Below are 72089 nucleotides of genomic sequence, written 5' to 3'. Positions count from 1 at the left end.
TCAGTGAGAGGAGCATAGTTCCCATTGAAATACTGGTCAGTTTGTTGATTTAAATTTACTTGTTCTTTATTTTAAATATTGTATTTGTTCCCGTTTTGTTTTTTTACTTTAAAATAAGATATGTGCAGTGTGCATAGGGATTTGTTCATAGTTTTTTTTATAGTCTGGCCCTCCAACGGTCTGAGGGACAGTGAACTGGCCCCCTGTGTAAGAAGTTTGGGGACCCCTGGACTACAGCATAGAGGAGAGTGAGGAGAGGACTAGGGCATAAAGATAATTTAAATGAAATCACATGATTAAATAAAAAAATAACCCTCGATTATAATAGTAATCAATGGCATAAAGCATCATTACTTTTCCATTATAAATAATTACTTGGCACTAATAAAACAATATTTACAACTCCCAAGAAAATTATATACAGTATTTCATACTGAATAGACCTGACCCATATAATAGGCCTACATCTGAATAATTAAAACTTTAGAATTTTAGTTTTTAAATCAGTGAGAGAAGAGGAGGCAGAGACAGACTCCCGCATGCACCCCGACTGGGATCCACCTGGCAAGCCCACTAGGAGGCAATGCTCTGCTCATCTGGGACACTGCTCTGTTGCTGAGCAACCAAACTCTTCTTAGCACCTGAGGTAGAGGCCATGGAGCCATCCTCAGATCTTGCTCCAATTAAGTCCGGCTGCAGGAGGGGTAAAGAGGTAGGGAGAGAGAGAAGTGAGAGGGGGAGTGGCAGAAAAGCAGATGGGTACTTCTCCTGTGTGCCCTGACTGGGAAACGAACCTGGGACATCCATACATTGGGCTGATGCTCTACCACTGAGCCAACCAGCCAGGGCCTAAAACTTCAGTAATTTTTTTATCCCAAAAGATATGTTCTTGTAAAGATTTTATTAGCATACAATAACAAATATGAGGCAATCACATTTTTCTCAAAGCATCTTCATATGAATATATTTATTTGCATATGTGTATAAATACAGAAATTATATAGTTATGTGTTTTTAAATTCAGGTTGATGATTGTGAAATTTACTACATAATTCTCCTTTTGATAAAACCATAATTAGCTAACTTTTCAAAACACTGTATAGCTGTACTTTTAAGAAATAATTATATTTTCATTCAATGTAAACACGCTGAAGTGAGCACTTACGTTTGGCTTCTCTCTTGGTGAAATATCAGACAAAGACAGTTGTTCCTTTACTGTGGCAATATCTTTTAGATGTAAGAAGTCAAATAAGCCCTGGCAGGTTGGCTCAGTGGTAGAGCGTCGGCCTGGCATGCGGGAGTCCCGGGTTCGATTTCGGCCAGGGCACACAGGAGAAGCGCCCATCTGCTTCTCCACCCCTCCCCCTCTCCTTCCTCTCTGTCTCTCTCTTCCCCTCCTGCAGCCAAGGCTCCATTGGAGCAAAGTTGGCCCGGGTGCTGAGGATGGCTCTGTGGCCTCTGCCTCAGGTGCTAGTATGGCTCTGATTGCGGCAGAGCGACGCCCCAAGATGGGCAGAGCATCACCCCCTGGTGGGCATGCCGGGTGGATCCCGGTCGGGCGCATGTGGGAGTCTGTCTGACTGCCTCCCTGTTTCCAACTTCAGAAAAAGAAAGAAAGAAAAAAGAAGTCAAATAAGCTTTGTCCAGTCACACTAGCCTATTAATAAAGTAGACGTTCATTTAAAATCAGTATATCCTAATTTTTCTACACTTCCTTATACAGACATAGGATACTTTCTTTTGTCAAAATCGCTTTGAGTTCATCTCAAAGAATCATCCACTAGCTGTGTGACATTAATTTAAAATTAAAAGCGGGGTCACACTTGTAGATGGAAACAAAATACACACACTCAAAACCATTAACTGGACACACACACCAATCACACACAAACACCTAACCACCAATATTCTGTTTCTTTTTACTCTTGTTAACATCTCCTAATTCATATATACTTCTAAATCATATTATGATACTTTAAACTTTATTCTTGGTTTAAAAATAAAGTGATTATATTAGAGTATCATGTGGAAGTCACAAAATAGCTACAATTTTATGGGGTAACTTAGAGACTTAGCATACTGTTAAAAAATTACCATACTATTGAAAAACAAAATCCAGCCTAGGACACCACTTCCCAACTGCGCTTGTCCCAATACGCAGAGCATTCCTAGGTCTGTGCCTTTGCTCCATGTTCTCAGCAGCTGGAATTCGTTATTCCGTCTCTACAAACTCAATTCCCTGGCCAATCCAGCCAATTGTCCTTGATTCCCTAGACTCTCTCTCTCAACCTAAAATCTCTTCCTCATCGTCTTTGCACATCTCAAAACTTGGCAGACATTCTAATTTTCATGAGATGTTCTTCCTGTGACCACCCCTTTTCTGACCTCCTTTATTACCCAAGGAGACATTCCTGTAGAAGACAGAACAGATGGACCAGACGGTACAAACAGCCTGAATTGCTTGGCAGTTAGATACCTCATATCAAAAAAAGCTAGCAATCTGACTTATACATCTGTCTATTGTGTGATTGGGTAATACAAGTCTATGCCTAGAATTCTGCTTTAGAGCAAGCAGGTTTCTGAATCTGAAAAGCTGGGACTAGATCCTGCATGATGGGGATCCCAAAGGCCTCCTGAGCAGTCGGTGAGTCTCTGGAATGGCCTCTGAAATGCAAAGTCAGTGCCTAGTGGGACAAGACTCCATGTCCCTGTTTGGAATTTCAGTGCTACCCGTACTGTTGATTATCTCGGTGTGTGTGATGTTCTTTATTTACAATTAGAAGACAGAATGGCCCTGGCTGGTTTGCTCAGTGGTAGAGCATCAGCCTGGCATGTTGAAGTCCCAGGTTCAATTCCCAGCCAGGGCACGCAGGAGAAGCGCCCATCTGTTTCTCCACCCTTCTCCTTCTACTTTCTATCTCTCTCTTCCCCTCCCACAGCCAAGGCTCCATTGGAGAAAAAGTTGACCTGGACACTGAGGATGGCTCCAAGGCCTCCACCTCAAGTGCTAGAATGGCTACAGTTGCCACAGAACAACAACCCAGATGGGCAGAGCATCGCCCCCTAGTGGGCATGCCAGGTGGATCCTGGTCGGGAGTGTGTGGGTGTCTTGTCTGTCTGCCTCCCCACTTCCCACTTCAGAAAAACACAAAAAAAGAGAGAGAGAGAGAGAAAGAGAATGATCAGGGAGTACCCTGCTTTTGTGCCCCAGCTGTAACCAGCTGCATGATTCATTCAATTCTCATTCCTTCTGAATGCAGGCTCAGAATATCTTTCCTTGTTATTTAGCTCATTGTCTATGGTTGCCTTATCTATTCAAATTTCCAAATTGGGGGTGGGAGTGGGGAGACAGGCTGAAATTAATGGGAGTTATTTAAGATGAAATCTTTTGGCTATGTGATTTCTAAAATTAGAAATACCACAGGTGCTAGCATATTCATTCTGTTGGATTGTTTTCAGTGCTGTAGTTTTTGGTTAACTAGTTTAAATTAAGTGTTCAGTGAAGAGGACTTAAAGCAATTACCCAGCTAGTTAAATAAAAGATACATTTTGGAGTTTGTTGCCAGAGCTTTGATCAAAAGCTATTATGCAACGCACAGTAACTTAGTAATGACTCATAATGAACTTATAATGCTCTCTTGGAGGAAACACAGAAGGGCAGCTAATGTTTTTCAGACACTCTCAGATATGACAGTTTAGTCTTTCCATCCTGAGAGAAGGTATAATCATCATTTCCACTTTTTACATACAAGAACGCTGAGGTTCAGGAGAATGAGGTAAGCTACTGAAGACAGGAAGGGGACATGTGTCAGTAATGACCATCCACCCTCACGCCACCTGTCTGTCTGTTCCACCCAGAGTTCTCACTTAGCTGAGCCTAATCCCACAGCCCACTGAGAAAGGGTTCAGAAAGAGAGCCTTGAAATCTGTGTGTTCAAAACCCCCCCTCCCAAAACAAAAAAACTACACATAGTGTGGAAAATGTGCTATTTTGAATACCTGATCATAATGAAGTGTTTTGGAAACTGACTTATAACCGAAGAGAATTTTCTCTCATTCACAACGAAGAGAATTTTCTCTTATTCACATCCAACCACAAACAGGAAGCCTTCTGCAGTCTAAGACATAAAAATATAAAAGCACATTTTTTAAGTAACATCTGTCTTTCTCACATATACAGTTTCTAAGGAAACTACTGTAGCCATAAAACTAAGAGTTGTCACAGAGTTAATTTTAAGAAATTTTAAGATATATATAGAGTTATAAAAAACCATCAAACTGAACCCCTGTCTAAATTGATGGCTTTCACATGGGAAGTTCAGCCAGGGCATATTTAGTTGAAATATTTCATAATATAAAAATTACCTATACCATATTCTACACTACTGCACACAGAAACTCTGTAAAGATATAAAAATACCTCAGTAACAGTGACTGCCTGTGGCTGTGTAGAGATGGAAAGATGGGCAGATTGGGGATGAGGAAGGATAAAAATCTTCTACTGTGTAGCTTTTTATGCTTTTTGAATAACAATAAGCTATCAAATGGAACTAAGTTTTAAGAATTCTAATCGGCAACTCCCATAAGCCATACCCAGTAAATCCCCCATGAAGCAACCTATGGAAGTGAACATGCATAGACAAATAGGATGGGTCTGGTACTTCCACCTGACACTTCTTAAACTAATTTTTACCAATTGGAGCCTGACCAGGTGGTGGCACAGTGGATAGACAGTTGGACTGGAACAGGAAGGACCCAGGTTTGAAACCCCAAGGTCACCGGCTTAAGCGCACGCTTGAGCTCAGGCTCATCTGGTTTGAGCAAGACTCACCAGCTTGAGCCCAAGGTCACTGGCTTGAGCAAGGGGTTACTTAGTCTGCTGTAGCCCCCCGGTCAAGGCATATATGAGAAAGCAATCAATGAACTAAAGTGTCACAACAAAGAAGTGATGCTTCTCATCTCTCTCCCTTCCTGTCTCTCTCTCTCTCTCTCTATCTCTGTTATACACAAAACAAAGATTTAATTTTTTACAAATTGGAAACAAACACAAGGTGAATTAGGCAGACACGTTCTAGAGGGGCAGAACTGGGGATATATTAAGTTATGGCTAAAAAATAAATAAAATAAAATGGTGAGAAAGCTTCCAAAGCATACTACAATATATATTTCACTATCTTTAAAAATATTTTTCTTATCTGAAGAATACCCTTTACATTCTTGTCAGGAATAGTATATACTAAATTCAGTCATTCAAATAAAAGAGGAACTTAAAAAAAATAAGAAAAATGGACAAAAATATATAGGAAAAGTCTTTCTGTTTAATCATACTGTGGCTTAAAGCCCAGTAGTCATAGGACAAGATCAAGCTACTTATTACCTCCTGGGGGGCAGGTCATACTTCTCATGTCAAATAAACCTCTGGGCCAGTGAATCTAAAAACCCATGCATATGAAGTAATGAGGCCAGAAAGGCCAAAGCATTGCCTAACCACTCATTAAGTAAGCAGTAACTAGTGGGCAGAGAATTGGATCCTGAAAGATGAGGATATAAGAGCTCTGAAGGAGGTAATAGTGAGGAGTAGGTCCAACCACATGGGAGGTGAGTGCATCAGGCAGTGCAAGGAGCTTAGCGTTAAAGACGAGCCTTGCTCCATATTTTAGAAAGTGTCCAGCTTCCCTCTCTACTTTCATCGGCCCAAACTGATTAGACATGGCTACCTGTGTAAGTTAAATTTTATATTGGTGTAATACATGTAAACTTGGTGTAATATAGAGTCCTGTATGTTTGTAACAGAAAGAAAGCTGAAGAAAATCTGCCTCCTATTCAAATAAAAATCGAAGGGCAAATACAACTTAGACAAATATATTCCTCTACTTACCTTAAGGATTAAGTGTCTGAGCTCTTTATCCTGAATAAATGAAGATCGATAAATGTCTCCTGAGTAAGAATTTGTCATACCTAAAAATAAGTGAGTCAGAAAGTTACTGAAAATCTACTAGGGTTGGATGTAAAAAGTGTTCGATGAGCCTGACCAGGTGGTGGCGCAGTGGATAGAGCGTCGGACTGGGATGCAGAAGGACCCAGGTTCGAGACCCCGAGGTCGCCAGCTTGAGCGCGGGCTCATCTGACTTGAGCAAAGAGCTCACCAGCTTAGACCCAAGGTCCCTGGCTTCAGCAGGGGGTTACTCGGTCTGCTGAAGGCCGCGGTCAAGGCACATGTGAGAAAGCAATCAATGAACAACTAAGAAGTCGCAATGAGAAACTGATGATTGATGCTTCTCATCTCTCTCCATTCCTGTCTGTCTGTCCCTGTCTATTTCTGCCTCTGTAAAAAAAAAAAAAAAAAAAAAAAAAAGTGTTCCATGAACACGAGCAATGCTGCCGCTGGTGAGGACAGTGATGGTATTTTCACCTTTAGCACATTCTGCACCTTTGTCTGTAATTGTTCTCTTCCTTTGTTGTTATTAGATAGAAAATTCCTGCTTTTCTTTTTTTGGTATTTTTCTGAAGCTGGAAACGGGGAGGCAGTCAGACAGACTCCCGCATGCGCCCGACCGACCGGGATCCACCCGGCACGCCCACCAGGGGGCGATGCTCTGCCCATCCGGGGCATCGCTCTGTTGCAACCAGAGCCATTCTAGCGCCTGAGGCAGAGGCCACAGAGCCATCCTCAGCGCCCGGGCCATCTTTGCTCCAATGGAGCCTCGGCTGTGGGAAGGGAAGAGAGAGACAGAGAGGAAGGAGAGGGGGAGGGGTGGAGAAGCAGATGGGCACTTCTCCTGTGTGCCCTGGAATTGAACCCGGGACTTCTGCACACCAGGCCGACGCTCTACCACTGAGCCAGCCGGCCAGGGCCAATTCCTGTTTTTAGATTATAAATTCTGGAACTACTTATTCCTTTATGTAGTCAAATGTGCAAACAGTAACAGCTGTATATTAAAAAATTAAATAATACAATATATCTATAACATTATAATAACATGCAACAATATTCAAAAATCTAGTTATTTTATAATAGCTTAGCTTATTAAAACTGATCATATGAATTACCCTGAATGGGGAAATTCTGGAATTCTAAACAAATTTCATGGATTCATAGAATTTTGCATATTACTTTTTAAAGATCACATGGAGATTTTTTATAATATATATAAACCAGGCGTCCCCAAACTATGGCCCTGCAGGCCGCATGCGGCCCCCTGAGGCCATTTATCTGGCCCCCCGCCACATTTCCGGAAGGGTCACCTCTTTCTTTGGTGGTCAGTGAGAGGAGCACTGTATGTGGCAGCCCTCCAACGGTCTGAGGGACAGTGAACTGGCCCCCTGTGTAAAAAGTTTGGGGACCCCTGATATAGACTATAAATAAAATAATTCATTTTACATCCTTAGCACAGAGCTTACTGTATTAAAAAATGAAAGTCTCTAAGTCTAAAGCATCTGAAGAGCTGATAAGGAATCAGGTCACGAGGACGCCCTGAGGGCATCCACCCAACTTGACACAGGAAAGCCCTTAATGGCCACAAAGGGGCGCAGGAGACGGTCCACCCAGCCAAGGTGCACTGTCCCTCTGGGTAAGGTGATTCAGAGGTCAATCCATTCCCCCTCCTTTATAGTTCCCAGCCTCCCTCACCCCAGTCCCATCCTCCTGAAGACAGCTGCTTTTGCAGATAAATTTTAACCACACAAATTGACTCTTGGATGGACTTACAGTCCAAACTCACCAATTACCTAAGTGGGGGTGGAGGGAAAATAAGAAAGCCAGAAAATCAAAAACTCCTCCTGTTATAATTTGGTAAAGTTTTCTCAGACTGGTAGCTCCCCTAAGAGTCTGGCTCTTAAGCAAAAGAAAATCTCTTTTGGAATCTACCTTCTAGGTAGGCCTCAAAGAATTCCCTAAATGATTTCTTCTTCTTACGACTACACAGTAGCCTGGTAGGAGAGTCGAGAAAGGGCTAAGACATTCAGACCCTGAGCGCTACACCAGGGTATGGCAATAAATCAGCCTGAGCAAGGCAGTGACATTTCCAGGTCTGCCCGAAGCAAGGTTGGCAGAAGTACTCCAGGAACCCCCTGGTAGTGCCAACCAGCCAGAATGAAGGAGCCTGGCTAGGTGAGCACGTGAGGATGTGCTAAGAAGAAGAGGGCAGCGGGGGCAGGGCTGGAGCCTGGGCGAGGGGCGCGAACAAGATGCATGCTGGGGTATGCTGTACACCCGCCCAGGACGGGCAGGAGCAAACCCGACTCTCAGATTTCTGATGGCGAAAACAAACGAGGAAGCATAATCACTTCTTTGCGTTACAATGTTCATCAGGTTAAAAAAAGTCACTATGACAATAATAATGATCATTATACAATAACAATTATTATAATGGAAATGATAATGATCAAAATGACTTCCTCCTCCTCCTCCTTCTCCTCCTCCCACCACCTCCATCATTAGTAAACGCTGTGCTCACCTGTTATAGGCATTATTCTTGGCTATGAACAACAACCCTATGAGGCAAATTCATTATCCCTGTTTCACAGATACGGAAGTTGAGGATTAGAATGTTAAGTAACTTAAGTCACACAGTTATTAAGTCAGGGAGCCAGGATTTGAACCCTGGAGATGTGCCTCCAAGACCCACACACAGAATGCCCATCTGTTCTCCAAAAGCACATGCCGCACAGCCGGGCTACTCTGGAGGCGGTCTGCAGACCACTGTCATCAGTTAACTGTGGTGAGATGAGCACAGAAATAAAGAATACGCATTCAGACACTATTATAGAAATGTAATGCTGTGACATCCAGCCCAAGAAGATTTTTCCAGTAACCATTTTATTTTACAAGGGATGGGGTTGGGGGACACTTGCCCTTCACCCAGCAGTTTGAGAAGCAGTGCTATAGAGTGTAGTAAAAACTCATTTCACTATTCATCTATCGTTAATTATGTGTAGACCAAAACAACATGATCCAGAGGCAGCCCTCTGATGATCCAGTGTCTCTGATGTGGAGCAAGTTGGGGGTACACTCTGATAAGTGCACTGGAATGCAGACAACTGCTTTAAGCCATCTCACATGGTAGCAGTCACTCCAGGGTCTGGCTAGGACGTGTGATGACTACTTGACTCATCATTGGCTTAGAACAGCCAATGGCGAAAGCTATGCTGTGTTCCAAGAAATCCTCTCTGGATGTAGACAGTGTCTTCTCCCTATTCTCCTCTCACTGAGACGTCCCCTGTAACATTTATCCCACAAGCCTTCACTGATCTCCTCGTGGGCCTGTCTCCCTCAGTGGGGCTGTCAGTCCCTAGAGCAGTGGTCCCCAACCCCCGGGCCGCGGGCCGGTACCGGTCCGCAGAGAAAGAATAAATAACTTACATTATTTCCGTTTTATTTATATTTAAGTCTGAACGATGTTTTATTTTTAAAAAATGACCAGATTCCCTCTGTTACATCTGTCTAAGACTCACTCTTGACGCTTGTCTCGGTCACGTGATACATTTATCCGTCCCACCCTAAAGGCCGGTCCGTGAAAATATTTTCTAACATTAAACCAGTCCGTGGCCCAAAAAAGATTAGGGACCACTGCCTTAGAGCACAGAGATCTTGCCTCATTCAGTTTCATGTCCCCAGCACAGAACAGAAGCCTCGCTGATGCTCAGCTCCTGTTTGCTGAGTTGGTTGATTCATGGCTTCTCCTTTAGGTCTTCCTCCCTCAGGACATTGCAAATGTGAAAATTATTGGGTAATTTTAGGTTTGCAATCAGATGTCCTTGGTTGAGCCTGCACATGTTCATTGTTAAAAGATTGAAGGGAAATAGTGCATGCAATTTAGGCAAAACCCAGTAGTAGGTAAAAGAGAATCTTATCTTATTTCACACTAGACTTATGAAAGACCGCCAATCATGCTTCCAACAGGAGGCCTGCCAGGCAGCACCCCAACACTTGGGCTGCTCTGCATGGCGTTGTGGCGTTGAAAGGACCAGGGGCTGCACTGTCTTTTGCCCACTGCCTTCTCTCCAGATCTGCAGGAGTCAGTGCAGGGGGAAGTGCACATGCCATTTTTCTACCACCATATGTGGCGGTCTAAGGAAGATGATTCAAAGTAGCTATTTTTACAACTTGTACAAGTTACTATTAACAGGCCTTTAATAGTTGTCCGCTGTCTTTCTTCCTAATATATATATGCTCCCCCCCCCCCCCAGCTCTTTCAATCAGAACAGATTTGCCAGGACATTTTTGTTGTTCATTATGAAATTAAGATCCTCTTTGTCGAGGCTCCAATTTGTACTGGAAGTCCAGGTCACCATTCTCTCCTCTAAGAGCTCTCCTCTAACTCGACTTGGCCAAGTCCCTGAATTCTGACTGCCTAACTCCCTTTTCCCTGAAGTAGATTTTCCTTTTCCTGGCATGCAGTGTAGGGGGACAGAGATCTAAAAAGACTCTGGGTCATCCTTTGCTTATTCCTTTTTTATACTTTTCTTTTTCCTGGCTCAAAAAGAGCTAAATTTCACTGTAATCTTTTAGATCTTTACAAATCTGAACTTTCAGAGCCTCCTCGGTGGCCTGCAGCTTCTCCCCCCACCACTGCTGGGTTTTCTCAGTATCAACTTATGTTGGTAACATTCCCGTATCTAAAACTCTATTCTACTTCCATCACACTGTTCCCCAAGTGGGACTGGGGTTACTTCCAAGCCACATGTGATTTTACTACACCCATCTCCCCCACACCCACACTTCTATTTAAAATTCAAGTTCAAATTGGGGCCGGCTTGGGCCAGAAATGACCATGCATACCCAAGAAGTAATCGCTATGCACCTCCTCCACCCAATGCCTAATATATGTGAGAACCCTTTAGAACAGTCAAGTGGGGTGCATTTTAAGGTATCACTACTTATAAATCTGAATAAAGTTTTAAGAAAATTTGGCTAAATTTAAGGACACTTTGTTTTCTAAGAATGGAAATCTGTCAATAACTTAAAACTATAATAATTAATACTGCATTTCAGAATTTGTAAAATAATGAGAGATATATGACACGGGCAGTATTATCTTCATATCATACATGGTGTTGGTCAAATAAGTTTGTAAAATATGATTTTTATGTTTGCTAACTTATAGTTTGCATTGGGGACTGGGCAGCGCCAGGTATATGTGGTCTGTGAAGTTGCAAATCACCTTCCTGCTTGGGAAGGGCCGTTGTTTGCTAACGTTTGCTGGAGGAGAGGGGAATGTGGAGTGCTGAAGAAGGAGAAGCCATGTCGTCAGGGAAGGAGAAGGTGTGCAGAAGGGGAACCAGAGCTGAGGGGCTTTGGGAGCCCTACTGAGACTGGGGGGGCCTTTGATTCTAGGAGGAACCGGAGAAGATTCTCCAGGTGTAGAGAACCCACCTGATTTCCTGAAGCCTTTAAGAACTAAGACATCTGTCTGAGAGACACAGTGGGTGGTACTTTTACTTCCAATCAGTCTTACAGGAAAATATGTGTGGCCTTCTACCCAAAGCTCACTGCCCTATGGGGTTTGCTTAAACAATTACCAGCATCTTAACCTCATTCTCTTCTATAGCTCCTCCTCATGAGTCTGTACATGTGCTCAGGTCTCCTCCCTCTGGGGGGAAGAGGTTTCCTAGCTCTAGGGGATTTTTCTGTGCTACTGACTTTTTTTGGCCAGCTTCCTGAAACAGTGCCGACTCCACTCAATCTTCCATTTCCCGGGCACCTCTCCATCTATTAAGAGCAAACCTTTGGTTAGAGCATCCTGATAGGCAGAGGTTTCAGGTTTGATCCCTGGTCAGGGCACATACAGAAACAGATCTGTTAAGCCTAATTCGGAGGGACTCGAAACATTGAAGACACGAACAAAATCCGTCGATTCCACACCAAAGCTTTATTGTCTAGCTTGGCCAAGCAGCGGCAACTCCAACAGAAATCTGAGGGAGAGTGCGCCAGCCCTTTGTTCTACCTAGTTTTTATAGTTTTGCAAGCGGGAAGTACAGAAGCAAAAATTGTAATTAGGTGCCCTTTACCATTATTGGTTATAGTCATATGCCCTTTAACATGATAGACTATGTTTAATTTGCAAGCCATACATCATTTTGGAGAAAACAAAATTTCAAGTCAACACAATGGTAGAAAGATGTCTCTCCTGCACCTGGCTAGCCATTCACCCCTTTCCCCACAGGTATGGTGGAATGTCAGGGAATCCATGTTTTCCTTCCCTTTGCATTTACAATACAATGCCAAGGGCCATCCTGGTTTTATGCCAATCACACAGTACAGAGATTATTCACAAAATTTCTCTGCACACCTTAACCCAAATTAATAAAATGTTCTTCAAGCCTTTTGAAACATTAATATTGATTCTGTAGCTTTTGGTACTTTATAACACCTGCGGGTGAGGTGGCGCAGTGGCTCCTCAGATCCATTCCTATCTCTCTCTCTCTTCCTTCCTCTCTAAAATCAATCAATAAGTTAAAAAATAAAGTGAACCTTCCACAATCCCTGCAGCATTAAAACTGCTCTAGCAAGGGTCATCCTTATCTTATGCAACTCGCAACTCGAACTTGACACTGTTAACACTTCTCATTCTTTACCTGGCTTCTGTGACTTCCCCTGCTCCCGCACCCTCCGGGCTCCCGCACCCTCCGGGTTCCCCACTGTCCCTGCTCCCGCACCCTCCGGGCTCCCCACTGTCCCTGCTCCCACACCCTCCGGGCTCCCCACTGTCCCTGCTCCCGCACCCTCCTGGCTCCCCACTGTCCCTGCTCCCGCACCCTCCAGGATCCCCACTGTCCCTGCTCCCGCACCCTCCCTGCTCCCGCACCCTCCGGGCTCCCCACTGTCCCTGCTCCCTCACCCTCCTGGCTCCCTCACCCTCCCGGCTCCCGCACTCTCCCGGCTCCCGCACCCTCCGGCTCCCGCACCCTCCGGGATCCCCACTGTCCCTGCTCCCGCACCCTCCTGGCTCCCTCACCCTCCTGGCTCCCTCACCCTCCTGGCTCCCTCACCCTCCCGGCTCCCGCACCCTCCCGGCTCCCGCACCCTCCTGGCTCCCCACTGTCCTTGCTCCCGCACCCTCCTGGCTCCCGCACCCTCCTGGCTCCCTCACCCTCCTGGCTCCCCACTGTCCTTGCTCCCGCACCCTCCTGGCTCCCGCACCCTCCTGGCTCCCTCACCCTCCTGGCTCCCGCACCCTCCCTGCTCCCGCACCCTCCAGGATCCCCACTGTCCCGGTTCCCGCACCCTCCCGGCTCCCGCACCCTCCCTGCTCCCGCACCCTCCTGGCTCCCGCACCCTCCTGGCTCCCCACTGTCCCTGCTCCCGCACCCTCCGGGCTCCCCACTGTCCCTGCTCAGGTCAGCCTCCTCAGTCCTTATACTCTGTTTCTTCTGTCCTGAAATACCAGCGTCTCCCAAGATTTCCTGTTTGAGACCACTCCCTCCTCACCCTATATCTTCACCCTGAGATCGCATTTCCTCATAAGGCTTTACAACTACTTGTAGGCAACTTACTATTAAGTCCCTATACTTTACCCAGTTCCTGACTTTTGAAAATAGAATTGTGTACCTTACTGATTCCCACATACCAAAAACCCAAGAAATCCCAGACTGAATGCATTCTCTGCAATTTACCCCATTTTAATTTTCCTTCCTCCATTAGTCCCAGATACTATAAGATTTATCTTGGTTGGTGTCACCACTAAACACATTCCAGACTTTTCTTCTTCTCCTTGAAGTGCAAAACAATCACTAACTCCTATAGATTCCAGTTTTTAAAATATTTCTTAAATATGTCTTCACTCCACCCACTCTGTCACTTAAGATAGCTCATTGCACTAATCCAAAAAGCCTTTTAAAACTCAATTCCCTCTTCTTGTGTCTTTCCTTTCTAGTCTAACCTACCCACTACTTCCAGAACTACTGCTCCAAAACAAATCAAACCATCGAATCCCACGGCCTAAAACTGCCAAAATGCATTTCTACTGCCCAAGAGGAATGGCCAAACTCCCCCGTGACACCGCGGAGTGCTCACTGCCGTGGCTCACCCCTTCCTCTCCAGCTTTACCTTCCCACGTCTTTTCCCTACAGCTCCAGATGTTACACAGCAGCAATGCCCCGTGACCTGCTAGTCCTCAAACAGGCCATCCCCTCGCCTAGCTCTTCTACATCTTGCTCTTTACTAGGCTTAGAATGTCTTTCCCTTCTATGTTCTTGGGGAAATCCTACTCCTTCTTCAGAACCCAGCTCGGGTGTTTTTCTGGGAAGCCTTCTCTGACTGCTGCATGGCTAACCCTCCCCACACTCAGCCACCCCCTTACCTTTTATGCTGCTACTATAGTTCTTCAGCTCCGAGCCACCACCCACTGTAAGATGCACCGCTATTTAATGCATTACAAGGAGAGAAAAATGCTGCCAATTAACAGGAAAATGTCATTGATGATATGACATTTTTCACAGGATGATAAAATGCAAGGGGAAATGCATGTCTTAGATTTCAAGAATTGGGCTATTTTACTCTTTATGCTTACCTGTAAACATTTGCCTGTTTTTCCTACAACACTCAGATCATGACAACTCTGTAATTTCTACATAAGAAGAGTTTAGGGGAGACAATCTGATGGGAAATAAGAAGAATACCTGCGTAGATCCTGTTTTTATCACTTTAAATTACATGAAAGAAAATAATTTTCTGCCCAGAAGCGGGGAGCAGCACTGATGGAGACAGAGGGAGCTCAGCCTCACCCCTTCCCCGACTGCTCACTCCTGGGCAACACGCTCCGTGTACTTCAAGATAAATGGGATGGAATTCACATTATATGGGTATTTACATAAATTTTGGTTATCAACTCACACTTTGGCCTATTCATAGGCATTTTTTAGATTAAGTTTTATGACTAAAAGAATGTTATAGTGATCTTCTTGCTAGAATAATCACCCCTTCTTTCCACCAGTATTGCGTATTAGAATAAGCAGCAGTGGTAGACAGAGGTGCCTGATTCGGGAATGTGCCAGGAAGGGGCACTCCCTCGCAGAGCTGAGAGCAAGGCCAGTGCAGAGAACAATGTATAGTAATGGTGGAAGCTCAGAAGAAGGAGAAATAGCCAGGTTTGTTGTTGTTGTTGTTGTTGTTTTGTATTTTTCTGAAGTTGGAAACGGGGAGGCAGTCAGACAGACTCCCGCATGTGCCCGACCGGGATCCACCCAGCACGCCCACCAGGGGGCGATGCTCTGCCCATCTGGGGCATTGCTCTGTTGCAACCAGAGCGAGAGCCATTCTAGTGCCTGAGGCAAAGGCCACAGAGCCATCCTCAGCACCCGGGCCAACTTTGCTTCAATGGAGCCTTGGCTGTGGGAGGGGAAGAGAGAGACAGAGAGGAAGGAGAGGGGGAGGGGTGGAGAAGCAGATGGGCGCTTCGCTTCTCCTGTGTGTCCTGGCTGGGAATCGAACCCGGGACTCCTGCACACCAGGCGGATGCTCTACCACTGAGCCAACCAGCCAGGGCCAATAGCCAGGTTTTGAATAAAGTACTTCACTTGGAGGTTCAACTGAAAATATTTCCAGGGGATTGTATTAAGGGAAGGCATATTTATCCAGGCTCTGGCTCTTTAATTCTGTATACTGTTACTACTACTTTGAACCATGTCAGTGTTTGATAGAATCCTATCAATAAAACAGAACAGACAGAGGAAAGGCAAAGCTAAGAACTAGCCAGGTTGCCTGATATAGAAAAAATTTTTGTGGACATTGAAACAACTGGCAAAGAATTTACGATAGTGGATTCCTAATAATCAGGTGCTTCTCATAAGTCATTCTGACTTGTTTATAGCATGAATCAGCTCTTCTCCAGTGCTGAAAGAAAATAGGTTTTAATAAACAGCTACTCTAAGAAAAATTTAAAGACACATAAGCCAAAATGTTATTCAAACAGATAGAATAGAAAGGTAATAGGTACTTGATAATCACTACTTCTCATACCATAACATGAGAAAAACCTAATATTCATGAATATGTTCTCTTGACATTGCCTTTGGCTTTGGCTAAAGATTTGTTTGCATGTGCAACCTTTGCAACCCACCATGGACCATCTCAACAGTTCCATGCATCTAAAGGACTTCATTTTTATTTGTCATTCACTGTCTTCCATTCTACAAAACTGCAGGATAAAATATCAAACTACATGAAACATCTTTTCTAAAAATCTTGAGAGAGAAATAAACATGAGATTAAGTCCAATTGACCTAATTCCTATTTAAGTCTTCAGTGATAAATGCTATCCCGAGCTCCTAATGACCTGAAGTGATTTTTACTGCTACATGAGCTATTCTCCTACTAAAGCTGAGAAGTACTTCACCCCCCTCAGGGTAACAAAACCTATGTTAACTGACAACAATAACTAGTGTCCTAGTTACAAATTAGCCCATATCAGTATTGAGAAAGAATATAATTTTCATAGAAATAGTTATTCTTTTTAAAGCAATTGATGGCTTAACCAAAATTTTTATTGCCTGAAAATGCATTTAAAAACGCAATGAATTCAAAAGAGTTCATCTGTAAAAGAAATACTGGAAACAGAAAACTGATCACTTGCTAATAATATTATCACATTAGTATATTTCCTAGCAGAATATACTTGATGTATATATGTATATAAATATTTTATATGTACATGCATATATATGTATTCATTTAGCAATTTAGTTTCCAGACCACTACCAAAGTGAAGTATTCTAATGGTTATAGAATACTTTCCACATTAAAAAATTGTTTCTAAATGTATCATTTTTAGCCCTGGCTGGTTGGCTCAGCAGTAGAGCATTGGCCTGGTGTGTGGAAGTCCCGGGTTCAATTCCTGGCCAGAGCACACAGGAGAAGCGCCTATCTGCCTCTCCATCCTTTCCCCTCTCCTTTTTCTCTGTCTCTCTCTTCCCCTCCCATAGCCAAGTTTCCACTGGAGCAAAGTTGGCCTGGCTGCTGAGGATGGCTCCATGGCCTCCACCTCAGGTGCTAGAATGGCTCTGGTTGCAATGGAGCAATGTCCCAGATGGGCAGAGCATCACTCCTGGTGGGCATGCCAGGTGGATCCTGGTCAAGAGAGCATGCAGGAGTCTGTCTCACTGCCTCCTCGCTTCTTCTTCAGAAAAATACAAAAAAAAATTACTAAAGGAAAGGAAAACTGTCCTCAAGAGGACCATAGCACCAGAATGCGTGGAAAACTGGGTTTAGTCTCTCTTTTGTAGGTCAGTGTTGTTGCCTGGGAGACACATCAGAGAAGAGGTGGCCCAGCTAGAATGCAACAGTGTTTGTCTCTGTGGCAATGTAAACACTGCCTACCCCTGGGTACCACATAACTCTGAGGGGAAATCCAATTCTCCAACCAGGCAGCTGATAAGAGAAATAAAAGTAGAGCTGGAGATTGTGTTCAATACTGCAATCAAACTCTTCTCTAGATTTCTGACAAAACAATCATTAATCTTCACAATCTTTTATTCATTTAATCATCCATTGCTATCGACCCTATAAAGTATTTGATTTTAAGTCTATTATATACTGATCTATCCTTTAAAATTTGTATTGTGGTAAAATATACATGGCTTTGGTACTATCTAGGCTCAACTATAACCTAATCTTCTTGTAGTCTCCTCTCCCAAGAAAAAAAGATGAAGAAGTATTTTGATGTATTCAGAGCTTCTGCTTTTAGGTAACTTCTAAGCCAGAGATCCTCTGCATCATAGTCAAAATGAGAAGGACATTGTCTGATATTACCACACAGGTGTTCCCAGGAGTGTTCTTTTCACATTAGGGCACCAGATTCTGTTTGTTTTATGCACCTTCACTAGGTATTCGTAGTGGAAGTCAAGGCTGAGGGTGTTTTCCAGCTTCGTCCCATAGAGCTGCAAGGGAGGGTCTGAGAGCACGCCTGGAGCACGTGTCCACATGGAGGGCACATCAGCACCGGGGACAGAGGAACAACACCAGGGATTATGTTGAACAGAGGCTGGAAGTCCAGATACCCACCTCCCAACAGGCTGTGATGGGAATACATGAAATAGTACTTGTGAAGCTTGTCAGAAGAACAAGTGTGAGCAGCTCCCTTATCAGGGAAGAGAAGAGGATGAAAGAAAGGGCTGGCCCAGATTGCATTGGAGTGGTCTAATAGCCAATCACCTGGCAGAAACCAGGATCGCTGCTTTTTTTCTTTCTGATCAGAAGAAAAAGATTGAAACAATTAACTTTGTTTGAAGGTGATGCAAAGCTCTGTTACTGACCAAGGACCAAAAACGAAGATGCATGAATCTTACTTCTCAGAGCAGACAAATACCCTGACTGTATGTAACTCAGGCTTCAGGGCCAGCTGCCCTGCGCATCACGGGGCAGGGCCTCTGCAGCGCTAACAGGGCAACTTCAGCGGTCAGTTCTTCCTTTCCCACGTTTCCTATTTGGAGCCAAAACAACACTTGTATCAGTTCTTCCAAGCACGTCACTGATTTCCCACTTCCATGTCTAAGCTCTGCCCTGAAAGACCCCCTCTTCACTGCCTCCCCAAGAGTTATGCTCAAGTTGGCACCTTGTCTGAAAGCTTTCTGTGAGTCCAGCCTAATACATTTTATAAGCTCTTTAACACTTTCTCCGTTTCTCCATCTCTGTTACAGTAGTAAGTATGCATTTAATGGATAGTTTATGAATGAGCCAGGCCTGCCCACACCTCAAACCAGCCATCATTCATTTAAAATCAACAAATCTTTACTAGGCACGTAATAGGTGCAAGGAGTTGGAGATTGTAAAGGTGAGTAAGAACCAACCCTGCTCTCCTAGGAATGTGCAACCCAAGGGGGGAGCCAACAAACCTACTTAAATAACGTGTGGCAAGCAGGCCCAGGTGTTGTCCATAACAGGCACATGCATGCACACAGAAACACACACATGTGTAAAAATGGGGGAGAATCATTTCTGTGGCCAGGGAGAGGGGCGAGTTCTGGGAAGATTTCATAGAAGGGGGGAAAATCATTTGCTGAAGTTCAGGTTTCACTTAATAGCTTGTAACCATCTCACTTAATTCCTACCTACACCTTCAAGTTAGGTACTTTTTACCCCCATTTTCTAGATAAGGACATTGGGACTCAGAGAAGGTAAATAATTTGGCCAAGGCCATATAGCTAGTAAATAATCAGACTGGCACTCACACTTCCAGTGGCCTGGTTCCAATGCTCAGGCCGATGCTGCTATACCAGACCTCCTCCTCCACAGGCCGATAGAAACATAATGACACCTGAGCTCAGCCTGTGAGACAACAGACTTCCACAGACATGTCTGGAGGGCGGGCAGGGGCATTGCGGTGTAGCGCCCAGCCTGGAGATGCGAACGATACAGGGAAAGGCAGGTTCCCTCACATCACTGAGGATAGACCGTACAAAGTGGAGAGGTTCCGGAAGAGAAAGCCAGTGGGTGATTCTCCACCTTCCCTGTGATGTGCTTGGAACGTATGGTAGGTAAGGTGAATTTCTCACCTACCTTAAAAAAATAGAAGATTATAAGGCAAACATTTTGAATGTATTTGAAATTACTGTTTCATGAAAATAATCTTGACCCTCAATTACAAACATCCAACAATGCAAACTACGTTGAGTAGAAGACTGACTCTCTCTACATGGCTGTTTCTCCAGCCTTCTTTGTTGTTATCTCTCTGTAAAGATGTCATTTGAAGATTTAAACTAGGGGTAGTCAACCTTTTTATACCTACCACCCACTTTTGTATCTCTGTTAGTAGTAAAATTTTCTAACCACCCACCAGTTCCACAGTAATGGTGATTTATAAAGTAGGGAAGTAACTTTACTTTATAAAATTTTTAAAGCAGAGTTACAGCAAGTTAAAGCATATAATAATAATTACTTACCAAGTACTTTATGTCAAATTTTCACTAAGTTTGACAGAATAAATCTTTATAAAACAACTTACTATAGTTAAATCTATCTTTTTATTTATACTTTGGTTGCTCCGCTACCACCCACCATGAAAGCTGGAACGCCCACTATGGGCGGTAGACCAGGTTGACTACCACTGAACCATAAGATTAAAGATTAGAGAACCTAAATACTAATAATTTACTTAGGTCAATGACAAATGTCCTATCATGACAACTGACAGTATTTTCAAATGAGAATTTTAATACTATGTATATATTACTGGATTTATTTAAATATTTTAAATTTAAAAATTGGGGGTGAGGTATGGAGCTAGATGGGTCCTGGAAATATCAGGGGAACACTTTATAAAGTATATGCTAATACAATATTGAATGTAAACTGTAATTGGAAAAAAAACTGGGGGTGGAATAAAAATTACAGCATAGAGTGATATAATATAAATAGTAACGTGTTAGGGACTAGTAAATGTGACTTCACCCAAATAAGAGAAGAAAGCAGAACGGGAGGCGGAAGGGCGTGCATGCATAGCTAAGTGTTTCATAAATTATCAGTAAATATCCAGAAATAGATGCAACTACAGAAAACATCTTTCGCCTGTGGTCCCAGCTGCACTAAGTTAAAAACTGTAGGCTCTTCTAAGTTCTCACAGCCTCCAGCCACTGGGAAGGAGGGAGGCTCTGGGAAGGCGAGGGGTGCAGATGGGCTGGGGTTTTTAGGGGAGCCACACCAGTTAGTAGACCTGCAAAAACTAAGACAGGAAATTACTGCCTCCTCGATGTCGCAGGTGCCCTTGTCTCTTGTAGGGCACCTGGGTCCCTGGGTCCCTGATCATGCTGACAGCAGGGCAGATGTTGACTAATGACCCAGATCCAAGGCACCTGTGTAAGTCAGTTCCCTCGCAGTGGAAAACAAAATGGAACAGCTGAAATGAGGGCTACCAGAGTGGAGTGTTATTACCTGGTTTATAACTTCCCGAACATTATGTAAAGAGAGATTCTGAAAGGATGCTATCTCTAATCACTATGCCCAGCTCAGAAAGAGATCTTGCTTTTTAGAATCAGGGAGTCTTTCCATAAGGAAAAAAAAAGTTAAGTGAAATCACTGTACTTACTATACGGATAATTCAGCATTTCTTATATATTTTAAACATTTAATTTGATATTTTTTCCTAGAGTCAAACTTTGATGGGGTGGCAGTCCCTTCCTTCTCTCACCCCCATCCCTCCTCATCCCTCTCCCCCAAGTCTTTTTCCCCAGTGTGCCTTTCTTTCCACTTCCACTTTCCTACCCCTTCCCTCCTCCCTCCTCCCTCTCCCTCTCCCTCTTCCTTCTTCCCTCTCCCTCTCTCTCCTCCCTCCTCCCTCTCTCTCCTCCTTCTCCTTCTCCCTCCTCCCTCTCTGTCCTCCCTCTCCCTCCTCCCTCTCCCTCCCCCTCTCCCTCATCTCTTCCGCCTCCCTCCTCCCTCTCCCTCCTCCTCTCCCTCATCTCTTCCGCCTCCCTCCTCCCTCTCCCTCCTCCCTCTCCATCCTCCCTCCTCCCTCTCTGTCCTCCCTCTCCCTCCTCCCTCTCCCTCCCCCTCTCCCTCATCTCTTCCGCCTCCCTCCTCCCTCTCCCTCCTCCCTCTCCCTCCCCCTCTCCCTCTCCCTCTCCCTCCCCCTCTCTCTCCCTCTCCCTCTCCTTCTCCCTCCTTCCTCTCCCTCCCCCTTCCCCTCCCCCTCCCTCCCCCTCTACCCCCTCCCTCTCCCTCTCCCTCCCCCTCCCCCTCCCCCTCTCCCTCTCCCTCATCTCTTCCGCCTCATCCCCATCTCCTGCCCTACTCTCACTTTACTCAACCCCTCTTCTCCTCACCCAGTTTCCTCCCCCTTCTTGCTTTTCCTCTCTCCTTCCTGCCCCTGAAATGTGTGAAAAGCAATTTTAATCCATCCTGGTTTATCTTGAGTAATGCCATATTGATGGAAACTTTGTCTAAGGACCCAGGCCAGGAACAGGAGCTTATGCAAAGCTGACTGGAACATGAGTCACACAAATGAATTTAAGCCACTATAAGGGCAGAATGACACCTCAAAAGAGCTGGGTCCCCTCCCATCACAGGAGAGAACGTGGCATGGTAAGGGGAGAAAACCGCCCCACAGATATCTCGACCCGAGAGCATCTCAGTCTGGAACACGTGCTGCTCCCCCAGGACTGCCCTCTCCAGAGCTCCAAGGCTGGAATCATTCACCAGGAGGATGCCCAGTCACTTGGCAGCTTGCTTAATCTTGTTTACCATAAGCCTGTCAGAAAAAGTGAGCAGGCAATTATGTTATACACCAGCTGATTGTTTTGGTGGCCAGTCTTAAAAGCCAGCAGTGTAACCATCCTATGGGGGGTTTTCCTCCCCAACACCAGTTTTAGGTTTTTATTTTAATGGTGGCCTTAACATCAAACTGTCTAGGAAGAAGGAATCTGCAGGGATCTGTGTAAGGAAAGCATGGCCCTGGATACCGATATAGAGACCTGTTGTTTTGTTTTTCCCTCCAGGGATGGGAGAACTTGCAACAAGTTTTTCACTCTCTATAGATAAAGGGTGCCTGAAATGAACACATGGCTCGTTAGCACCCCCTACTGAGACAAGAAAGGAAAGCAGCATGGGCAGTAGACAGACTTGAACTCCAGTTTTGACACTTTCTGGCCATGTAACTGTGGGCCAGCCTCAGTGTCTCATCTCATCTGTGAAATGGAGACAATGCCACCTACATTGCAGGGCTGCCAGGAGACTAAGAAAGGTATCCCTTATGAAATGCCTGGCACCTAGTAGGACCCCAATAAATGCTGGCCCTCCCGCCTCCACTGAAACATTGCTTTTACTAAGAAGGATTCATTTTAATCATTCCTAAGTTCATATTTGGTATTCAGGTAAATGGCAACCGATTACTTGTCCAAAAACTTGTCTGAGTCCACCAACTTACCTAGTAAAAGCTGCTTTTTTAATTAGTAGGAACATTTTTATGTTTTCTTTTCCAGTAAAGCTCAAATATTATTTCAATATGGCTGATTTTAACTTGTGTGGAGCAATACTTTCTTAACGGACTAGATAAGATTCATTGACTTCACAAAGCAAACTGGAACTATAAATATTATACATATGCTAATGTTTATGGAGCACTTACTGTTTTCAAAGTACTGGGCTAAGCACTTTACATGTATTTATAATGCATCTATATCTCCTTTAAACCCAACAACTCTATAAGACAGATACTGTAAGTATCCCCATTTTACAGATGAAGAAACTAAGGGAAAGGTAAATAACCAGGGTGACATGTAAAGGGCAGAACTCACAGCCAATAGCAGAGAGGGTATCCCAACTTACCACTACACAAACTTTATTCTTTTTTCAAAATAATGCTTACTCACATCTTTATATCATCTAGAAAGACTTCAAACATTCAAATAAAAAAATTTTGGCAATCTCCTCACGATCCAAATTCTCACAACTAAATGAAAAAACATCTTTCCTCATTGCTGTATTTAGGAGAAGAATCCAAATTCGTCAAATTTGGAATCCAAAAGGAAAGTGGAGATTTAATCAACGGCTTCCTTGAACTTCTCTCTTCCAGTATTGAGTTATTTCTGTTTTGTTTTGTTTTTCCTGCCTCACGGTTGTCTTAACAGATATTTTATAATCATTCCAGAATTGAGAGTTGTCCCACGGAGGTCAGGACAAGGTTGCCGGTGAATATTACAGCGAGGAAAAAGATACAGCAACGCTTCCAACTCAATTCAAAAAAACGCCACAAAAATATGAAGCTAAAGGAATTCCCACTGATGACTTTCCTAAAGCTGTAATGGTAAAAGACAAGAGCCGCCTCTCGCTCACTTAGGGCTGTGAGTGCAACGCGGTGCGCCTGCTTCCACTCGCTCACCTGCCCACCTGCCCGCCCCAAAGAAGGAGCAGTTTTTGAAGCGGGGAATGAAAGTATTTCCAGTTCAGAGTAGATGAGCTCGCAGAACCCGTGCTCCTTCAGTGGCTAAAGACAACTGGTTTATACAAAAAGAAGATAAAATCGAACAAGTCCACGTAGCAGCTCCTGCAGACGGCGAGGTGGGCGCCCGGGGGTCGGCGGGGAGGGCCGCGAGCCATCTCGGAGTGGATTGTGCCTCGCCAGCTCACCTTCGCCAACACGTCCAGCTGGGGCAAAGAAACCGGCGACGACGGCAGGCGTCATTCCGCACCTCCCGCTCCCGGGGGAACACGGAACACGCGGGGCGCCGCGCCGCACCTGTGCCCCACGGGATGACCGTGGCTCCAGAGCCGACAGGAGGCGAGGAGAGCACCCAGCGGGGTGTGCCCACCTGGTGGCTCCCCGCCCCCGGGGTTTCCGCGCTTGGGGTCCGGCCCAGGCGCCCCCGGCGCGTCCGGCGCCGCGCCCCCACCTGGGGACGCCGGGCCCACAACCGCACCTCTTGCCGCAGCCTCCTCTTCCGCCGCCATCGCAGGAGCCGCCGGCTCGGCTCCGCAGCCCCAGGGCTGGCAGCATGGAGAGCCCGGAGCCCGCCCAGCGCCGGCCCAGGCGGCGACCCGGAGCGGGGACTCTTCACCCGCGGGGCTTTGCCAGGCGCCGCGACAGCCGCCACTGCAGCCCGTGGGCGCGCAGCCTGCGCTGACTCGCCGCCCGCGGACGGGGGCCGCAGAGCACGCGGCCCGGGGCTCGCCTCCCGCGGGTCTGGGCGCCCTGGTCTTAGGCTGGAGAGGGACCCGGCGAAGGCGGAGTCGCGGGGGCGCTGCCCCGCCACCCGCGGTTGGAGGCAAGGGCGGTAGGCTGGCCAGGCAGCACCTGGCGCCTTTCTGGAAACCCACCTGCCTAATACAGGTTTCCGCGATCACTTTTAAGATTTGTCGTCTGAGTATTCCTAAAATTGGAGTGGTTTCCCTTGGGAGAAGGCAAATGAATGGAGAGCTTCAAGGACCGAGGCGCGGTGGCGGGGCGGTTGAAGTGGGCAGGGAGCTGTCCTCTGCTCTTTTCTGCTTAGGGAGGAAGGGCTTGGCTGCAGAGGCCAAGGCGTAGTGACTGAGGCAGCCCTTTGAGATCCTGGAACAGTTGGGTACATTCAGAAGCAAGATCCTTTGGCGATCCCTTTAACAGCCTTCATCCGATGACGCAAACGCTGGTTCACTCCCCGCCCTCGGGTCCCTAAGTGGGCTTCTTGATTACAGTTTGTCTAGCAGAGGTAGTGGAGGAAGGGAACGGCAGAGAAAACAGGACGCTTTGCTTCAAACAGCCTTAATCTATAATTATCTTACTGGGACTTTTCATTGTAGTGTCTTAACTAGCTATTTATGCGTCCTGAGGGCAAATAGTGGCTGAACCTGGGCAAGGGGTTTGGAAGCGTGTTCCCGGGCACAAGTAGGCAGGACCGGAGAAAACTGTTGCAAGTCTTAAATGGGAACTGGGATTATATGCTGCTGGATGTGGAAGTGCTAAAAACTGTGCCTCCTTTACTAAAACACACCGACACATCCTAATCAAAATCATTCTTGAAACATCTCCATTCTAGCTGTGACTTGGAACTCTACCTCAAATCCACCAATACCAGCCAATGCTGGCAGCTCAGAAAGAAAAATTCCACTGAGAGCCTGACAGATGGTCTTAAAGTCTGGTCTAGGGTTTCCTGCACATACGAAAACCCTGGCTTTCCAGACGAGTGTACACTCTTTTGAGATGCTTTTTCCAAGTTGGGTGGGGGAGGAGTTTATTTTTAAACTTGGGCCTATGTTAAAAAGTACCATGTTGGTGAAGTAGAATTGCTAGAACCCTAATTGCTGGTTAAGATGTACAGTATAGACTATGTATACATTAAACACCTGTAATTTTTGTCGTATTAGTAGGCATACAGACGTAAAGAGATGATGAGTATTTTGGCCAGTATCACTTAGTAGCTGCTGGAAGCCAGGCGATAAAAGTCAGATCTCCTTAGGAGTTCATAACATGGTGCCCAATAAGTTTGCCGGTGAATCACTGCAGTCCTTATTTCTAATAAATGATTCACTTCCACCAAAAAGCCTGAAAGCCAGAGAGAAGGAATTCAGAACTTAAATATGATGGGAGGAAGTGTAATGCAAAAGAAGAGACCATCTGAATTGAGCAGGGCAAGTCACTCTCATAGGGTTCCCCATATTTTTCATATTTAAATTCTACTTGCTACTTTTTCTTTATGCTTTGGAGCCTCACTTTTTTTTTTGTATTTTTCTTAAGTTGGAAATGGGGAGGCAGTCAGACTCCCGCATGCGCCCGACCGGGATCCACCCGGCATGCCCACCAGGGGGCGATGCTCTGCCCATCTGGGGCCTTGCTCTGTTGCAACCAGAGCCATTCTAGTGCCTGAGGCAGAGGCCATGGAGCCATCCTCAGCACCCGGGGCCAACTTTTGCTCCAATGGAGCCTTGGCTGCGGGAGGAGAAGAGAGAGACAGAGAGGAAGGAGAGGGGTTGGGATGGAGAAGCAGATGGGCACTTCTCCTGTGTGCCCTGGCTGGGAATCGAACCCAGGACTCCTGCATGCCAGACCGACACTCCAACACTGAGCAAACCAGCCAGGGCCTGGAGCCTCACTTTCTTACATGATTTTTTTTAGAGTAGTTTTATTATATCACATAGGTTAAAACAGAGCCACACACGATCTTTACAGAGGGAACTCTCATTTCCAATCAGTGGTTTTCTCATGTTTTCTTCTTGGGAAAAATGTTTAAAAAAAAAAAGTGATTTGAAACATAAGCAGAATGCATGTATACATAGTTCTTCTGGTCAATGTAGTTTCCCCCAAAGCCCAGAACAGCTTTGCTCTTCAGGAATCATTGCCAATCCTCGCATGCACCTATTTGGTTCATTAGTTTTGCTTCACTTGCCAAGTATTCTGGCAAGAATAGTACTGGAATTAGAAACCACTGCTTTGCAGATTAGAAATTGTTAGACTTGTCAACTTTCTGCTGGGATTGTAATTTAGTATGGGGGTCACTTCTATATTTTTAATCCAGGGGAAAAAAATCTACCTGCTTCAGAGTGTAGTTAAAGAAATATATTCTGTATTTCTAATGATGCATACAAATAAATAACAACTACTCATTAATGGAAAGCAATTGAATTACTAATATTTAAACTACCCTTTCTTTTCCACCACCCCCCAACCCACCCTCAGCATTCTATGAAGGGTGAATACTGGGGAGGATTCTTGGATTTGCTGAACAGGTTGGTGAGTGGGAGTACAATTGGGAGAAATAGGGAAGCTAAATGTGTTCAGAGGGATCAGCTTGAGCTTGGCCTATGAAGGGGAGAAGCAGCTGGTGAGCATGATAATCACCGGTGAGCATACTCATAAGAGTATGGGAAGGTGGCCCTGACCTGAGAAGCAACCATATGCTTCTCTCCCCTTCCCTTTACCCCTTTTCTCTCTCCCCCTCTCAGCTGGTGGCTCGATTGGTTCAAGTGTTCACCCCAGGTGCTGAGGATAGCTCAGTTGGTTCCAGCATTGGCTTCAGGTGCTGAGAATAGTGATTGATTTGAGCATCAAGCATTAGCCCCAGATGAGGGTTGCCAGGTGGATTCCGGTCAGGGTGCATTCAGGAGTATGTCTCACTGTCTCCTCTCCTCTCATTCAAAAATAAATAAAAGAGAGAGGGAAGGTTGTGGTGGCAGCTGCCATAGGGAGTGGAAATTTAAGAAAGACCTTCTAGAAGGGTATTTAGGGAGTTTCATTGTGTAATGCAAACCCTCTCACATTTTTTCTGGAAAATAGCAACTTAAGCAAAAGCTACATTTCCTTTCAATGCTTTTAGAATTGATTTGTTTTTATTAAAAGTGAAAACATTTTGAGATTGGCCTTAGATGGAAAGTAGGACTGTCCATAAAATGCAGTGATTTAATTCATTTGTTCACAGATATCTAGAGCACACCCACAGTGTGCCAAGTGCTGCTGTGAGCACTGACTTTGTTCCTCACCTACTGTGCACCCCTTACATCATGCAGAGGTTCTCACAACAGTCGGTGAGGCAGTATCATTTTGTTTTGGAAAAGCCCAATCAGTGCCTTTTTCCCTTCAGTTCAGGGGTTCCCAATGGTGCATGTGCATCAGATGTGCAAACTTTCAGACCCGCCCCCGGAAGTTCCAATCCAGTAGGTCTGAGGTAAGACACTGAATCCTCACTTCAAATAAACACTTTAGTTGATTTTAAAAGTTGCTGCGAGTACTCTACCTTAAGAAATATCGCTTCAACTTGTCAAAAATGAATTTTCTTAAACCTAGGTTGTTGCAGTGGGTAGTAAGTCACATATGTGTGTGTTAAGTATTTTTTACCAGCCAGAGGACAGGAGTAGCAATAAACTAAAATTCCGAGAAAAATACAGGGAGGACCAAAACTTAGGACAAGAAAGAGGGAATGGTTGTGCTGACATCTCTTAATATATGGAGTTATTGCTTAGTTATTTTTCCCTTGGAGATTGTGTTTGTATGTGTTTATGTGTTAAAACTGAACTAATTTTTACTTTTGCAGGCTTCAAACGCTCTTAAAGCAAATATGCTGTTACAGATCCTCCGCAGTCCTCCCTGAATCGTACGGAATTCTACAGAATTCTTCCAGCTTTGTTCATGATTACCTTACCCAAGAAGACAAGGAAGACAAGAGGGTTTTTTATTATTATTCATTTTTAGAGAGGAGAGAGACAGAGAGGGAGAGAGAGGAGAGAGAGACAGAGAGAGAGAAGGGGGGAGGAGCAGGAAGCATCAACTCCCATATGTGCCTTGACCAGGCAGGCCCAGGGTTTTGAACCGGCGACCTCAGCATTTCCAGGTCGATGCTTTATCCACTGCGCCACCACAGGTCAGGCCAGACAAGAGTTTTTTATGAGTTTCTCCCTTTGGAAGAAACGTAAAAGTCATCCTGGTTAGGGTTTGATAAGAAATGCTTCAATATGAGCAGTAAAGGAATTCAGAGATAATTTTGTGGTAGCACAAATTCACCTAAGAAATGTTTTGATTTCTATTAGTTAGAGCCCTACTTGTCCAGTTAGATAAAGCAGGTGAGTCAATGGTAATTAAGCCACCCCGTCCCTGTCTGGGTCTTGGGGGGAAGTTGATGAGGGTCCCTATTAGTAATGACAGCTTTAGATCAATGAAGAGGAGCTGAGAGGGATAGCAAAAGACCCATTTCCATCCTGTATGATGTCCAGAGACCCACTGCTACTCCTGGCTCTCTGAAGGACAAGAAACTCAGGATCCCAGATAGCTAAGCCATGGTCCGGCACAGTGGCACACAGTACTCCTGTTTTAGATGAGTCAGAATAGACCTTAGGAGACCAGCCCTTCAGTTCTTACACAGACAATGGCAGAACCAACAACAAAATCCAGGTCTAGTGGCTTCAGGTAAGAACTATCGCTATAAACTTGGAGGTCATTAAAACAAACTCCCATTTTATACTGGTATCAGGTGGCCATCTGCTTTGGGTGAGCCTCACCCAAGTACCAAGGATGTAAATCCTGATTAGTTTCTTCACTATCCAGGCCAGGTCCTGTTGTAGGAATGGCCGGATAACATAATCATGGCCATTAAAATCAGGGTTGTTTTAGATGCTTAGAATGCTTCTGGAAAATATTTTACTTGCTCTTAAAAAAAAAGGGATGTACAAGTAGTAGTTTTCTCTTTGAGAACTTACATGTAGCATGAGGATTTGATGCTTAGTCCCTGTATCCGTCTAGCCTCTGAGAAAACAAAACTAAGGATGACAGTGTAGAAAAATAGAAAGAACCATAGAAAAATGGGGAAAACCTGTGTCCTTGATGATTTTGAGATGCTAAATAGACTACCCTGGAAGGTGCCTATCTTATGTCTTAGTGTTACATGAGACATTAATTTTCCATATTGTTGAACTTACTTCTACTTGCATCTTCTGACAACTGCTGTCAAAAGATCCCAAAGTCACAACTGTCACTAACTCCCCATGTATTTTTCTGAGGTCTAGAACCATAGGAGGTAGTTTGCCAATGAAGCATGCTCTATGGTTTGGAGGAGTTAGAAGGGGCCCTGGACTTGGGTTCAAGAGCAATTACCTGAGTTTGGGTAAGTCACACTCAGCCTCATGCTCATCTGTAAATTATGTTTATTCCAGAGTAAAAACTAAAATAAGTGAGCGACAAATGTTTTTATCACAAGATGCGTTTAAAGGACGAAGAATGTAGAGTCTTCAAGTTACTTCAATGTCCAAATTTTGACAGCCAGTGTTTTTTGTGTTTTGTTTTTTTTCTTTAGAGAGGAGAGGGAGAGACAGAGAGAGAAGTGGGGGAGGAGCTGGAAGCATCAACTCCCATAGGTGCCTTGACCAGGCAAGCCCAGGGTTTCGAACCGGCGACTTCAGCATTTCCAGGTCGACACTTTACCCACTGCAACACCACAGGTCAGGCTGACAGCCAGTGTTTTCATGGTTGTCTTCGCCATGGCATTACTGGTATGATGGAAGTCAGAAACAGCTGGGAGAACAATTACAGTGAGCAGGATTCTGACTGGCTCCTCTGAGCTCAGCAGAAAGAGGATCATAACGGACTATCAGTGTTCTTCATGAGACAGAATGGGGTGGGACCTAGGTACTTCTTGGTTTCCAAGCCATTACGAGGCACTTTCAACTTCAATTTTAAATCTGCTTGCTAACTGGCTTTGGCTTAGTGAGGTAGTCATGTATAAACCTGTACACCTATCTTGAGTGTTTAAACATAACACAATTGAAACTTCAAATATTTTGTTCTCGATGTGCTCTGTAAGTGTAAAAGTTGAATATTTTTACAAAGTAGTCTTTCCTGAGTTTTGGGTAACAGCTATCTCAAAACTCAAAAATGAAAAAAGAAATAAATTAATTTAAAAAATTAAATCTCATCAACAGAAGTATTATAAACATAGTTTTTCTTTTCTTACCTTCAATGAAAAAGGCCTCATGACACCAAAACATTTTTGAAACTCAGTAACTGAACAAAGAACTCAAGAGTCTGGTGATTATTTTTCTAGACAACTGCAGAATAATTTATATTGCCTTTTTTTTCTGAAGTTGGAAACGGGGAGGCAGTCAGACAGACTCCCACATGCGCCCGACCAAGATCCACCCGGCATGCCCACCACGGGGCGATGCTCTGCCGCAATCAGAGCCATTCTAGCACCTGAGGCAGAGGCCACAGAGCCATCCTCAGCACCCAGGCCGACTTTGCTCCAATGGAGCCTCGGCTGCGGGAGGGGAAGAGAGAGACAGAGAGGAAGAAGAGGGGGAGGGGTGGAGAAGCAGATGGGTGCTTCTCCTGTGTGCCCTGGCCGGGAATCAAACCTGGGCCTCCCGCACACCAGGCCGACGCTCTACCACTGAGCCAACCGGCCAGGGCTAGTTTATATTGCTTTTTAAAAAATATGATCTATTTTTATTACTTTTCTTTTTAAAGTAGCAATATCCCCTCACACTTTTTCATAAAAATCTAAAATATCTCATCCTAAGTGTCTTATATTTCCATTTGTTCTAAGCGTTTCATTAAAATTTCTCAGAAATAAGTGTACTTCTAAAGAGAAAATAAAATTAAAGACAAGAGGAAATAATAATGGTGTAGCAAACAGTTATTTTGAATCTCAGCAATGCAGAGAGAGAATGTACTTAGTGGCCAGGGACCTCTCTGCTGATTAAAATTTCAATTCATTCATCTGGAGACCACCAAAGATGGAGAGCTGTTTCTCTTGCAAGTAGATATTGCTTCCTTGGTTGTCTAACAGTTTTCTACAATAACACACCAAAAATAAATGTACTGAAAAATATATTTTATTTATTTATTTATTTTTATTTTTATTTTACTTCTTTTTTTTAATTTTTAGAAGCTGGAAAGAGGGAGAGACAGTCAGACAGACTCCCGCATGTGCCCGACCGGGATCCACCCGGCATGCCCACCAGGGGGCGATGCTCTGCCCCTCCGGGGTGTCGCTCTGCCGCGACCAGAGCCACTCTAGCGCCTGGGGCAGAGGCCAAGGAGCCATCCCCAGCGCCCGGGCTATCTTTGCTCCAATGGAGCCTTGGCTGTGGGAGGGGAAGAGAGAGACAGAGAGGAAGGAGGGGGGGGGGTGTGTGGAGAAGCAAATGGGCGCTTCTCCTATGTGCCCTGGCCGGGAATCAAACCCGGGTCCCCCGCACGCCAGGCCGACGCTCTACCGCTGAGCCAACCGGCCAGGGCCTGAAAAATATTTTTAAATTTACAGATTTACACAAAGATATACAGTACAGGTTTTTAAAAAACAGAAAACGTATGCTTTTATAGATATAAATGAAACCCTATTTTAAGACTTAGCAACACAAGAAAGTTTTGAATATTTCACGTTACATTTCATTCCACTATTACCTTAATTCAGCTATATATTTAATTCAGAAAAGGTTGATTTATAGAAAATTCCTTATATTCAGATAGCATTAAACTTGAATAAATTAAAAGATATAAAGCTATGTTAATATGAAAAACATAAAAGAAAAATAACTTGCTTTTATAGTTTTTTAATAAAAACATCAAAGTCTACATTAAATCAGGAAATCAAGAATTTGAATTATACAAGCTTTCTATATACTGAGAAAAACCAAAAACACACAACTTTTAACAAAACTCTTTAGTTCAAAATAGAATCTACTTTAAAAAAAATGTCACTATGCCCAGTTGAGTAGATAGGGTTCTGTCATTTAAATTAAATAGTTCACCTGAACTATAGGAAATGTACAAAAGACAAAATTCAGTCTCAAGGGTACTTCACAAATTACCTAGCTAACTTACATCATGAATCAAATTCTTAGCTTCCAAAGGGCAGATACAGTCTTTAATTGCTTATAGATAGGCATTTAAGAAATGCTTTTGATGAGGAGGAAACCCCAAAGATTGTGACTCACTTTGTGAACTCCACGGAAAATGAGACACTAAACCAGGGGTAGTCAACCTTTTTACACCTACTGCCCACTTTTGTATCTCTGTTAGTAGTAACATTTTCTAACCGCCCACCAGTTCCACAGTAATGGTGATTTATAAAGTAGGGAAGTAGCTTTACTTTATAAAATTTATAAAGCAGAATTACAGCAAGTTAAAGTATATAATAATAATTACTTACCAAGTACTTTATGTCGGATTTTTGCTAAGTTTGGCAGAATAAATCTTTATAAAACAACTTACTATAGTTAAATCTACCTTTTTATTTATACTTTGGTTGCTCCACTACCACCCACTATGAAGCTGGAACGCCCACCAGTGGGCGGTAGGGACCAGGTTGACTACCACTGCTCTAAACAAAGTAAACTTCTAGAACTGCCTTTTCACTGCCAGGAAATCAGAACTATTGCTAAGTTCTACCTGTGAACAAGAATGAGGGAGAAGGAAGCAAAATGCTTTATTTTTCCTCAATCAAAAAGTAAACTTAGATAATTCAGCTCCTTTATCTATCAATTTGAATTAATGATATTTTTCTGTACCAGAATAGTTACATTGTTAGAATTAGAGAACAATGCAAGTTCCTCATATATTTCCCATTCGCTATCACACTCAAAAAACACTCCTTCAACAAGGAAGAGAGGTGAGGGGGGTGAGAAAAATTGCAAAATTGAGCAGAAGTTAAAGATTTTCTTCAAATTAGAGGTGGTTATAATTAGAAAAATCAAGTTAGTAAAACTGAGATAACCCCAGTATTTTAACAGTTCTCTCCTCACAGCCACATGATCTAAACAAGAAAAGGGAGATAAACTATTAAAAGAAGGTGGGACAAGTATCAAATACTAGAATGAAAGACTGAGAGGGAGAAGAAGAAAGAGGGAGGAGAGGAGGGGAGGAGGAGAAGGAGGGAGGAGGAAAGGGAATTTGCTGGGGGGAGTCCCCAGAATGGCCTTACTGAGACATACTATATAGAACTACACCTAGCAGCAACAGTTATAAAAAATTTTGTAATTTGCATAATAATCCAATACAATTCTTTCAAATTAAGAATATCCCTAAAAATAAATCATCATTTTAGATTTGATCAAAGTTCACTTATAATGGTTATAATTGTTACATTTTAAAAAAATTCTATCAACAGTTAAGATGAACATCTGGCAATTCTTTGATAAAGTATTATTCTTTAAGAAATTCAAACTGCAGAGAGTCATTTTAGAATTAAAATGTTGAATTAGAAAGATTAATTATTAGGAAAATACCCAAAGGATTTGATGCTGACATTGTCTCCCTTATCCTCTAATCACAGCCCTCTGGCCTGCACTTACCTCCTTCAGTCCAGGTAGAGCATCCAGTCATGTGGTTAAACATGAACAATACTGCCCTGCCCTTCAATAAGCTGATCTCTAGGAAAGACCTTCAAGTCTGAATACAGCAGTCCCACAGGAAAGTAAAATTCTATTTAGCTGTGAACATCCACTCTGTTCAGGATCTTGGAGTATAAGAAAATAATGGTACAATAATACAAGTACTATTAAAGAAAAAATTTGCAACAAAAAAAATACAAGTTAACCAGCCATAATAAATAACAATGTTTTAGAAAACCAAAGTAAATACAGTAGCTCTTTGTACTCTACAAGTCCATTTACATGATCAGAAGTTTGACATTTAAAAAAATAGTTTAATAAAAATATACTAGTTCTAGGCCCTGGCCAGTTGACTCAGCGGTAGAGCGTTGGCCTGGTGTGCGGGGGACCCAGGTTCGATTCCCGGCCAGGGCACATAGGAGAAGCGCCCATTTGCTTCTCCACACCCCCCTCCTCCTTCCTCTCTGTCTCTCTCTTCCCCTCCCGCAGCCAAGGCTCCATTGGAGCAAAGATGGCCCGGGCGCTGGGGATGGCTCCTTGGCCTCTGCCCCAGGCGCTAGAGTGGCTCTGGTCGCTGCAGAGCGACGCCCCGGAGGGGCAGAGCATCGCCCCCTGGTGGGCAGAGCGTCGCCCCTGGTGGGCGAGCTGGGTGGATCCCGGTCGGGCACATGCGGGAGTCTGTCTGACTGTCTCTCCCCGTTTCCAGCTTCAGAAAAATACAAAAAAAAAAAAAAAAAAAAAAAAAAAAAAAAATATATATATATATATATATATATATATATATACACTAGTTCTACAAGCAGCCTTCATGGTCACCTTCTTATATTCAATTTACCATAATCAAATTAAAACAATGCCATGGCCTCTAGTTAAAAAAGAAGTCCTATTGTCACAAGAAAAGCAACTTTACATTTTATATAATATAGTGCGTCTCCCCTGTGAGTACACAGACATGTATATAAAGATCATCAGTATTTCTGAACGCAAAGTAAACGTATGAGTGGAGTGCTTGAGTGAGGTGTTCAACTTCCTCCTTGTTATACACTTGTCACTCCCCACTGTGCAGTTTGTTATATGATAATAAATTCTATTTTTTAAATAACCAGTGTATTTCCTTTATAAAATGTCTTAATTTTAAAATGGTTTCTTAAATCTATTATAGAAATTGTCTTCCGAGGTATTCTATAGTTGTCCAAACTATAGGGCAAATGTTCTAACACCAACTATGGAAGATGGCTTTTATTGATTATCTAGACCCATAAGATTTGCAGTAAAACAGCAATACTGCAGCGTTTTCTACAGGGTAGCCTATGTTGCTTTAAATGACGTATGTTTCTCCTGAATTGATCAAAGGTGTTACAGTACAAAGCCACAGCACACACAGGCAGAATGGACCTTAATACACATGCAGGCTGTACAGTTAGAAAGGGGTGTACTTTTATTTTATTCCAGTAACTTTGTATAATAAAGTTAACAAAAATAATAAAATATGAATAAAAAAAAACACAGCTGGCACTGCCAATCAATTCCTATAGCAGTCTTAGAAATCTTAATCCTGTAGAATTTCCTCTTGCAGTCATAGGCACTGACTTCAGGAGTATTTCAGTGTACTGTCACCGCCGCCAAGCAAGCCTGAGTTCTCTTGGTTGTGGGCGAATGTAATCTTCACTCCTAATTTCCCAGCTTTCATGTGGTGGGGACAGAGCTACGCTGAGTCAAATCTTCAGACCTCTTATATGTATAATTGTGGAAAACCCAGTCTTTGGATTTGTAGTCTGGTTCTGTGGTGTTTGGCAGTAGAAAAATAGAAAGATTAACCAAAAGCAAAAGAATTTCATTAGTGAAAATGTCATCATTTCATAGCTTTTTAAATAGTGTTAGTTGTGTTGTCAATCACCTTACCTGGCTGTAAAATATCAGATTCAGAAAAGTCATCAAAATTTGAAGTATCGTCAATACTTTTCATTTCTATAGGGATTGCTGCTGGCCTTTCCCTATAAAAAGGTATTGAGTGACCATGGTAAGTTTTCTTGAACTCTGAATTTTCCAAAAAATAATTCTATGTGAAAATTCTTCATGCTGTTCTATAGATATTAGAAGAGCCAAGGAAAGTTACTGTGGATTTGAAAAGCTAAATGAATTCCACAGTTGAGTATAATTTTTTTATTAAAAATGAGCATATACTTGGAATTCTTATTTCTTTGTACCAAGAATTCCTCATGCTGTTGTTACTATTATTTTTAATGGAAAAACTAGAGTTAATGAAAGGGAAAGCAAATCAGAAGATATTTTACTTAAAAGATTTTATAATTAAAGTACGGCGGGTGGGGGGGCTGGAGCCTATCCAAATAATTTAAGAATAGAATATACTAGGAGAGGATTCATAAATCAAGTCATTTGGGAAAATAAAGGGCTCAAAGGGTGAAGCAACTACATCTGTGATGAGCTCTGAAACCAAACACTGCTCATTCATATAAATTTTAAGGGAATCAGGGATATTTGGTTAAAAATTGTCATGAAAATGCCTTCTTTCCATGCCAAAGTTTTTAAGTATAGGAAGTTAAAAGAAGCTATCAATTTTTATTGCTTCTGTATTTTCAACAACTATTTATTGGATCTATTCAGTGATAAGTTTACAAAATTATGTAAAATCATATATATTTTCCCTAGAATTATTCTAAATTATTTCTACTAACACATTTATATCAGTTTAGTGGAAAGAACCACAGATCCTAGTGCCCTCAGATCTAATCCCTTTTAATTAACTAGCAGTAACTTTAAAGAAGCAAGTCTTAAAACCAAGAGTCTGGACGGGCAGTCTCTAAGCACACCTCTAACTGTAAAAAGGAGGGAATCATAGTTTGGTTCAGTGCGATGATGTATGTACAGTATAACACAACACAGCAGATAAGAGTCATGATTCCAGAATGAAATTGTCTCGGTCCAATCCTCGTTAGTAATTCTAGCTAGATCATTCACTAGCTATGGCATGGAAGCAAGTCATTTCTCTATGCCTCAGTTTCCTCAATTGTAATTTAAGGAAAACAACAGTACCTACTTATAAGGTTAATTATGAAGATATGAAATTTACATAAAATACTTAGAAAAGTGCTAGACATATAATAAATGCTCATAAAGTTAGCTATTATTTTAACAAAGTGCCTAACCCACAGTAGAAGCTCCAGTGAAGATTTACAGGGACGAAGTGACACATAAGCTGTTTTAGGATGAAAGGAGCTGGTTTGGCAGGGGCAGGAGCAGGAAGGACAGCATTTCAGCCAGAATGAATAGCAAATGACAGAACTGGGAGGCTGGAGGAGTGGGAAAGATCACACAAGATGCAAACTGTAGCAGTGAGGTAAGAGCCATACCCGACAGTCCTGAAATGCAGTTAAGAATCCTTCATTTTATTCAAAGTGAAAAGGGAGAGAAGAAAATGGCACAATCAGATTTGTTTCTAAACTGCTTTTTGTGGAGAATAGATCACAACTATTGAAGGCAGTTTGGCCCTCAACTGAATAGAAACCAATACTCACAACTCTAAAAAATTCCTATAAATTATTTGTATTCTTTAACTTTTACCACATATTTTTTTTATTAATTATTTTTAATGGGGTGACAATTAAAAATTGTCAATCAGGGTACATAGGTTCAGAGAAAACATCTCCAGGTTATTTTGACATTTGATTATGTTGCATTCCCATCACCCAAAGTCAAATTGTCTTCCATCACCTTCTATCTGGTTTTCTTTGTGCCCCTTCCCTCCCCCCTCCTCCCTCTCCACCCCCCAAGGTTACCACCACACTCTTGTCCATGTCCCTGAGTCTCATTTTTATGTCTCACCTATGTATGGAATCATATAGTTCTTAGTTTTTTCTGATTTACTTATTTCACTCAGTATAATGTTATCAAGTTCCATCCATGTTGTCATAAATGATCCAATGTCATCATTTCTTATACTGTATTCCACAGTATATATGTAGTACATCTTCTTTATCCAATCATCTATTGAAATATTTTTAAAAGGGACTGTATCTTATAAATTAAGAGATAAATTATGGTATATTAACAAGCAGACAAAAAATGAAAGGTTATAGTGTGAAATGTAAATACATCTTGGCTGTGCCAACAGCCTTCAATTCTGACCACAAAAATCTAAGCTGGTGTACAACATGTGGTTTTTCCCTTAAAGTATGTATCTGTTAAAACTAGTCAGTTAGCGATAGCCATTATAAGCTCACTCACTTATGTAATCTGGAAAACTGACAAAACAACAGTGTAACAGTTACTTCTTGTATTTCATCCAGCAGAATCAGAGATAAATCACTAAATCATTTTTCACTCAGCCCTCTCCCATTCAAAGCTTATGAACGTACCTGATGTGTCACTAGTCTACACCTTCAAAAAAAAGAATGATCTGCCTGACCAGGTGGTGGCGCAGTGGATAGAGCATCGGACTGGGATACGAAAGGACCCAGGTTCGAGACCCCGAGGTCGCCAGCTTGAGCGTGGGCTCATTTGGCTTGAGAAAGAGCTCACCAGCTTGGACCCATGGTCGCTGGCTCCAGCAGGGGGTTACTCTGTCTGCTGAAGGCCCACGGTCAAGGCACATGTGAGAAAGCAATCAATGAACAACTAAGAAGTCACAATGCGCAACGAGAAACTGATGATTGATTTTTTCTCATCTCTCTCCGTTCCTGTCTGTCTGTCCCTGTCTATCTCTGCCTCTGTAAAAAAAAAAAAAAAAAAAAAAAGAATGATCTTTTATTTCTTCTACTCCACTATTTCCAATTGTTTTCAGAATCAATACCAGATCTAGAAAATGGACACAGAGAAATTATCATACACATATTACATCTAAAGAACTCTATTTGTATTTCAACGATTTCACTTTGCTTACTGAACTTAACTCTGTTTATTGTGGCAAATGTGGGAGAAAATATAAATCATCTGTAATTGAATTATTCAGAGATAACTAAACAGTTTGGAGCCGTTTCCTTCCAGTCTTTTATTATAATTACAAAAACATTATGTTGACACTGTAGTTACTATTTTAGGGCTTCTTTTTTTCACTTAATATCATATATTGAGAAAATTTTCCAAAGTCATTAAAACTGTTTCCATAATTTCATTTTCTAAAATTTGTATATAAAGATATTATATATATATATATTTTTGTATTTTTCTGAAGCTGGAAATGGGGAGAGACAGTCAGACAGACTCCCACATGTGCCCGACCGGGATCCACCCGGCACGCCCACCAGGGGCAACGCTCTGCCCACCAGGGGGCGATGCTCTGCTCCTCCGGGGCGTCGCTCTGCCGCAACCAGAGCCACTCTAGCGCCTGGGGCAGAGGCCAAGGAGCCATCCCCAGCGCCCGGGCCATCTTTGCTCCAATGGAGCCTTGGCTGTGGGACGGGAAGAGAGAGACAGAGAGGAAGGGGGGGGGGGAGTGTGGAGAAGCAAATGGGCGCTTCTCCTGTGTGCCCTGGCCGGGAATCGAACCCGGGTCCCCCGCACGCCAGGCCAGCGCTCTACCGCTGAGGCAACCGGCCAGGGCCAAAGATATTATAATTTATTTAGCCAGTCCACTACTGTTGAACACTTAGAGGATTTTCAATTTTCCATTACTAAAAATAGGATCACAATAAACACTGTACCTAAATCTCTACACTCATCTGATTATCAGCATAAGCAAGACTCCCAGAAGAACTGCTGGGTCAAAAGTCATACATACCTTAGAGATTTTTCATAATGTGCTGCCAATGGCCGTCCCCACAGGTTGTCCCAAATTATATTCCTCCCAGTCCCCACCACAGATCAACACTTCATCTTAATTGAGAAACAGAATGGATTCTTGCTTAGCTAAGATTTTATACAAAAAGTTTTGTGACATGAGCTGCTACTAACAATTTATTTTCCTTTCCTCTTTAATGGGATAGATAGGGTCATTGCATTCTAATAGGAGGGACCTTTGAAACAATACAAAACCCCTTCCCTCTCTTTTTTTCTTTTTCTTTTCTTTTTTTTGGGTATTTTTCTGAAGTAGAAGGGGGCAGGGAGGCAGACACACTGACTTTCGCATGTGTCCAACCGGGATCCCCCAGCCTGCCCACCAGGCGGTGATCCACCGCTCTGGGGCATGGTTCTGCTGCAACCGGAGCCATTGTAGCACCTGAGGTGGAGGCCATGGTGCCATCCTCAGTGCCCGGGCCAACTCTGCTCCAATGGAGCCTTGGCTGTGGGAGGGGAAGAGAGAGACAGAGAGGAAGGAGAGGGGGAGGGGTGGAGAAGCAGATGGGCGCTTCTCCTGTGTGCCCTGAGCAGGAATCGAACCTGGGACTTCCACACGCCGGGCCTACGCTCTACCGCTCAGCCATCAGGGCCACCCCTTCCCTCTTCTTAACTGCTAGTTGTTGTTGTTGTTTTTCCTGCATACTTCCTTTTAAGAATTTGCATTAAAAAACAAACAAAACAAAATAGAAACACCTTTCCCTTATTCATCTCCCTGATTGTGTATCTCAGTGGTAGTCCTTTCCCTTACACAAAAGTGAAATGCCAATTTAGTGTTTTAGGCACCTGTGAAGTTTTAAGATACACAAACTCCTTTTGGGTCTTAACCACTAACCTAAGAATTAAATCCTTGGCTCTCTCAGATATTGGCACCTCTGGGGAAAATACCAGTTTCTTTCCAGTTCCTCACTTTTTTATGTTTCTTGAGGCATTTCAGAGCAGAAAGGTGGGTATCCTATGTATCAGAGAAAACAAGTTTTGTCAGCTTTTATAATCAAATATGCTATACCTACTATATGTGTCACAAGAAACAAAGTAGCCCTTAGTGCTCTATTTAACAATAAAAAATGCCACCAGTCATCAAATTATAATAAAACTCCTACTGAAGTCAATAAAATAAAGGATTTAAAACATTCCCCTCCCTCATTTTACCTGAAAGGCCATGCAGATACAATTTTGATGCATGGAAGTTCAATTAAATACCTGCTTCCTGAAACCAAGCCCTGGGGCACTCACTAGTGTCTATCACTGTGTATTTTACACAGGAGTGGGGAGAGGGTATTAGAAATTGATTTAAAAGAGTTCTGAAATTTAGCCCATGGTATCTGCATAAGTTTAATCAGTAGCACTCAGGGAAATGCACTTAGTATGTACATAAATGTATTATAAAACATACCTATTAGCATTTAATACATAATTGCTCCCAAAGACCACCAGTCACACAATTTGTTGTAACCCATCTGCATGAATACCTCCAATGCAATGTATGTAACCTGGCATCCCAACTGTGGAATACACCTGCAAAGGAACAGCTTGTCAAACCAGCATTCTTAATATATTTTTTGGAAGATATAAGTATGGCTCACTACTTTAAGAAGAATTTAGAAAAACAGCAAATTAAACCTAAAGACAGTTGAAGGAAGAAAATAAAGACCAGAAAAAAATGAAACAAAACATACACAATAGAGACAAGTTGCTTCTTCAAAAAAAACTAATAAATACTTAAAAGCCAGATTATGAAAAAGTAAAAGAACTAGTATCAAGAAAAAGAGGGGTGCATCATTACAAATCTCGTATTATCCTCTATCCCTAGCTGCCGATTCCCTTCCTTATCATTCTTGCTTCTTCTTGCTTTTTTCCTTTTCATCTATAATTCAAATCTTTCACTAATTTTGATTGGCAACTAGCCAGATTGTTCTATGCTATCAAAAGATAATCAGTCCTCCTATGGAAGCTGCATTTCTTCAAATCTGCAACCCTATTCACGATCTAAACTGCGGAAGAAAATGTTCTCTAGGTTGTGTATCCCTGAACCATGAGAAGGCTACACAAATCTCTGCTTTATAACTTGGGAGTCTCATCAGGAGGAACACGTGCCAGTTGTTACAAAAATAGTCGTACTTTGTTTGGCCTCATTTAATTTTACGAAAAGTGTTCTTGCAGCTCCTCTTTTGGCAAAAGCTTTAGAATCCGAGCCATCTAATAAAACAGCTTGTGTGCAGTCTATTTCAGCCCCATCATATCTATTAAATATGATACAATTACCAACTGGAAAAAAGCAACCTATAGAAAAACGATATAAACTGAGTTTCTAATATAAAAAGCATGCATATAATTTCAATTACCAACCCCCAAATCTGTGTTAGAGGGAAAAGGTGATTGTAAAATTTTATATTGTCCCCAAATCTTGGAATCATCTGCTAAGGAGGGAGAAGGTACCAGATTAAGGGACAGTCAGAAGAGGGTGGCACTAGGATGGTAGAATATGGGCAGGGCAGACAAAAGACCAGCACTGCTGGCAGTCTACCTCCCGTCCATCCCTCAATATGCACGTGCACTACATTAGCAATCGTAAGTGGCATTAATTTTCTAATAAAACTTCATATTTACCTACAGTCCACATCACTTAAAGAAAAACAATCCACACATAATATTATATATGTGAGAATATATTATCTGACACTTTTCTTTTTTTTTTTTTTTTTTTTTTTTTTCCATTTTTTTTTTTTTTCTGAAGCTGGAAACAGGGAGAGACAGTCAGACAGACTCCCGCATGCACCCGACCGGGATCCACCCGGCACGCCCACCAGGGGCGACGCTCTGCCCACCAGGGGGCGATGCTCTGCCCATCCTGGGCGTTGCCATGTTGCGACCAGAGCCACTCTAGCGCCTGAGGCAGAGGCCACAGAGCCATCCTCAGCGCCCGGGCCATCTTTGCTCCAATGGAGCCTTGGCTGCGGGAGGGGAAGAGAGACAGAGAGGAAAGCACGGCGGAGGGGTGGAGAAGCAAATGGGCGCTTCTCCTGTGTGCCCTGGCCAGGAATCGAACCCGGGTCCCCCGCATGCTAGGCCGACGCTCTACCGCTGAGCCAACCGGCCAGGGCTGACACTTTTCTTAAACTCTACTCAGCCATGCAACCAATTCATTCTGACTTGGTACTGCTCTATGATCACAAGGAACTAAGAGCTAAACCACAAAAACCTGAGACTTTCCTATATATTGAAATGACATTAATGAATTACTGTGAATTTATCCAGCATGATGACGGTATTGTGGTTATGAATTATCCTTTAGAGATGAAATGTCATGTTTACAACTATTTACAATAATTTAGGGGGAATAAAAACTGAAACAAATATAACCAGGCTAGGTATGGCTTTTTGAAACTAGATGACTGGGTACATAGACTGTTATACTACTTTTATAGAAGTTTGAAAAGTTTCATAATAAAAATATTTTTTTAAAAAACAATCTCCTGGCCCTGGCCAGTTAGCTCAGTGGTAGAGCACTGGCCCAGCAGAGGATGTCCTGGGTTTGATTCCCAATCAGGGCACTCAGGAGAGGCGACCATCTGCTCTCCACCCATCCCCATCTACCTTCTCTCTCTCCCCCCCCCCCCCCCCCGCAGCCATGGCTCGACTGGTTTGAGTGCATCAGCCCTGGGCGCTGAGGATGGTTCCATGAAACCTCAGCCTCAGGCATTAAAAATAGCTCAGTTTTGAGCATGGCCCCATATGGGTGGAGCATCAGCCCAAGATGGGGGTTGCTGTGTGGATCCCAGGCGGGGCACATGTGGGAGTCTGTCTCTTTATCCCCCCTCCGCTCACTTGGAAAAGAAGAAAAAAAAAAGAATTTCCTGTGATTATGTTCTCCCCAAGACCTAAGTGAATACCACCCCCACTCTCAAAACACAACTTAATATGATTTTCTAATGAACTTAAACATCTATGAATTCTTTAATTCATTTTTCAACAAGAAAAAGAGTATGTCTGTGTGTACATGTCTATGCCCTTATCAATATGTTTTCTACCTGACTGATTGATCGTTCTCCCATTCATGATACCTGTATAGCCCCCGCACTTTGCAGGATAAAGTCAAGCTCCTTTGCAGAACAAAGTCAGGGGCCTGCCTGACCCTCCAGCCTCGTCCTTGCCATTATCCCCTGCATAGCAGCCAAAATATGGACCACCTGCCCTCTTCAGAAGTTACTATGAAATTTTCTACCCTGAGACTTTGAACCTCCAGTGAGTGGGACACTTGACCTGTTTTCTCACCTCACTAACAGACTAACCTTTTAGATTTCAGTTCAGTTCAAATTCCTGTTTGGAAAGTTTCCCCTTTTGATATTCCTCATCTAGTCTATAATGTCTGAAAAGTCACCATGTGGTGGAGAAAACTTCCTTATTGTGAATCTAAAAGATATACTAGAAAAAAATACAAGTAAGAGTCATTTAATTTAAAATACCATTAACACCTGACCTGTGGTGGCGCAGTGGATAAAGTGTCGACCTGGAAACACTGAGGTTGCCGGTTCAAAACCCTGGGCTTGCCTGGTCAAGGCACATATGGGAGTTGATGCTTCCTGCTCCTCCCCCCTTCTCTCTCTCTGTCTCTGTCTCTGTCTCTCCTCTCTAAAATAAATAAATAAAAAATATTTTTTAAAAAATAATAAAATACCATTAACTTGCTATAATATACTAATGTGATTATTAACTAAAAAATAAACTATTACAATTAATTAAAGCTCTCATAAATGTAGATATAGTTTCTTACCTATTAGAAGGTATTATTCTTAACATTAGTCAAACTTAAGAATTCAGGTCTTATAATTTTTAAATCATTCACAGTTCCTGAATAGCAAAAAACGCCAATTTTCATTGTATATCTAGCGAGACATACAATGATCTTCACTCTGACTAATCAAAATAGTATATCTTTAGTTATGTCTATTAGTTTCAATGAGGTTAAATAACCAAAATTTACTTCTTTGACAGGGGTTCCTAATGAGACCCTGTGAGATCTAAAAACTGGGGTGAGAAAAATATTACATTCTTATTTTCACTAACTTTTAAATTAAACTTCACTTTCCTTTCAATTATAACTGTAGATCAGTGATTTTCACCTGCCCATGACCACTGACGATCCACCAGAAATTTAGCGCCAGGCTGAGAAAGAGTTACCCACCCTGATGTTGTATAAAGATTACAGACCCACAACATCAGGGTGGTTAACTCTTTCATGGACTGACATGAAATAGGGTCTTCTCTGACAGAGCAAGTCAACAACTGGGCAACTCTATTTCTAGTAGTCACTCAGATGCCAAAGAATGAAGTCATATGTTACCACACTAGTCACATAATCATCAGTGTTTCTTTCTGAGTATTCCTTATCCACACTCTTTTACTTAATCAGTATGTGGAAGATGTGTCAAAGATCAACCTAAATTCTAGTGTCCTTATTAAAACCTTTAGATTAATGATGTTAAAAAAATTTTAACTTTAACTTGCCTATATTTTAAATGTAGTGTCTCATTATGTAGCATGTTAAAAGTATCAATATATATACCACTATATTAATTTTTTTTTTTTTTGGTATTTTTCTGAAGCTGGAAACGGGGAGAGACAGTCAGACAGACTCCCGCATGCGCCCGACTGGGATCCACCCGGCACGCCCACCAGGGGGCGACGCTCTGCCCCTCTGGGGCGTCGCTCTGTTGCGACCAGAGCCACTCTAGCGCCTGGGGCAGAGGCCAAGGAGCCATCCCCAGCGCCCGGGCCATCTTTGCTCCAATGGAGCCTCGCTGCGGGAGGGGAAGAGAGAGACAGAGAGTAAGGAGAGGGGGAGGGGTGGAGAAGCAGATGGTGCTTCTCCTGTGTGTGCCCTGGCTGGGAATTGAACCCGGGACCTCTACACGCCAGGCCGACGCTCTACCACTGAGCCAACCGGCCAGGGCCTATATTAAAATTTTTAATATTTTTTAATCTATATTTCAATATAATTGATTTCCTTTATAATCCTAAATGTAAAAATATTAAAAAATTATTTTGAGAAAAGTTCACAATGTAGCCAAAAGGGGTCCATAACACAAAACAGTTTAAAATTCCTATTTATGATATTTATAGTATTTTCTAAAAATTCTGGCATTGGTATGTAAAGTATTATTACAAAAGATAGAAAGAAATATGAGAACTAGTTTCTGCCATCAGATATTATCCTGCTGACTGCCCAACCTGGAGACCCTGCATGTGTCCAAAAACAGCTGGTGACCAAGGACCAAGTTTTAGTTCCATATATAATCAGTTAGCAATTTCAAGGATAGCAACTTCCTTTTGTTGTATGTGTGTATAAAATATAAATGTATATAAAAAAAGTACTTCCACAAAGCCTTTGCCCAAAGGATTCTAAGGTTAATTCACTAATTCAGAATAACATCCATAAAGCAATTTAAAAAATGTTAAACTGTGTAATGCCTGACTATTGGGAGTGGACAACCATTTACAAGAGCTAAATGTACTTAATATGTACTATAACACAAACATACACACTCTGTCTCTCATTTTAACTTTAATGCTTAAGAGTAAATATTTAGCCATATGCCAATTTATGGTAAATTTCATTTTCAACCTGAAAAGCATTAAATGTAATCAATACCTACTCCTGAATCTTCAGATAGGCCATTGCTCTGTTAGCTGGAAGAAGGGCATTGGCACCATCTGCTGCTATCTCTCGAGTATAGCATTCAATTGCTTTTTCATATTTCTCTCTTTGCAAAATCCATTCCCCTATCATTTTGGGAAGAAGTATGAAGAAGAATGAAAACATATGCAAAAATTAGCTGAATTCAAATCTTAAACACTGCAAGAATCCTCATCAATTTAGTATATAAGTAATTAAAGATAATTTTAATTGTTGAAAATCTAGTCCATGATACATGTTTTATAATGTTAGTTTGGGTTGTTTTAGAGAATGGTGTTATTCTCTTCAGTAATAAAAAGAAAAAAATGTATACTACTCTATTACTTTGCAACATTAACCATGATTCTACTAATTAAGTATTAAACAAAGCTTAAATTTAAAAGTACATTTTAATAAATATAGACCCAAATGTTATACTCTTTAGTTATATCAGAAGCTGTACAAATAATTTTTGTAAAAGAACAGAGAACCAGAACTGTAAAATTCATTCTTCAGTAACATTCATATACCTAAATACAGGATAATTTTAAACTATATTAAAATGTGTATACTAGCCTCACCAGGCGGTGGCGCAGTGGACAAAGCGTCTGACTGGGATGCAGAGAACCCAGGTTTGAGACCCCGAGGTCGCCAGCTTAAGCGCGGGCTCATCTGGTTTGAGCAAGGCTCACCAGCTTGAGCCCAAGGTCGCTGGCTAGAGCAAGGGGGTTACTCGGTCTGCTGAAGACCCAGGGTCAAGGCACATATGAGAAAGCAATCAATGAACAACTAAGGTGTCGCAATGAAAAACTAATGATTGATGCTTCTCATCTCTCCGTTCCTGCCTGTCTGTCCCTAACTATCCCTCTCTCTGTCTCTGTAAAAAAAAAAAACAAAAACAAAAACAACAAAAAAAAACTGTATACTAGATGGCCCTGGCCAGATAGCCCAGTAGTAAAGCATCAGCCCAGCATATGGATGTCCCATGTTTGATTCCCAGTCAGGGCATATACGAAAAATAACCTCCTGCTTCTCTCCCCTTCCCTCTCCCCCTTCTGTCTCTCTTCCCCTCCCACAGCCAGTGGCTCAGTTGGTCCAGATGGTCCGAGCTCATCAGCCTCAGGTGCTGAATATAGCTCTGTTGATTTGAGCATCTCGGGTGGCCTTCTGGATCCCATTTAGGACACATATGGGCATCAGCTTATCTTCCCTCCTCTCACTTAAAAAAAAAAATGTGTATACTAGATTTTACTGTAACATTTATTTATAATCAAAGTGAGGTATAATCACAATCAGTCATATGCCAGACTGATGCTCTATCAACTGAGCCAACCGGCCAGGGCTGGTCATCACCATTTAAAGTTGAACATGTGCACACTCTAAAACCCAGCACCAAGAAACATGTACAAAAGTGTTCATAGTATCACTGTTTTTAAGTAAAGAAAAGGGGGTGGGAGGTAGACAGAATAGGGAGAAGGAGAGACCGAAAGGAAGGAGAGGAAGAAATAAATAAACGAACAATTCGGCAACAGGAGATTGGATACATAATGGCATATTCCTTAAAAAAAAATATTTTAAACTGTAACAGTGAAAATGAGATATCTACAGCTATATGCAAAACATAATGAATCTGAAAAATTTAATATTCAGAAAAATTTAAGATTACATTAGTATAATACATTCTAATAGTTCAAAAATAGGCAAAGTTAAATAATAACGTTCTAGTTCTTAAATTCTGTGATAAGTTCATATAATATTATTTAAAATTCTTCATCATTTATATATATTATAGATATCAAATATAAAATGTAAATATTCTAATTTGTCAGAATATTAATAGCATAAATTTCAAAGATCTAAAAATAAGCTATTTAAAATAGTAAAAACTCAGACACCAATAAAATTCTTATTTCCAAATTATAATTAAAACAGTAGAGCCTGACAAAGCAGTGGCACAGCGGATAGAGTGTCAGACTGGGACACAGAGGACCCAAGTTCGAAACCCTGAGGTCACCGGCTTGAGCGCGGGCTCATCTGGTTTGAGCAAAGCTCACCAGCTTGAGCCCAAGGTCGCTGGCTCGAGCAAGGGGTTACTCGGTCTGCTGAAGGCCCACGGTCAAGGCACATATGAGAAAGCAATCAATGAACAACTAAAGTGCTGCAACGAAGAATTAATGCTTCTCATCTCTCTCCCTTCTTGTCTATCTGTCCCTATCTGTCCCTCTCTCTGTCTCACAAAAAAATAAAAGTAGAATACCTTCCTTGATGGTATATTTTTTCTTGTGGGACATTCTCATGTATCTTTATTTTTAAAATTGAATTTATTGGGGTGACATTGGTTAACGTAATTACACAGGTTTCAGGTGCCCAATTCTATAATACATCACTGTACAATGTATTGTGTCACCATCCCCCAAGTCAAGTCTTCGTCCATCATCATTTATCACACTTCAATCCTGTAGCCTCTACCATCTCCCCCACCACCCCAGGGAATCACCACACTGCTGTCTAGGTCATGAGTCTTTCTCTTTTTTTATTTTTGGTCCTTTTCTGCTCAATCTCTCCACCCTCCTCACCCAGCCCCCACCCCCAACAGCTGTCTGCCTGCTCTCTATGTATGAGTCTTTTCTACTTTGCTTTTTTTTATTTTTTTATTTTTTTTTTTTTATTGAATTTACTGGGGTTATGTTTATCAATTAAGTAAGTTTTAAGAATTCAATTCTAAACATGACCACATTTTTTTTTTTTTTTTTTTTTTTTTTTACAGAGGCAGAGATAGACAGGGACAGACAGACAGGAACGGAGAGAGATGAGAAGCATCAATCATCAGTTTCTCGTTGTGCGTTGCGACTTCTTAGTTGTTCATTGACTGCTTTCTCACATGTGCCTTGACCATGGGCCTTCAGCAGACCGAGTAACCCCCTGCTGGAGCCAGCGACCTTGGGTCCAAGCTGGTGAGCTCTTTGCTCAAGCCAGATGAGCCCCCGCTCAAGCTGGCAACCTTGGGGTCTCGAACCTGGGTCCTTCCGCATCCCAGTCCGACGCTCTATCCACTGCGCCACCACCTGGTCAGGCTCTACTTTGCTTTTTAAGTTCATTTTGTTCATTAGATTCTACGTATGAGTGAGATCGGTATTTGTCTTCTTAAAAATTCTTATGATAGGTCAGATCCCGTCTTATGATAAGACCATAACTCATTTATGGTCTTCAACAGTAAGAATGTATTTAAAGAGGCAGTATGACTTAAAGATCAATGTTGGAACATATTTTAAGTTACCACAATGAAAGTTCTCTAGGTTAAATAGCTGATAACTTCTCAAAATAATGGAGGAAACTTAATTTCTAAAAATTTTTTATATAGCTAACTTCTTTTTTCTTTTCCTAATTAGGTAAAGAACATCATTATTTGATTTTTGGAGTAGGAACACACCAGTAAAGTGAGCTAACTACAAGGCATGGTTGAGCACCTGAATGTTTTTAAATGGCTTAAATAAAATAACTCAGTACGAAAGAGTGAGCTACAAGAATTTGCAGCTGAATTGTTTACAATAGCCAAGATCTGGAAACAGCCCAAGTGTCCGTCAGTGGACGAGTGGATTAAAAAGCTGTGGTACATATCTACTATGGAGCCATGAAAAAGAAGGAAATCTTACCATTTGCGACAACATGGATGGACCTGGAAACTACCATGTTAAGTGAAATAAGTCAGGCAGAGAAAGAAAAATATCATATGACCTCACTCAAAATTTGAGGAATCCAATGAACAATGTGAACTGAGGAACGGAATAGAGGCAGAGGTGGGATCAAAGGGACCAGAAGGAAAGTGGATAGAGAGAAAAGGGATGAGAGGATGGGATCAGAGAAGGGAAAGAGATTGGAGAAATTATATATACATAACTCAGCGTTATAGAAAGCAGGAAAGCTAATCCTAAAGGGAAGGGAGGAGGGCTTTGGGGGGAGGGGGCAAGGGGGATGTTGAGGGGAACACGGGGGAGGGGGATGCATTTGGTGGGACACTTGAATCTATGTAAATACAATAAATTAAAATCAATTTTAAAAAGGAGAAAAAAGAATATGTAGCTGAAAAGAAATGTAGTACTGTTTCAATCTTTCTTCCCACACATTTTATCATGAAAAAAATTTTTAGGTATCATTCTCCATATACACATAAAATATGAACACATGATGGAAATTCCTTACCTTTTCATTCTAAAGTATGCTGATGCTGTTTGTTGGCAACACAGGATTATATGGATCGGCATCCATGCCTTTGGTGTAGCATTCAATTGCTTCATCATATTTTCCTTGTTTGAAGTACTTATTGCCCTGAAAAAGCACATATATCAGATATACACTGGCACAGAATTACAGAGCCAAATTTTTTTAATATTACCCATCTCTTAGTAACTCATTAGCTATGTGATCAAAGCTAACAGGAAAGAAGAGAGGATGAAGCAAAATGGTCTTTTTTCAAGTGCTGAAATTCACTATACAGACATAGTGTAGGTATAGTCTGAGGATTCTGGCCAAAAAATGAATACTTAACATTATATACTTTTTATTGACAATAACCCACAGAAACGTAACCAAAAAAAATATCAAGATGAAGTTTGATCTGAAAACAGTGCCACCTTTTTGAAAAGCAATATATCTAGATTTATATAATGAGGCATTTGGGGTTTTTTGTTGTTGTTGTTGTTGTTGTTTGTGATGGAGACAGATAGGGACAGACAGAAAGGGAGAGAGACAAGAAGCATCAATTCTTTGTTGCGACACCTTAGTTGTTCAGTGATTGCTTTCTCATATGTGCCTTGACCAGGGGGCTATAGCAGACTGAGTAACCCCTTGCTCAAGCCAGCGACCTTGGGCTCAAGCTGGTAAGCCTTGCTCAAACCAGATGAGCCCGCACTCAAGCTGACGACTTCGGGGTCTTGAACCTGGGTCCCCCGAGTCCCAGTCCAATGCTGTATCCACTGCGCCACCGCCTGGTCAGGCTAATGAGGCATTTGTTAGGGACATGAACATTCTAAAAAGTAACTACAGATGGCCTGTATTATGGAGGAGTGGCATATAATATTCATGTGAAGAAGTCACACACTGATTTTAAGTTTCTTCAGTCTACTACTAAAACCCTGGAACAACTCTATATAAGGTCATTTAATATTCATAACCCATTGACATTTATTAATACTAATCTTATTTGAGAAAACTTAATACAGGCGATTTAAAGAACTTGTTACAGGATTTGAACCCAGGTAATCTGGTTTCAGAACATACACTCCTAACTACTAAACTAAAGCCTCCCAATAGGGATATAAGCCAAAAATAACTTAAAGTGTGAACACTCCCCTGAACTATGTTGAAGAACTCCTGTGAGCCACATGATTTTCTATATAAACTGCCTAGCCGAGGGAACCTAAAGCTAACCTAAAAAGAGTACCTTCTCTTCTGGAGCAAGGGCCTTTGTGAGTCTACACGAATTCCATCTTCTTCTGACTGATTCTTGAGACTCATGGGTACTCTCTTCTTTGTCAAGTTCATCAAGGATACTTTCCTGAAATCATAAGTAGAACAGTGCTCATAACTAAATGAATATTTTTTTAAAAAAGACAAAAATGTATATACTCAATGGAACTTAAGTTGTTATGATCTAAGGACCTAAAGGCCTATAAAAGCAACCCAAATTATCTCTTAAGAATACATCCAAAGAAAAAGGTACCATTGTTTAGAAAACCAAGATCCAAACCACTTAAAAAATCTCACTTTGAACTCATAAAGTAAGCTAAATCAATAGTCTACAAACCACCTCTAAATCACAATCAGCAGTGAGGTATTATGGCTAGATGTAAGTGAAGTTTGCAAATAACCCCAAACTAACATAAGAGCAACCGACAGCAAAGAAAAGGTTTTTTCTAAAAACATTTTTCCTGTTTTTTCTTCCTTGTTTTTAAAACAATAACCATTTATAAAGCACCATTAACAACAACCTATGACATAGGTATAATTACCCATGATTTTCAGTTGAAAGAACTGCAACACAGAAGTTAGTTAACTCACTCCAGGTCTCTCAGCTAGTAAGTGGACAAGTCAGGATATGAAACCCAGCAGTATGCCCCTCCAGGGAGCTTTCAGCAACCATGTTATACTGTCTTCCAGAGTATAACAAAATATAGCTGACTCTACCAAAGGAAATATATAATACATGTCAGCAATTCCCAACCTTTTTTGACTCACTTTCCTTTCATGGTAATAAATCATTTCATGAACCCCATCAGATTTTTCATCATCTATATGATAAAAGAATAATTTTTAGCAAGAGATTGTTTTTTTGTATTTTTCCAAAGTTAGAAGCAGAGAGGCAGTCAGACAAAGTCCTGCATGCATTGAACTGAGATCCACCTGCCATGCCCACCAGGGGGTGATGCTATGCCCATCTGGGGCGTCACTGGGTTGCTGCCCGAGCCATTCTAGCACCTGAGGAAGAGGCCATGGAGCTGTCCTCAGCACGTGGGCCAATTTTGCTCCAATGGAAGAGAGAGACAGAGATGAAGGAAGGGGGAAGGGTGGAGAAGCAGATAGATGGGCACTTCTCTTGTGTTCCCTGACCGGGAATCAAACCCGGGACTTCTACGTGCCGGGTCAAAGCTCTACCGCTAAGCCAACCAGTCAGGGCTCAAAGACTTTTTTTAAAATGTTTATTTTTTTATTTTTCAATTTTTATTTTTTGATTTTAAAGAGGGAGAAAGAGAGAGAGAGAGAGAGACAGACAGACAGACAGGTAGGCAGGAACATCAATCTGCTCCTGCATGCCCCCTGACTGGGGATTGAACTGGCAACCTCTGTGATTAGAGACAATGTTCTAACCAACCAAGCTATCTAGCCAGGGCACAAAGACTTTTTAAAGTAGAATTTTCCAAAATGTTGGCAGAAAGCAAATCACTTCAATTTCAGTATTTTCACAAACCATTTAGGAAAGTGCTTTATTTTAAAATAAATAGCTTTGCAGGCCCTGGCCGGTTGGCTCAGTGGTAGAGCATCAGCCTGGCGTGCGAGAGTCCTGGGTTCGATTCCCGGCCAGGGCACACAGGAGAAATGCCCATCTGCTTCTCCACCCTTCCCCCTCTCCTTCCTCTCTGTCTCTCTCTTCCCCTCCTGCAGCCAAGGCTCCATTGGAGCAAGGTTGGCCCGGGCACTGAGGATGGCTCTGTGGCCTCTGCCTCAGGTGCTGGAATGGCTCTGGTTGCAACAGAGTGATGCCCCAGATGGGTAGAGCATCGCCCCTTGGTGGGCATGCTGGGTGGATCCCAGTCGGGCACATGCTGGAGTCTGTCTGACTGCCTTCCCGTTTCCAATTTCAGAAAAATACAAATAAATAAATAAATAAATAAGTAAATAGAGTTGCTAGATTCTGAAGTAGACATTTACTTGAGAAATTTAATCAAGAAAGTTACCTCTTGCCTGACCAGGTGGTGGCGCAGTGGATAGAGCGTCGGACTGGGACACAGAGGACCCGGGTTTGAGACCCCAAGGTCGCCAGTTTGAGTGTGGGCTCATCGGGTTTGAGCAAAGCTCACCAGCTTGAGCCCAAGGTTGCTGGCTTGAACAAGGGGTTACTTGGTCTGCTGTAGCCCCCCTCCCGGTCAAGGCACATATGAGAAATCAATCAGTGGACAATTAAGGAACCTCAACGAAGAACTGATGTTTCTCATCTCTCTCCCTTTCTGTCTGTCCCTATCTAAACCTCTCTCTGTCTCTGCCACACACACAAAAAAAAGTTACCTCTTCAGGGACACCATTCTGTTTATTAGTTCCATAACCTTTTGCTTAATATCTTTCTCCCAGTTTTCTAAATCCCTCATGAAGCCTTGTAATTCTTCTGCATCATTTTGCTTCACTTGAGTTGAAATTCAACTGCTTTATTAGTTGAAGTTTTTTTTTTTATTTTTTTTTTTATTTTTTTTTATTTATTTATTTATTTTTTTTTCTGAAGCTGGAAACAGGGAGAGACAGTCAGACAGACTCCCGCATGCGCCCGACCGGGATCCACCCAGCACGCCCACCAGGGGCGGTGCTCTGCCCCCCAGGGGGCGATGCTCTGCCCATCCTGGGCGTCGCCATATTGGGACCAGAGCCACTCTAGCGCCTGAGGCAGAGGCCACAGAGCCATGCCCAGCGCCCGGGCCATCTTTGCTCCAATGGAGCCTTGGCTGCGGGAGGGGAAGAGAGAGACAGAGAGGAAAGCGCGGCGGAGGGGTGGAGAAGCAAATGGGCGCTTCTCCTATGTGCCCTGGCCGGGAATCGAACCCGGGTCCTCCGCACGCTAGGTCGACGCTCTACCGCTGAGCCAACCGGCCAGGGCCATTAGTTGAAGTTTTATGGCCTGCAGAGTTTTGACCAATGTCTAGTAAGAATTCAACTGAATAATTTACTTTGGTTTATTTTTTTGAACCCTAGCTAATTAATTACTTTTTACCTCTTCCTAAATGCCTGAGATAACTGGATAGAAGAGAGCCTAAAGTGATGTTGAAGAAAAGAAAATATGGGCCAATCAATGTTTGCCGAATAAAACCTATATAGCAAGTTCGGGCATCCCCACAATGCAATGTAAATTAAAGACAGCAGGAAGGGAATCACTGAGATTAGCAAGTAATCTACAGTCGCAAATTGGCTGCTCCTCTGTAGAGTTTATAAATTTATCCTAATTACTTCCTTTCCTTTTTCTTTCAATATTTATTGAACTTCTGCCATGTGACAGATCGTATATTAAGATTTAGGGATGCAAAAACAAGAAACAGTCCCCTGTCTGTAAAGAAAACAAAACAATCAAAGTACTGATTAACAAAATATTATGCTAGGCAGGGTTTCTCACCCTTGGGACTAACAGACACACTGTAGGCCAAACTATTCTTTGTTGGAGCAGGACTGTCCAGTGCATAGTAGGATGGCTGGCAACATCCCTGACCTCTACCAACTAGATACCAGTATCACCACCTCCCCTCCAAACTGTGACAACCAAAAATGTCTCCAGACATTATCAAATGTCTCCTGGGAGTCATAGTAACCCCTGGTTGAGAACCACTGTTCTAGAGATACATACAATTGCTATGGACTGACCGCAAAGGACTGGCATGAGTCAGATGGCAGGATGGTAGGTTCAGGAGAACAGTCCACAGAGGTGCTGCAACTTCAGCAGTTTCAAAAGGGGCCAGCCAAGTGATTTACATGAAGAAGTAGGCAGGTAGAGTGAGGGACTATGAGGGACTCTACTATCAGAGAGAAAGCCAACAAGGTGAAAATGAAACATCCTGAAATGCTAGAAAGCAATGTGAAAGTATAAGGTGGTAAAATCAAAGGGGTATGATGACTGATGGCACAGAGGGACTGGGGAGCACAGGAGACCCAGTATCTTAGATCTGTTTGGGAGCCTGGTAAGATAGTGGTGACCTTTTGAGTCAGGAATCACAATTTTAAAAGTATAAGAGGTTTCAGGATTGGAAGACAAACGAAACGACAGACATTTCAGTTTGGGATCTATTGGGAGTGCTTATGGGACATCAGGAGGACATATCTAGTAGGTAGTTACAAAATTGTGGAGTTTTAAATTTGGGTGTCATTGGCATAAAGGTGGAAGCCACAATCATGGGATTTGGACTATTTTAATTTTTATCGATTTTTAGAGACAAAGAGAAGAAGAGAGAAAAAAGGGGAAGAAGCAGGAAGCATCAACTTGTAGTAGTTGCTTCCTGTACGTGCCTTGATCATGCAAGCCCAGGGCTTTGAACTGGCGACCTCAGCATTCCTAGTCGAGGACATGTTTCATCACTGTTACTACTGGGAGGTGGGGTTAGAGAACACTAATATTTAGGAAACAAATGGAGGAAGAGATGCAGATATAGGAAAAACTAAGCATCATCTGGCAAGCTGGGAGGAAAACCAGGAGAGCACCATCACAGCACAGTACCTTAAAGAGTGCAAGAAGATGAGGTGTATTAGCAGTGTCAAATGCCAGTGGTCATATGGGGAGAAAGAATATTTTAAAGATTAAAATATATATAATCTTTATATTTAGTCATACAAAAATTATTGAAAGTATTAGTGGGGTTTTTAAAAAAGAATGGAAATAAAGAGTTGAGTAAATGAGATTATTATATGGGGATTAAGATAATTTTGTCTTCAACAATGTAAGCTTGTTTAGGTGCCACATAACCACATTTGGGTCAATAATGAACTACACATACAACCATGGTCCCGTAAGATAATAATGGAGCTGAAAAGTTTCTGTCCCCTAGTGAAATGGTAGCCACTGTAACACATGCATTATTCATGTGTTTATGGTGATGGTGGTGTAAACAAATCTTCTGCTTACCAGTCATATAAAAGTAGAGCACATATAATTATGTACAGTACATAATACTTGATAATTATAAAACATTACTGGTTTATGTATTTACCAGACTATACTTTTTACCCTTATTTTAGATTATACGCTTTCTACTTGTTAAAAAAAAAAAGTTTGCTGTAAAGCAGTGCTGCACTTCATACATCCTCTATTTACTAAGTCTCTTCAGTTCATCCTATGTTCTTGTGCTTGATTTAATCTAAGTTGTTCCGTACAGTAATATGCTGTACAGGCTGGCAGCGTAGGACCAATAAGCTATACTGTACTATTGATATATAGCCTAGGTAGGTGTTTAATAGGCTGTACCAAGTTTGTGTAAGCACACCCTATGACTGCCACACAACTACAAATCGCCTTACCAAGCATTTCTCAGAACTAGTCCCAGAATGTATCTTCACTGTTAAGCGCTGCACGACTCCTGGAGGGGTCTGGGAGAAACGCCTAATTAAGAGGCTAAGTGATGGGGCAAGATCACTGAAGGGCGCGAGGGGAGTCAAAGCTTAACCGGGAGGGGGGCGAGGAAGTAGGATGGGAGCGAGAAGCGATCAGAAAAGGAATTCCTTCAGGGGGAGAAAGAGATGGTTGCAAATGCAGTTAGGTCTTCTGACTCCCCGCCTAGACTCAGAAGACAAGCTTTCTAAACTCCTTCTGGGCAGTGCCCATGTCTGATCACACATATATGTACAGCTCATGGAAAACAAACTAGCACAAGGCTTTGCTGGGCACGCAAAATACAAACAAACGTGCAGCACGCCATTGAGGTGCTGTGTGTGTGTGTGGGGGGGGGGGGGGGTCAAAACATTTTCCATTTCATCCATCACTTTCTGCCACTCCTGTCCTAGCAACTACTCCCGCGGAACCAGATGGGCCGAGGGAGGTCCAGGCAGCTACCAGAAACTTCCAGCGTTTCCAGTGCCCAGGCCGAGAGGGGGTGGTCCCACCGCGGTCCGCCGGGGAGAGTGAAGCTGCGGTCCGACCACCGCAGATGGCCCAATGCCCCGGACGCCGGGTGGAGGGACTGGCTGAAAAGCAGAAGGTCCGGAACCGGACCGCGCGGGGCGAGCCCCTACCGGAGCGCGCTGCCGGTACGCCGCTCCCCAGAACACCGCCGCGCTCCAAGGCGACCCCAAAAGCCTCCTCAGGGAGACTGGCAAACGCGATTCACCTCACCAAACCCTCCGGTCCATACCTCCGCCGCGCCCGCCAGAACCGGCTGGGCCCCGCCCCCCTGGCCTTTCCCACAAGCCCCCGCGCGCCCTCGCCCCGCCCCTGGAGCATGCGCAGAGGGTCAGGTACAGTGCGCCGTCTCTGCGTACAACCTGATTAGGGAGTTGGCTGGTGTGAAAAGCAGTCTGATGCTTTGCCTGCTTCCAAAATGACTCAACTTCACAGGAGGTAACTCAGAACCTGAAGGGTCACCCAGACTTGTTCCCAAAATAGTAACGCCTTGACTGTTTCCTTGGACGTCCCTCAAATAATTCAATACCTACTATTTGCCTTACTGGTGTCTAAAGATATGTCACGATCTTAGTGAGGATGAAATCATGTGAGAAAGTTACTGATTCTCTACTGTGAACAGGCAGTGTAAACTTGTAACTCTGGCAACTTTGCAAGTTTTTCCCCCTAGTAAGTACTTGTATTTGATAAACCAGTTCTCCAGCCTGACCCCCCTGCACTTTTCCATTCTTGAATCTTTGAGTCTTTCTAGACCAGGGGCGGGAACCTTTTTGGCTGAGACAGCCATGAACGCCACATATTTTAAAATGTAATTCCATGAGAGCCATACAATGACCCATGTACGTTATGCATTATCCAATAAAACTTTGGTGTTGTCCCAGAGGACAGTTGTGATTGGCTCCAGCCACCCACAACCATGTACATGAGCAGTAGGAAATGAATGGATTGTAATACATGAGAATGTTTTCTATTTTTAACATTATTATTATTTTTATTAAAGATTTGTCTGCGAGCCAGGTGCAGCCATCAAAAGAGCCACATCTGGCTCGTAAGCCATAGGTTCCCGACCCCTGCTCTAGAACATGTGTAAGTACTGTATTAAGCTCTGTCTTTCTCTATGTGCCCTGGCTTAGCCGAAAGAATATGAAGTTTGTAACATTTCTTTCTTCTGCTATTTATATGAATGCACTTTCTCTCATCTTCAGGAAAACTAATAAAATTGTAGAGCAAAAATAATTTTTAAATTTTACAAAAACAAACAGAAATGGGCAAAACTTTCTATTTGAAACAGCTCTATGATTTCAAACATTAGCCCAAAAATCCAGCTCAGTAGTTCTTAAGCTTGACTGAACTTTGGAATTATCTAAGGAGCATGAAAAAAAAATTATTTTCTGGGTCCCATATCCAGAGATTCAATTTAATTAGTGCAACCTGGGCATCATGATTTTTTTTTTTTTTTGTATTTTTCTGAAGTTGGAAACAAGGAAGCAGTCAGATAGACTCCTGCATGCGTCCGACCAGGATCCACCCAGCACGCCCACCAGGGGGCGATGTTCTGCCCATCTGGGGCGTTGCTCTGTTGCAACCAGAGCCATTCCAGTGCCTGAGGCAGAGGCCACAGAGCCATCCTCAGCGCCCGGACCAACCTTGCTCCAGTGGAGCCTTGACTGTGAGAGGGGAAGAGAGAGAAGAGAGGAAGGAGAGGGGGAGAGGTGGAGAAGCAGATGGGCGCTTCTTCTGTGTGCCCTGGCCGGGAATCGAACCTGGGACTCCCGCATGCCAGGCCGATGCTCTACCACTGAGCCAACCGGCCAGGGCCGGCATCATGATTTTTAAAGCTGTGCAGTTGAGACTGGGAACCACTGATCCAGATAATGGTGATGACAAACTACCCCGAGGCCCTCCCTTACAAGGTCTTGTCATTAGCACATCTTTCCCACAGTATAATTCTTTGGTATCTTTGTATTTTAAAGTCATGGTAGTCAAATCATTAAGTGTTATTAAAATATTTACTAATGAAATTATTCTTTGGGTTTTTGTGTTAAGGGAATAGATAACTGGCTTTAAGAGTTTTTGTGTTTTAAAATTAATAATAAAAATTTGAAAGCAGATACTGATTTATAGATGCTCTTAACAAAGGCAACTTGTAAAGCCAGTATCCACGGCCACTATCACAGCAACCTGGCACATGCAGGTTCGCATTGGATTTGGACAGTCGGTAATGAAACAATGGAGCCAAGAACTGGTGGGCCATTACCTTTAATCCTAGCTTGTACCCGGCGGGCAAGTAAAAACACACACTGGGCTCCAAAACCCACTCATTCAGCACTCACAAAGCTACTGACTTATCCAAGTTTCCTAGAATCAAAGGTTTCTAGCTCACTAGCCTCATTCTCCTTTGTTCCCCATCTCTTTCTCTCTAAACAAACTCTGTACAAACTGGCTTCTCCTTCAGCACTCCACCATCTTGGCTGCCTCTCCTCTCCTCCACGTGGCCTTACTCTGCTCTCCAACCTGCTCTCTGCTCTCTAATGCTAATCTCAGGAACTGAGAGAGAGCAAGCTCCCAGTCTGCCCCACTTTATAGTGCAGAAATCAAAACCTTTAATCCAATATACAAAATTGGGAAGTCTCTAATACAAAGTCACTTATCTGAGGCATGATGGGATTGTACCACCCCACATCAAAAAGGGTGGGAAAAGGAAGACAAGATGGCGCTGGAGTAGGCGGACGTACCAACATCTACCTCCCAGAACCAAAGTGGATTACAAACTAATTTTAAGAACTATCATCTGGAAAAACCAACTTTGGACTAAACTAAGAGGACTCTTCAACCAAGGAACACTGAAGAAGCCACACTGAGACTGCTTAGTGTATCCCAAGGTTCTCTTTATCAAGCCATAGTCACAGAGCTCCAGGGAAAAGCAACCTGGTCTCATCTCTCCAGGCAGAGGAGAACAGAAGCTCCATCTCCACACATGCTGCAGATGGCTTTTCCAGTCTACCTGAATCATTACCAGCTAGAAGCAGTGGTCATTGGGACTTGGACGTGAGCTGCAAACTATAGAATTGTGACAACAATTCCAGTGCCATGCGGACTTTTCCTGGACTCCTGCTCCTTGTGACAGCTCCTAACAGACTGAACTGGGGTTGGGTTGCATTTTTCAGGGATTTGGCATGGTGTTGGGGCCAACTTGGACTTGGTGAACATGTTAAGGACACTACTCTTTTATGAATTCTTGCTGTATTGGCCAAGAGTTTGCTTAAAGGCTTTAATCACTGTAAAAAAAATAAATAGAAGACTAGATAAAGAAGATGTGGCACATATACACCATGGTATACTATTCAGCCATAAGAAATGATGACATCGGATCACTTACAACAAAATGGTGGGATCTTGATAACATTATACGGAGTGAAATAAGTAAATCAGAAAAAAACAAGATCTGCAGGATTCCATACATTGGTGGGACATAAAAACGAGACTAAGAGACATGGACAAGAGTGTGGTGGTTACGGGGGGCAGGGGGAGGGAAGGAGGGAGAGGGGGGAGGGGAGGGGTACAAAGAAAACTAGATAGAAGGTGACAGAGGACAATCTCTCTTTGGGTGATGGGTATGCAACAGAATTGACTGACAAGATAACCTGGACATGTTTTCTTTGAATATATGTACCCTGATTTATTGATGTCACCCCATTAAAATAAAATTTTATTTATAAAAAAAAAAAGGGTGGGAAAGGCTTAGTCCTAAAACCAAGCCTCAGGCTACAGGGATCCTACCTGCCCACAGCCTGCCCCCAACACACATTAATATCACCTGGGAGATGGGCTTCCATGTGGGCAGCGCCATCTTTAACAAAGTGAGCATAATATATTTTATCTGCACAACACAAGTGTATTTTTTTTAATTAATTCTGGCAGAGTCCATTGAGATGTAAGAGGAGATTGCCAGCTGGCTGCTGTAGCAAAACCTCATAGACCCTTGGGTGAATTCTCTTTCCCTCTCAAGTCACATAAATGATCAGAGGGTTGCTTAGTGAGTACATAATTAAAGTGAGAGGAGTTAGTCCAACGTCCTTGATGGCCATCATCACCTAATTCGGAGGTTCCCATTGTCCTACAAAAAGCTGCCTATAATAGCTGCCTTCTCTCTTCAAGGGCATTTGAGAGTGTTACCTCTTGGCAGTCATGTGCTCATCTAAAAAACTCAGAATTCAATACATAAAGGAAGAAGAGGAGGCAAGTAGATGTTGAGAGGCAACCAGTAACCTCTGTCTTAGGCCTTAATAAGTATCCTTTGAAAGAAGAATGAATGAATGACTTCTACTAGAAATCCAGGCTCCCTATAACCTGAGGAAAAGAGCTGAATTTTGTAGTCCTGATTCTGCTCTTTACTGAGAATATAGTTGGTAAAATGAGGCTTAATCTAAATCTCAGTTGTTTAAGTATAATTAAAATGGTGAAGATCAAAATACCTATTGAGTGAGAAAATGTATGTAAAAGGCCTGTCTAGGGCAGCTTGGGACATTGTAAGGGCAGCTTAAACTTATTTCCTGCCCCTGCCTCTATAATACTGCCTCAGATTAGACTCTAGCTAATTAATTTCCCCTGACAGCTGGCTTAAAGGACAAAGTGCTCTGGAATATTTCAAAATGGCTTTTTTTCTCCTGCCTGTGTTGGAAACCCCAGCACTGGTTACTGCTCCAGGATCTCTTCTCTAGTAAGCCCTATATTCTCCTGTCTTTCCATCTTGAGGGCATGTGTTTGTCTATGCCCTCCTGTCTTTTACAGGTCCACAAAGAGCTGTTGGATTTTCAGTCCGTTCAGTTTTTTATTTGCTCTTAGGATGGAGTGGTGACTTCCAAGGTCCTATATGCAGAACCAGAAGCTGGACGTACACTCCTCCCACTCTTCACCTTACAAGTCCACCAGGAAGAATTCTCTCCCATTCTTGGCTAGAGAGATTTGGCGAGTCCTCAGGGACTTCACCAAGATGCCATATCCTCCAAGCCATTCAGGAGAAACATTAAAACCAGAAGGAAGCATTACTCCCAGCCTGGCTCCTCGGAAAAGACAGGAGACCGACACTTGAGGAAGGCCAATTACAAAGAGGAGACACATTTCATTTTCTTAAATGACTTTAATTGGAGACTTGAACCCACTAACTATATAGCTCAAGACTGGCTCTGTGGAATAGCATCATGTTCCCAGTGGGATTAGGGGAGAAATGCATAATTGAGATTGAAATACAGTCACCTCGATCTTCCCTTCTAGAGTTTATGCAAATTATGACTGCTGGTTAAGCCTTAAAATAATTGTTTTATTTTATTGATTGATTGACTTTAGAGACAGAGAGAGAAACATCAACTTATTGTTCCACTTATTTATACATTCATTAGTTGATTCTTGTATGTGCCTTGACCAGGGATTGACTTCACAACCTTAGTGAATCAGGACAATGCTCTAACCAACTGAGCTTCCCAGCCAGGTAAAATAATTGTTAATGACACCGAGCTATAGGCTTCTTTGTTTTTCTGATGCAAAATCCTGCTATGAGAGAACTCTTTCACAAATTATTTGGGATCAAAATACAGCTCTGTAATTGCACTAAGTATCTACAAGCAGGAACATTCTTGATGCAGTTACTGAGCTGGCTGTAAAAACCTTCAGGCCTGGAGAAGTCCACTGCCCACCAGCTCACTTGCTGTGTCAACCCATTACCCTCTTCGTCTAGTGCTGGAGTTCTCCCAGACCCTAGAAAAGACCAGATACCCATGCCTGACATCTGTGGCCTGATTTTTTTTGAGGCCCCGGTATAGGGCTGAACTGCAGTTTTCAGAGCTGTGTACAATAACAGCCATTATATTAATTTTGAATGTCTATCAGCTGTTCTTCCTAAGAACAGTTGATAACACCTTCACAGTAATAACCCATCAGGTTTGCCCCCTCACCAACCTCCAAAAGAGGAAAGGAAGCAAACCCCTTTACATGAAAAGAAAACATGAGGCCTGAAGAGGTCAAGGACTTTTTCACAGTTCCAGCTCCCATCAGGGCAAAGAGCTTTGGAGGGACCCACCTTCTATATCTGGATGCTGTGTCCAAAATGCTGAAAGTCAAAGATTTGACTGTTTCCCTGCATGTTTCTAATGTGTATCTTTTCTCTCTTTCCTATATGGATATGTCTGGATTTGGGAATCCCTTCCAGTCTCCTCCATCCCCCTCCAGCCCAGAGCAGATAGCACCTCCGTCCTGTATGAGCTCTCACTGCCTCATGCCCCTTTCTCACTCCAAGGCCTGTTGGGTAGAAGACACCACATAGGCTGTAGCGATGTACTTCTTGCCATTTCCATAGGTGGACTTGTCCCAGGTGTAGGTCTGGATGGCCAAGGGATGTCCACCCAGGCTTAACTGGCACCTGTGAAGAAAGATCATCAAATCATGGGGCCCTGCTTTACTCTGCCTCTGTCCCCCAATGGGAAGGAACAAGCCCTATTCATGCAGAAAGACTCCACTCTGTCTTAAAAGGCCTCTAAGAAAGCTGTCACAGCTCCCCACATGCATGGAGCCTTTTCAGAATCTATGCCCTATTTTCTATCTTAAAGAGCACTGTTTTTCATCTTTCCCAGAGCAACATTCTAAAATCCCAGACTCTAGAGCCGAACCCCCAGAAACTAAATGTTTGCTTAGGGTTGCAGAAGTAGCAGGACCCACAGTCCTCAAATGTGAGAGCACATGGTGCCCAGTGATTTCAACTACTCTCTAGGGCTCTAAGGTTCCCCCAAACAGCCTCAGGGAGCACAGCTTGGAGCACAGGGGCAATATTTCCCACTGTTTTACACATTAAGGTCCTGCATGAGATTTCACTTGGGGAAAGAGGGGCACTGGTTCTGCTGCTAAGAGGAAGTTTGGCAGCCACCTGTCTAACAGCCTCATTTCCTAAGTGAGAAAACTGAAACCTGGAACTCTGGTTGGTCCATTCCCTCTGAGCCACCGAGTTGTACAATTCAAGTCTCCTGCTGGTCCTGGCTGAGGACAGCCTGTGGCCCCAGCCCCAGCCCACTCCCCAGGCTCGGCTGGCCCAGTACTTACGTTTTTCCCGGCCTGGCAATGAAGCACAGGGAGTAGAGCGCAAACTCAAACTCAGGGCTGCTGCCGATGAAAGCCGAGCCCACTTCCTTATAGTAGCCGTCCCAGTTGAACTGCATGGCTAACACGTCGGGGTAAGTTTCCCACTGCGGACAGAAGGAGAGAATGATGAATGCCATGCAGTGGAGGCTGGTCGAGGGTTGCAAATGGCGGCAGTCAGCGAGGATTTGTGGAGGGCTATTAGGTGTCTGTGAGCTTTCCAGGGAGGCTGGATTCTTTAAGTCAACAGAGTAAACAGTCTCTGCTGCTATGGAGGGTAAACCCACTGAGATGCTGTCTGGAGCTGCCAGTACGTGTCTCCCAGTGTCAGCATCCATGTGCCTGGCACCTGGGAGCAGGGCAGAACTGTTTCCTGTGGTCACACATGGAGAAGAAGCCCTCTTGTTTATTGCACCCAAATAATTTTCTGGCACCAGGCAGCAAAGGGTTTATTTTTATAAAATATAAGGAGTTTAACCCAGACTAGCCAGACTGAAACTTCCATTGACACCACAGGCTAAGAAAGTTCAGGCAGGAAGTAACTGCACGTCTGATTCTCCCCTCTGAGAATCCTCCCCTGACCCCATCCCCATCCAGAGATGGTGCGCTCTGCCTCCTGCACCTTCAGTTGTGGAGCATTCACTGTTTGGAAAGGAATCCCAGTGTCCTGGCTGGCTAAACCCTCTGTCCAGCAGATGGAGAAGTCATATTCACAATCCCCATTGGCTGCCGGTGAGGGTCAGGGTGAGAGAGAAGTCTGACTATTCCATTGAGGGCAGGAAGTCTGGGCTTTCCAGCCCCGGGGAGTCTGCACTCAGTACTCACAGGCCCGTCATAGATGTAACTGTAATAGTCAACCAGGCCCTCCTTCTCTTGCATGTAGAAGCGGATCCAGTTATGGAAACCAGTGACCTTGCCTTTTTTGACTTCACCTGTAATAACGAGTCCAAGGTGGGTGATCTGGGCCTCCCTTTCCCCCTTTCCCCCTCCCATGCCAGGGCTGTCTCCATTTTCGAGTCTCTGATTCTTAAATTGTCTACCTGCTCAGCCCCTTGCCGAGACTTCTCAGAGTCCCTTTCATCCCTAACTTTCACCTCAGGAAAGCCCCCCTTTTAGTTCAAGCCATTGGGAGGACTCTACCTCCTGGCTGACTCTGTGACTAATCTGAGATACTCCTCTCAGCCTTTTCTCCAAGAGCAGGCCAGACTTTCTGGGAGCTTATAAAATATAAGGAGTTTAACCCAGACTAGCCAGACTGAAACTTATGGTTAGTGCAGTGGGGAGAAAGACCAAGGCCCTCTTGGGAAACAGCTGACAGAGACCTGGACGCAGAGGACTGTTCAGAGGTTGACAGCCATGGCCCCAAAGATGTTTCCCTTCCTACGTATGCCCCTTAGGAGCCCCAGCATCTGGTCTTTCTCCCTTGGATACTCCAGAGAAACTGCTCCTCAACAGTGGCTGCGCAGACCCTGCCCTCCTGGTCTGGGGGTAGACTGCCCCTCCCTGCTAGCCGGTGTGGCTGCTGGGTCATCAGTGCCCAGTGCTGCCCTGCTCCGGAGGGAAGCTGTATCTCCATCTCTGTCTTTCCAAACAGAGTGGTCCCACCTGGAAATGCTGAGGTCGCTGGTTTGAAACCCTGGGCTTGCCTGGTCAAGGCACATATGGGAGTTGATGCTTCCTGCTCCTCCCCCTTCTCTCTCTCTGTTTCTCCTCTGTCTCTCTCTCTCTCTCTGTCTCTCCCTCTCCTCTCTAAAATGAATAAATAAAAAAAAAATAAAAATAAAAAAACCCAAACAAACAGAGTGGTCCCACCTGAGAAGACGTGTTCAAAGCCACTTGAGTCTCCCTCTTCATTGCCTCTTGAATAGAGCCCAAACCACATGTTCTTCAAGTCACTGATGAACTCTTGTTCTGAGCTGTAGCGGTCTGGGGGAGGAACGTAGGTGATTTAGGAGAGGGGAAGGCATGACAGGACCAGACCCTCGGAAGGAGGGAGGGGCCACCTGCTCCATCATGTCAAGAGATGCATGGGTTCAACCAACAAATGTATTCAATTGTTCGTTCAATAGTGATCTATGGGGCACCTGCTCTGTGCCAGGCCCAGACCTGAAGGTGAAGGATTCAGCAGGGATTCAGAAAGACTAGATCCTGGTCTTTGTAGTTTACAATCCAGTAGAGGAGACAAATAAAAACAAATAATAAGTAAACAATATGGTTTCAGATAGATGCTAAGAAAATAAAGAAGACTATCCCATGATGACTGAAGGTGGGAATGGGGGTTGGGGCTCTTCTCGAAAGGAAGATCAGAAAGGCTTCCCTGAAAAACTAGCACTAATCCGAGACCAGAAGGACAAGGAGCCGGCCTTGCAAAGATCTGGGGCAATGATTCTTCCACATAGAGGACTGGGTAAAGAAGATGTGGTACATATATACAACAGAATACTACTCAGCTATAAGAAATGATGACATACTGCCATTTACGAGAACTTGAGCTTAAGAACATTATATTGAGTGAAAAAGTAAATCAGAAAAAACAAAAAACTGTATGATTCCACACAAAGGTGGGATACAACATTGAAACTCATGGACATAGATAAGAATGCAGTGGTTACCAGGGGGAGGGGAACGTGAGGGAGAGGGGGAGGTTGGGAGAAGATTATAAAGAGGGACAAATATAAGGTGACAGAGGATGATTTGACTTTGGGCATAATCAACTGTCCAAATGATATGGAGATGTTTACCCAAAATCTATGTACTCTTATTGATCAATGTCACCCTGTTAAGTTAAATTTTCTAAATTAAACAAATATTCTTCCACATAGAGGGAACAGCAAGTGTAAAGACTCCACAATGACTTGAGCTTGAAGTTCGAAGAGCTGGAGAAAAGTCGGTGCGGCGGCAGCAGTATGAGCAGGAGGGAGACGGCAGGCAGCGTCCTGTCAGCCATGGCAAGAGGCTGGATCTCAGTCAAACCAATAATAAAAAATAAATTTAGATTCACTGAGCATGTTCTGTGTGCCTGCCACTAGCTGAAGTGCCTTCAATCCTCACATTAAATCTTCACATCAGGTTGGTACTAATTATCCCCAATTTAGAGATGAGGAAACTGAGGCAAATGGAGGTTATATAACTCATGCCAGATTGCACAGTTAAGCGGAGACAGAGACAGCAGTTGAGCCCCCATAGTCTAGCTTCAGAGACTGATCTCTTTACATTACAACTCTATAGCTTCTTGCTGGAGGGAGAGCCACTAAGTTTTAAGCAGGGGAATTTTGTACTGGGAGTTTTTGTTTTTAAAAAATCACTCTGGCTTTCTGTATGAAAAGGTCAACAGGGCATAGGAGCAGCAGAGAGACCAGTTTTGAGGCAAATGCTTTGTCCAGGTTACAGTGGCAGTGGCTTAGCCTGTGGTGGCAACCATGAAGAAAGGGTGAGAAGCGGGCAGGTTGGGGTAGATTTTGAAGGTGGAGGTGATAGACGTCACTGGTGGTAGAAATAGGAATGGTGAACAGTGAGGTAAAAAGAACAGTCAAATATAACTCCTGGGCTTCTGACCTGAGCAACTGGATGGATTATGGTGGCATTTATGAGAAGGGAAAACTGAGGAAGAGGCAAAAGGCAGGAGTCCTCTTTACACTAAGTTCTGAAGATATGCCATTAGATAGGCAGGTGGGCATGTCAAGAAGGCATTTGGGACCCAAGGAAAAGGTCGGGGCTGAGGGTCTAAATCAAGGAGCCTTCAAATATCAACTGTCTATTGCCCAGAATTGTGTGTAGACGATACAAAAGTGATACCAGACATACTCCCTTCTTTCAAGGGCTTAAAACACAATTGGAAGTTAAAACTAAATATATACAAAATAACAGACTGGTTTCACAATCTGAATGGCCACCACGTCCTTGGTGCCAGGCTCTCCCCTGGATGCCTACGTCCTCCCAGACTCCGTTTCACAGGTGATGCTCAGACAGGTAGGCTAATTTGCCCAAGGTGGCACTACTAGTAAGTGGCAGAGCCAGAACTCGAATCAAGCCTCTCTGGCCCGAGGCTATTTGGGGCCACACCCCCAAACCCTAACCTCTGAGGAGATGATGAAAGCCAGCTGTGAGCTGCGGCAAGTGCAGCTTCAGAAGTGCAGTTGGCTGCGAGCTTGAACTTGACGGACAAGTGGGATCTGGACAGGGAGAGGGGTGAGGACGGGGTGAGGAATGGAACAGCCTGGTCTGGGTATCGGAACCCTGGGTTTCAGCCTGGCTCTGCTCACAACTCCCTCGGTGCCCTCAGACAAGTCACCTAGCCTGTACGGGTCTCCATTTCTCTCATTTGAAAGTTGAAGGGCTCAGTTAGCCTCAGCTGCCAAGCTTCTCTCATGTGTTTACTACAAAGAGAACACCAGGGGGCGGTGAAAGATTGCATCCTCTTGATTGGGATTGCTGTGTGTCACTGCCTTTACCCAAAAACAGAACACGTTACTTAACTCACAACCCTTGGGTGGAATGTGGTAGCCGTGAACAGAGGCCATCCTACGGCCAGAAAGGGCAGACCTGGACGGAGCTGCCCTGAGGCAGAGCCCAGCTGCCTGGAGCTCAGGAAAGGAATCTGGAGGACACGAACAAACACAACCCATGCCAAGAAGTTCCGCAGCCCCAACCTTTTTTGGTCTGATTCACTTGTCTCTATCTGAAACCACTCCAACCAGAACACTTCCCGGTAGAACCGTCCCCCCTGAACCTTTGTTGATTTTCTGTTGCTGTTTCCCCAACAAAAAGTGAGGCGGGCTGACCTCCTTCCTGGACTTAGAGCAGGAGGAAGGGGCAGAACCAGGGACTCCCCGAGCCTGGAAAGCAGAGCTGACTCTGAGATCAGCTGAGGGGTTGACAAGTGCCCTGCACGGAGTGGGGCGGCTCACTGTCTCCAGAGAACCCTGAGATGGAAGCCGCGCGTGGGGGCGTAGACCAGGCAGCTGAGAGTAGATCAAAGGTGGGGTGACTTCCCGGCCAGACAGAGGATTCCCCAGCCCCTGCTTGGGTCCATGATCTCTCTGGGCTACTCTCTGGTCCTCACTGCCTGCCGCCCTCCCAAATGTACACTGGCCTCCAAGTAGTCCCCACCCATGTTCTTAACCCCCGCACTGTGGAGGCCCTGGGGGTTCCTGGCTCTCCTTCAGACAGACTGAGTCCTCAGCACCGCCTCATGGGGGCCTGGGGAGGGTTCACTCACTCTGGTGATGGAGGAAGCCATAGAGTTCCTTCATGACCGCGGTCTTCATCACCTCTCGGAGGAAGGTGTCCTGCTCGGCCAGCTGCTGGGCGTTGAAGTGCTCCCCGTGGCCCGTCACCCGCTGGTAGTTGTTGAGGAGGTTGATGAAGGCTGCATAGGTTGGCTTGGAGAACAGCTTCTCGTTGACGTATGTGAAGAGCCTGGGGAGGTGGGGTGGGTCCAGTAAGAGGCCTGAAGGTGGAACAGAATCCCCACCCCCAGGAACTGCCAAATGGGCCGGGGCAGGCCTGGGAGGCTTGGGTTCAGGAATAGAGTAGGGACTTCAGATACTCTTGAAGGTCTGCATGAGGTCGCTCTTTCCTGACACGTCAGCTCTTGGAAGGTTAGTTCTCAGCCTGGCCAATCACAGAAACCCAAACTGAATGCCCACAGTCCCTCAAGATGTCTTTGTTTGCCTCTGAGCCCTATTTTTTTCTCTCTCCCTTTGATCCTGCCTGCCTGGCGGAGAGAAGAGTTGATGCATCGGAAGAAGCAAACTTGGGGGAGAGACTTTGCAGGAGAGGAATGAAGGAAACTCACGGCTCCGGGCAGTGGTCCACTTGGTCTCTGGTCTCGGAGGGTGAGATGCAATTTTGGCTGTTGAGAATGATGTCTTCCCTCTGGGCTTTGTTGGTGTCCACCTTGTAGATCTTCTCAGAGACGGCCTGCAGCTCCTCCTTGGTGATGGCGTCACTGCTGTAGGAGAAGCCCTCTGGGAGGAATTAGGGGAGGGGTGTCTCAGAGCCAGAGGGAGGCAATGGTCTGCGTGCATCCCCTTCTGGGCACCTTCCAGAAGCTGGCAGCCAGGGAGAGGGGCTGCAATCAGGCCCCCTAGTGGCCAGAGGACAGGGGCCTCAGGCCTGAAGGAGCCTTAAAATCAGCCCATGGCCATGCCCACAGAATGTCCAGAGAAAGTCCACACTGCCCCCGTCCTCTAGGAAGGTTCTCAAACTTGGGCATGCATCAGAATCAGCTGGAGGGCTTGTTGAAACAGATGGGAAGGCCTCAGCCCCAGACTTTCTGATTCAGTAGGTCCAGGGTAAAGCGTCTCTGATTAAATTCCCAGGTGATGCTGATGCAGCTGGCCCGGGAGCCCCGCTGGGAGAACTATTGCTCTGGAGAGTCCTCCTGTCCCTGGGGCCAGACTAATGGGAGCAGGAGACTGACCGTGGCCACACTGGCTCTCGAAATCCTTGCAGCAGTTCCCAAACTCTGGGCAGCGGGCATTGCAGTGGCATGGGTGGTACTTGTCAAAGGCTTCGTGACAGCGGCCCCGGCAGGAGTTGGGTGCTGAGTACAGGTCTGAGAGAACAGAGGGAGCTGTGTGCCGGGTTGACCTCTAGGGGTCGCTCCATCACGGCTAGTTCCCCACACTGAGCTTTGCTCTCCTGACTCTTCCATTAAAGATCTCCAGGGAAGGAAAACAAACAAGCTTTGTTGGTGCACACCCTTCACAGTCAGGAAGTCCTTTCTGATGCCCAACTCCACTTTCTGGCCTGTTGTTTTTATACTCTTCCCACTCTAAAAATAAAATCTCTTCCACTTCCCTCTCCGGCCTCTCTGCAGGCCTCATACTCTCTTTCTTGCTGAAGCCCCCTGGCCCCCAGGCTGCTGAGGGCCTCAGGCTTCTTCCTGCCCAAACCCCAAGAGTCTGGCGAGCCCCTCT

General features: G+C 43.6%; 1 protein-coding gene and 2 long non-coding RNA genes across 4 annotated transcripts in view; 1 reads left to right on the top strand and 2 right to left on the bottom strand.

Annotated features, from left to right (window-relative positions):
- Positions 1 to 35072: 35072 nt before the first annotated feature.
- LOC136393147 (uncharacterized) lies at positions 35073 to 58285 on the bottom strand. 2 transcript variants are annotated; one of them, XR_010749047.1, is made up of 5 exons: positions 58155 to 58285; positions 52126 to 52239; positions 50886 to 51011; positions 36119 to 36210; positions 35073 to 35997 (listed from the first exon to the last, which is right to left on the bottom strand). It is a non-coding gene; the product is annotated as an uncharacterized lncRNA (long non-coding RNA). The 2 variants fall into 2 exon arrangements; XR_010749048.1 differs by lacking the exons at positions 35073 to 35997; positions 36119 to 36210 and adding exons at positions 40851 to 40964; positions 41406 to 41527.
- A 4950-nt stretch (positions 58286 to 63235) lies between these two features.
- Positions 63236 to 72089, bottom strand: part of ENDOU (endonuclease, poly(U) specific) — a 15988-nt gene continuing 7134 nt past the window's right edge. Inside the window, exons 3-9 of the mRNA XM_066365784.1 lie at positions 71591 to 71725; positions 70964 to 71135; positions 70385 to 70584; positions 66979 to 67092; positions 65992 to 66098; positions 65131 to 65273; positions 63236 to 64456 (exon numbers count right to left, since the gene is read on the bottom strand). Coding sequence (XP_066221881.1) covers positions 64324 to 64456; positions 65131 to 65273; positions 65992 to 66098; positions 66979 to 67092; positions 70385 to 70584; positions 70964 to 71135; positions 71591 to 71725 — 1004 coding nt within the window. The 3' untranslated portion in view covers positions 63236 to 64323. The remainder of the gene's footprint in view (positions 64457 to 65130; positions 65274 to 65991; positions 66099 to 66978; positions 67093 to 70384; positions 70585 to 70963; positions 71136 to 71590; positions 71726 to 72089) is intronic.
- Positions 65145 to 68161, top strand: LOC136393146 (uncharacterized). Its single transcript, XR_010749046.1, has 3 exons — positions 65145 to 65261; positions 66050 to 66117; positions 67989 to 68161. It is a non-coding gene; the product is annotated as an uncharacterized lncRNA (long non-coding RNA).

Source organism: Saccopteryx leptura, chromosome 2 (genome assembly GCF_036850995.1).
Source record: "Saccopteryx leptura isolate mSacLep1 chromosome 2, mSacLep1_pri_phased_curated, whole genome shotgun sequence".
Classification (NCBI taxonomy): domain Eukaryota; kingdom Metazoa; phylum Chordata; class Mammalia; order Chiroptera; family Emballonuridae; genus Saccopteryx; species Saccopteryx leptura.
This window is presented reverse-complemented; position numbering and strand designations above follow the sequence as displayed.